The 72,089-nt window shown below is 35.7% G+C and overlaps 2 protein-coding genes across 4 annotated transcripts; one reads left to right on the forward strand and one right to left on the reverse strand.

The window, feature by feature from the left end:
- Positions 1 to 37,155: 37,155 nt before the first annotated feature.
- On the reverse strand, positions 37,156 to 46,431 carry LOC112045611 (aldo-keto reductase AKR2E4-like). Of its 3 annotated transcripts, none has more exons than XM_052886510.1 (7): positions 46,273 to 46,430; positions 45,447 to 45,530; positions 43,869 to 44,039; positions 41,806 to 41,919; positions 40,714 to 40,878; positions 39,876 to 40,088; positions 37,156 to 39,033 (listed from the first exon to the last, which is right to left on the reverse strand). In XM_052886510.1, exons 1-7 carry the CDS (start codon positions 46,309 to 46,311, stop codon positions 38,818 to 38,820), a joined length of 1,002 nt encoding a protein of 333 aa, XP_052742470.1. In that variant the 5' UTR covers positions 46,312 to 46,430; the 3' UTR covers positions 37,156 to 38,817. The 3 variants fall into 3 exon arrangements, with proteins under 3 accessions (XP_052742470.1, XP_052742474.1, XP_052742478.1); XM_052886514.1 differs by lacking the exon at positions 46,273 to 46,430 and adding an exon at positions 45,794 to 45,902; XM_052886518.1 differs by lacking the exon at positions 40,714 to 40,878 and having other exon boundaries at positions 46,273 to 46,431.
- An 8,569-nt stretch (positions 46,432 to 55,000) lies between these two features.
- LOC112045612 (uncharacterized) lies at positions 55,001 to 67,228 on the forward strand. The gene is made up of 6 exons (XM_052887309.1): positions 55,001 to 55,336; positions 58,602 to 58,830; positions 59,455 to 59,597; positions 62,541 to 62,682; positions 64,151 to 64,277; positions 66,061 to 67,228. The coding sequence occupies exons 2-6, from the start codon at positions 58,604 to 58,606 to the stop codon at positions 66,241 to 66,243; spliced, it is 822 nt and encodes a 273-aa protein (XP_052743269.1). The 5' UTR covers positions 55,001 to 55,336; positions 58,602 to 58,603; the 3' UTR covers positions 66,244 to 67,228.
- The last annotated feature ends 4,861 nt before the right edge of the window (positions 67,229 to 72,089 follow it).

Here is a 72,089-nt window from a genome sequence, read left to right on the forward strand (position 1 = left end):
TCGGTAAAATTCCCAGCCGTAGCCACGATCAGAGGCCACATCACAAACCCCGGCCGAAGGCCGGTGTACAATAAAGTGCGCGGCCGACGGCCGCGCGTTCCGTTTTTTGTGCATCGGTAAAATGCCCAGCCGTAGCTACGATCAGAGGCCATATCACAAACCCCCGGCCGAAGGCCGGTGTACAATAAAGTGCGCGACCGAAGGCCGCGCGTTCTGTTTTTTTAGCTTGAGTAAAATACCCAGCCGTAACCACGGTCGGAGGCCCTATCATAAGCTCCCGGCCGAAGGCCGGTCTATAATAAAGTGCGCGACCAAAGGCCGCGCGTTTTTTGTTCTTGGGTAAATTGACCAGGAAAAAAGGAGGACTTTTCATACAAACTTTTAACCCCTATTTCACCGCCTTCAGCTGAATTCGTTATGAAAAGTATACTCTATCCTGCTCCGTATTATATTCTCATAACGTGCTAAGTTTCATTTGAATTCATTCAGTAGTTTCTGCGTGATGCCCGGTCAACAAAAAATACGGACAGACAGACAGATAAGAAATCGAAATAATTATTTAGTATCGATTGTATAATGCCCTCTAATAATTTTTTTTAAAATATCTTCCTTGTACAGAATTTGACAAAAGTATAGATTAGCTATTGCGCCAAATTCGTGCTATTTTTGTTTGTTGGCCGGCACTTTCATAAAGACCCAAAATGAATGATCTCCTTTTAGGTCAATCTAATAAGTAGTTATTGCTTAAACAGTAATAAAACTTGCATACCATTATACGATAAAAAGCAGACAATGTGACTATTTAAACACAAAAAGAATTATCCAATTTGAACCTGAACTTTTAAGTAGTTCCTATGATTAGCTTGGCGCGTTCAACCAAATAAACAAACAAATTGGTCAGTTGAGTATAGAATATGTGCCTCAATATCGATATTACACAGTTTTAGTGGCAAACTCGTTTCTCCAAATAACGCCTGCGAATCAATTTGAGCAAACCGGTTTTTTCAAGATAACTTTTTTTCTATCTGTCCGATCTTAATGAAACAAAGCCTATATGTTGCCCTGAACTTTGCTTAATCTATTTGTGAAAACCGCATCAGAATCCGTTTAGAAGAACCAGAGAATAGCGCGAACATACAGACAGAATGACAGACAGACAGACAGACAAGAAAATTAAAAAAAATATTTTTGTATTCTATTGCTCATTTCTAATCGCCCTAACTTGATTTTAGTTAAATTTGGTCAAAGTACAGACACTCGATTTCTACTCTTTTATTATAGTATAGATAGATAGATAGATAGATAGATAGATAGATAGAAGATAGATAGATAGATAGATAGATAGATAGAAGATAGATATAGATAAAAAGCAGACAATGTGACTATTTAAACACAAAAAGAATTATTCAGTTTGAACCTGAACTTTTAAGTAGTTCCTGAGATTAGCTTTGCGCGTTCAACCAAATAAACAAACAAATTGGTCAGTTGAGTATAGAATATGTGCCTTAATGTCGATATTACACAGTTTAAGTGGAAAACTCGTTTCTCCAAATAACGCCTGCGAATCAATTTGAGCAATCCGGTTTTTTCAAGATAACTTTTTTTCTATCTGTCCGATCTTAATGAAACAAAGCCTATATGTTGCCCTGAACTTTGCTCAATCTATTTGTGAAAACTGCATCAGAATCCGTTCAGTAGACCCAGAGAATAGCGCGAACATACAGACAGAAGGACAGACAGACAGACAGACAAGAAAATTAAAAAAAATATTTTTGTATTCTATTGCTCATTTCTAATCGCCCTAACTTGATTTTAGTTAAATTTGGTCAAAGTACAGACACTCGATTTCTACTCTTTTAAGTAGTTATTGCTTAAACAGTAATAAAACTTGCATACCATTATACGATAAAAAGCAGACAATGTGACTATTTAAACACAAAAAGAATTATCCAATTTGAACCTGAACTTTTAAGTAGTTCCTATGATTAGCTTGGCGCGTTCAACCAAATAAACAAACAAATTGGTCAGTTGAGTATAGAATATGTGCCTCAATATCGATATTACACAGTTTTAGTGGCAAACTCGTTTCTCCAAATAACGCCTGCGAATCAATTTGAGCAAACCGGTTTTTTCAAGATAACTTTTTTTCTATCTGTCCGATCTTAATGAAACAAAGCCTATATGTTGCCCTGAACTTTGCTTAATCTATTTGTGAAAACCGCATCAGAATCCGTTTAGAAGAACCAGAGAATAGCGCGAACATACAGACAGAATGACAGACAGACAGACAGACAAGAAAATTAAAAAAAATATTTTTGTATTCTATTGCTCATTTCTAATCGCCCTAACTTGATTTTAGTTAAATTTGGTCAAAGTACAGACACTCGATTTCTACTCTTTTATTATAGTATAGATAGATAGATAGATAGATAGATAGATAGATAGATAGAAGATAGATAGATAGATAGATAGATAGATAGAAGATAGATATAGATAAAAAGCAGACAATGTGACTATTTAAACACAAAAAGAATTATTCAGTTTGAACCTGAACTTTTAAGTAGTTCCTGAGATTAGCTTTGCGCGTTCAACCAAATAAACAAACAAATTGGTCAGTTGAGTATAGAATATGTGCCTTAATGTCGATATTACACAGTTTAAGTGGAAAACTCGTTTCTCCAAATAACGCCTGCGAATCAATTTGAGCAATCCGGTTTTTTCAAGATAACTTTTTTTCTATCTGTCCGATCTTAATGAAACAAAGCCTATATGTTGCCCTGAACTTTGCTCAATCTATTTGTGAAAACTGCATCAGAATCCGTTCAGTAGACCCAGAGAATAGCGCGAACATACAGACAGAAGGACAGACAGACAGACAGACAAGAAAATTAAAAAAAATATTTTTGTATTCTATTGCTCATTTCTAATCGCCCTAACTTGATTTTAGTTAAATTTGGTCAAAGTACAGACACTCGATTTCTACTCTTTTATTATAGTATAGATGAATAGTTTTTGCAGCTCAGGCGATTAAAACAATATTATAGGTATTTTCTTTACCCCCATGGGTTACATGATTGGAGTTTTATGAAGGATCCCTAATTGTTTTGAAAATATATTATACCCTATAGCACTAGGCGATGGTGTAGCTTCCCAACAATCAAAGATTTTTCAAATCGGTCTGTAGTTTTCCGAAACTACAACCGATTTCATTGCATTGAATAGGGTCCGCCCTATTCAATGCATACAAACAGTCAATTAATCTTTTCTGTTTATAATATTAGTATAGCTGATAATTAATAATACCTACAATAATTAACCATTTTCAGTAGAACCATCAAAGAAAATGAATTATATTTAGCCTCACGGTTAAAATTGTATCTTTTAGGTGGCAGCGAACCTTTTAAGGCTTTGAAAATTGGTTTCCTTGTATTAAGAATCACTTTTTAATAACTTTTTTTCAGTTCACGTAATTGGGGAAGTTTGAGAACCTTTGCACCATGGGGCATAAAATGAGGATAATCAACTTATTTCTTATCTTAAAGAGGGTCTGACGCTGAAGTTCCTGTTTATTTTCATTCTTATAATACTTACTGTTTGCTGTCTTCAGGATTTCGGCATAATATATTGTTTGTCCTGTTTAACATTAACCTATATTTATTTTTACATTTATGTAAATATGGAGCTGAGACACACCACTCCAACGCGGGTTGCCGGGATTATATAACACGAATTTATCGAAAAAATTTTTGTAACCAATTTTTGTTTCCTTCGAAAAGGCTTGACCGATTTTAGTGATTTGGTTACGAAAATTGGTTGTGTTATAATAATAATCCCACCAAGAACTACTACCAAAATTAGCCATATCATGGCTAAAGCTATTGGGATTTTATATGTTTGAATTTTGCCTTATTTGATGAGTAGTCCAGTAGTCAGCATTATTCAGACCGAATTTATGAGGGAGTAGGTACACTAATACAGAAATATTTGGCAGGGGTCGTGCCCTCAGATCAACTGATATAGCAGCAATCTACATTGGAGAAGCGTTATAGTAGTAGTCTCTGAGCAGTAATTAATTAACACAACGATAACGCATTGATTGCGTAAATAAATATACAGGGTGTCCCGTAAACAGTACGACATAGTCTACAGGAAGATAGTTAACACTAAGGCTTACTAAGATAACGCAATATATTATGTTTATGTTACATTATGTAGTTTACGGTTTTTAAGTTATATTGATTTTCGTAGAAAATACAAAAATCCCTATCTTCAGTGCAGTTGAGTCATACCATGTGTTAAAAAATTACTTAAGCGTTGATTTTATACTTGGTAATTATTCTAAAATAGTTGTTTCAAGTAACAAAAGATTAATATTTTCTTCTGCAAAGTATTTTTTTTCCAAAAAACGGGAGTATTTGTATGTAGGTACTTTTATCGGTCACATTGAAAAAAAAATGTACTAGACAAAGTTGTACACCTAGCTTAAAAACATGTTCATTTAATAAGAATTCCAAAGATGTAAAACAGGCCTTGATGTCAGCTATCGCCTGGTAAAGTAAATCGTAATATTTACGGCACATCCTGTATATAAAGCCACAAAAGTAGATTAAGATGGGACTTGTTCTGTTACAAACCACAAAGCTGAAATGTAGCATTAGTTACACAAACTTGTAACCACAAGATGGGCAATAACTATTTAATTAAGAATTCATCGTCAGATCAAAGAACGATGAGTGATTACAGTTAAATGAATATTTAGAAATAAATACGACCTCCGTGACGCAGTGGATTTCTAGGTCCAGGTCTAGCTGGTGGGAGGCTACGGCGGTCTAGTTACCACCCTACCGTCCCTACCTAATAATGCTTAGGAAGGTTTTGAAGTACGGATTACCGAAATTCGAAAACTTTTACAAGTAGACAGAGACGTCTAGCCTAACCTAGGTCCATGCAAGAGGCCTATGTCCAGCAGTGGACGTCTATCGGCTGATAAGGTAAGGTAAGGTGATTGAATAGAACAGACACAGGCTACTTGAAGTAAAGTGGTAAATCATCACTTATAAGATTTAATATGTATTTTTCAACATTTTTTATGATACACGTAATCTATAAAATAAATGATTGTTTTTTTTTTTCAAAAAAGGTTCAATAGTTATGGCGGTAAAGCGAAATGGTCTATTATATTAGGAGACAATTGATTTGACAAACGGACACACAATAAGGGTTTCGTTTTTAAATTCTTATATTCGGAACCCTAAAAAAGTTCAATGTTAATTATTATGAATGAATTTTTAGTCCCTAACAATTTGAAATGGTAATAAACAGTCTTGAGACGTTTAATGACCCGGAAAGCGATAGCGAGGCATGTCGGGGTCACCCGACTTGAGAAATGTTATTGTCGCCATAGTATTAACATTAACCTACTTTGAATTATTCTAGTAAATTAAACGAGCCATCGTTAATGACTGCTCAGATACTGTTATACAAGAGTTTGATTTGCGGTTGGTTCAACTTGAGAACTTTACAAAAAAAAATCCAATTTGCATAATAGTTTTAAAAATTACACTTGTTATATAGAAACAATCAATTTTCTCCCATGCATAAAATTAACTTTGCAATTCAGACGCCTTTTAAAAGTTGTATCGAATGAGTCATAATATTGAGATAGTATTACACAGTCAATTTTGTGACCAGCAAGTAACCTAAATAGCGATAAAGCTAACGAGGTAGACCATTAAAAAGGTCATCCTTTCACTCTCATGATCGTTTCTATAGCGGAATGGACATTTTAAATTTTATAAAACCAGCTGAGCGGATTCTTTGGGGCGAAATTTTTTGTTACGATATTCCCGCGATTTAACCAATGTAATTCCTTTTAGTAATTTCTCTTCAATTAGTTGCTTTTTGGATTATGTGTATGTAATAAAAATTCCCAGCGTATTCCCTCCCCGGAATCATTACGATTTTTTTATAAAATTAATGACGAGTTAGTTAAACAGGGTGGTTGGGAGTAAATCACATACCTTCAAGGTATTAACGAGACCACTTATAGGAGCCTAACTGCATAACTCATACCTATTGTACTTACCTTATCTTACTTTATCAGTCGACAGACGTCCACTGCTGGACATAGGCCTCTTGCATGGACCTCCAAGCACAACGGTCTCGAGACGCCAGCATCCAGCGGCTCCCTGAAACCCGCTTGATATCCTCGGTTCATCTAGTGGGAGGTCGACCGACACAGCGCTTTCCGGTGTATATTGTACTTATTAACTACAAAAAAAATATGTTTTCATACAAAGTAATTCAAATAATACCAACTATCCATGTAACAAACTACCTTAGGTAACAAAGCGACAACGTGTCCAGACGGTGGGGTCCCAAGGTGTTGCAATAACGACCCCGCACTAGGAAGCGCAGAGTTGGTCAACCCCTCGCCAGGTGGACTGGCGACATCAAGTGAGTCGCAGGGATTCGCTGGATGCAGGCGGTTAAGGATCTTGATGTTTGGAAGCCCTGCAGAGGACATCCATTGGCTAATTTGATGATGATGATGATGATGAGATATATACATATATAGATGCCTTACAAGCTTAATATCATTAATTTGATGAACAATTTTGATGAAATGATTCAATTTCGTTAACATCATTACCACTTACTCTTAGATACTCATGATATTGATCGGAACGGATAGCTTGACGTGCTCACAAGCCCTAGTGAGCACGTCAAGCTATCTACTTATCATACTCATCTAACTTCCCAACGGAGAATTTCACCAGATATAACCACCAGACCCACGATTTTTAGATTTAGCTTGTCAGCAAGATAATCACTACCACAAGATATATAGTATCATGATAATTAATATACAAATTTATAATATCTCCGTTAAATGCTAAGCTAGCTGTAAATTAGGTTTACAATTTATTGGAAACTCTAAACACTGAACTTTGCTAACACCTGCCTCTGCATAATTTACTGGCCATTGTTATTATGTGTCGGATGAAATTTGTTATAGTGAGATCACAACTGATATGTAGTAACAGTTAGGTCACTTTGTTTTATAAATTCAATCATACTAATATCGTATAATATATATACTGTTATTCTTCAATATATATATAATATTTATATGAGTTTTCATATTATATCCATTATCCAAATAGATCGATGATCAATTGATTATCCTTATTGATAAGCAAACTTTGAGACCTTGCAGCAATAATTATGGCATACATATTATTTTATGCAAATATTTTTTCAGCATTATTTTTTTTTCTTAAAAAGAATATTTGTAATATATTTTTTGTCTTTTTTAGGGTTCCGTAGGTATCAAAAAAGAAAAAAATTGGAATCTTTACAAGATCACATATTTGTCTGACTATCTTTGTTTTGATTCCCTTATATAATTCAGTATAAGGGAATCAAAAATCACTTGAACTATGAAATTCGGGAAGCATCATTGTTTGAGACCACAAGTAGGCAAGAAAACATCTCAAAACTATACATTAGTAATTGAATTTTAAAAATGTATTTTTTAATCTGCAAATTCTGCCACAGAATTGGTTTATTCGTTTTAGATTTTATTTGCATTTCAGGGTAAATAAAGAGAAAAAATATATAGGCACACCGGAAAACTTTTTTCTAGCAGAGCGTTTTAGTTTTAAAAATTGGCCATTTTCGCGGTAAAGCGAAACGCACGAGTATGTTCGTTTGTAATCAAAAACTATTTACATATTCACATTGAAGTCGGTACGCTATCGGTTTCAATTACTGTGGAAATAGTTGTTCAGTAGCTACTTCAAATTTCTGAATTCTGACCAAGCAACCATTATTACAACTTCGGGTCATATACCGCTATTAAATTCCTTATGAGGGTTCATCGTCCGATAGGATAAGGGACCAAATTTGACCCTACTAACGGTTGGGGACAGTTAGAAAAAGCAAAGTACAATAACTGTGTAATTTTGAATTGCCAAAGCCCTTTTCATTCCGCCCTCTGCTTTCATGGTCCTTCATTGCCCATCCTTATTTGATTTTGGACAAAAAACTTTTTTGATCAAGTAAACCTAAACTAAGATAGAAGTGTTCTTTACTGCATAGCGTTCGAAGTTTTACTTCATTTTAGATCGCGTAGCTGAAGTAGCAATGTGCAGGGTACGTAATTCTAAGAATCGATGGTCGTTAGGGTCTCAAGATGCTGGAATGGCACCCTAGAAAGCGCAGTGTTGGTCAATCCCTCATCCGGTGGACTGACGATATCAAGTATGAGAGCCGCTGGATGTGGGCCGCTCAGGATGGTGTTTGGAAGTGTCTACCTATGGCCAACAGTGGAAGTCCATCGGCTGATGTGATGATGATGTTGATGCATGTATAAATATCACTTTCAGCAAAGCAAAAAAAGAAATATATTGAAATGTATTTAAATATAATTAAGGTAATTATTTCGTTAAAGATTAAACGAGTATATCTTTGTATGGTCAACCTAAATAGGTTCCATGAATATTATGCATGTGATTATACCGAAATTTTGATGTTTTTTGTGAATTTAGAAGAAGTTAGTAAATAAAATATACAGTCTGTGCATGTGGATATCTGCTAATTGTGATAATAATACACTATTCTACAGCTATTTAATCGTAATAGAAATGTAATGTAACAAAACTTCCGTGTAATAAAATCGGTAATTGCGCGTTCCTAATAACTTTGTTAGCGACGAAAACTAATTAGACTGAAATTACACGCGCGCCTTGAAATCACGAGACTGATCATTATCCTGGCTCAAAATGACGGCCGTGATATTGGCTCACGCGGACCGCAGAGCAAATTGCATTCACCGACGTTGTCACAAACAGAAAATTGTTTTGCTTAGTTTTCAACCGACGACATGTATGACACATAATTTCTTTACTTACTATCGTGTGGTCCGATTTTAATTGATTCTTTTTTTGATATTTTTTTTTCTTATTTCAGGGTATTTAAAAAAAAATCTTTTTTTTATATAATACCCTGAAGTTGGCCCCATATAATTTTTGAAAAAAAATGTAACAATAACTTTAGGAAAACATTAATAGTTTACGCATTGGTTGTAATGTAAGAGAAAATTTATATAAATGCAAGTACAGATTAAATAAATAAATAATCAATACATCATCAATACACCAAAACATCAATATAATATACAAAAACATTAGGTAAGTTTAGTAAACTATTTATAGTAATATGAACTCTAAGTATTAATACATTCATGGGATTAATATTTAATATATTCATGGGCTGAATAGTTTAGGACTTCGCGCTCTTTCTCGGCATAAGCAAGAAATATCTAACGCATATATAATGAAAGCATCCACTTACACTGGAAAATGCAAGCATAGTTTATCAAGAGTTAACTAAGTTATGTAAAACTAAGCGAGCTACCACACTAAACTATTGAAACTGAGCTTTTAAAAATTATAGTTTTATTTTTTTTTATATTTAAAATTATTTTTTAATTAAAATATGTTTTTTTTTTTTAAATATATGTCCTAAATGCCTAGTTCCACCAATGGTTAGTTAGCCTTTGTGGTTTCGGATGACGAGATTCCGTGTACGAATCTTTGGTCGGGCTTATCAATGAGTTTTGTGTACGAACGGTTTTTGAATACAACTTTATTTAAATATGTAAAGTGCTAGAAATTCTTTAATAATTAAAATAGCAGTCTTGGTACCTCGTAGAGCTTATTCAATCATCTAAAATACCTTTTGTCATTTTCTTGTGTTTTATTTACCATCTCTTAGAGAGGGGGCACACGATGCGTTGCGACGTCACAACGCAAAGATTTCACCATATCAAAGTTGCAAGTCCGGTGCCGTGATAGCCCAGTGGATGTGACCTCTGCCTCCGATTCCGGAGGGTGTGGGTTCGAATCCGGTCCGGGGCATGCACCTCCAACTTTTCAGTTGTGTGCATTTTAAGAAATGAAATATCACGTGTCTCAATCGGTGAAGGAAAACATCGTGAGGAAACCTGCACACCCGAGAATTATCTTAATTCTCTGCGTGTGTGAAGTCTGCCAATCCGCATTGGGCCAGCGTGGTGGACTATTGGCCTAACCCCTCTCATTCTGCGAGGAGACTCGAGCTCAGCAGTGAGCCGAATATGGGTTGATGACGAAGTCCGGTGCAACGCGATATGTGCACGCCACAGATATTTCTATGTAAGACGACGCAACGCACCGTGTGTCTGCGCTCTTATTGAGTTAAATAGTGGAGTAAGTATACCTACTTTTAAGAGAAAAGGGTTGCTTGGTTTCTGGTAAAACTTTCTGTGTGATAATTTTGTGGGTCCTGTAAAAAAGAGAAATAGAAACGCAAAAGCGTCACCGGTGGATGAAGTAAAAAAAGATGACTGCCTTAACAGAAGAAATAGAAACACAGAAGCGTTACCGGATCGGATCAAGTAAAAAAAGATGGATGTCTTAACAGGACGTTGCGTTTAATAAACGCTCGTCGTGTGGTTGTACTCTAAAGCTGCATCTTGAAGTTGTAATATAATGACATACTACATCATAATTTACTTCACAGAATCTTGAACGTTTTGCATAAATAAGAGAACTTAGTCGTTGCAAAACGTGAACTTTTTAACTATGACTTTAACACCGCACTCGTGAGTTGTTGTTTTGTTTAATTATTCCACACAATTGAATAATTGAAGTTATTTGCGAAGCTCTACTGCGTTGTATGCAGTATGTACTCGTATGCGTTCAAATATGAGTTGGATGTCCTAGGTTCAAAGTTTTATTGTGCAATCATATAAATATATATATAAAAAGTCATGTCTTGGACGTCCGTGTGACTGTATGTCACAGTAACGACAGAATTCACTAAACGAGTTTTTATATAATCCTTAATTTTTTTGTATAATTGGGAATATAATTAAAGTCAGTGGTCTTATTCAGTGTATTTAATCGATGTGTGATGTGTGATGTGTTATCGAGAGAATTTCAAATTCCTGCGACTTCGTCCGCATGGAAAATCTTGAAACACAGGCACAATAATATTTTTTTCAACTTTTGAGAGATACAATTCTGTCATTAAAGTTTTTTGCGTTACCATTTACGCAGCAGTTGTAACGGAAATCTCTCTCTATCTTTCCCGTTTTTGCAACATTTTCCCCCCTAGGTACCTAAGAATAAATGGTAAACCTAAGACTTTTTAACTTGTTTTTTTTTTACTTTCGTCTTTTAATTTTTTCAGTTAGTATCAGTAGTTCTCGATTAACTAGTCCAACCAAACAAACTCTGTAGCTTTGTTACATTAGTGTGAATCCATCTAATTTTCAAGTAATAAACAACATAAACAATACCGAGAATTGGCTAAGATAAAAAATACCTTAAGTCTCACAGCCTAAAAGGGATCTCTAAATCCCAAAATGGCACACAGAACTTTTGTAAGTGGTTTGGGAAGTTGCGGTAAACTACGCCTAATAAGTTAGTTTGCTAATATACCTACATATTGTTGTATGTTTTCAGGTATGTTTCCATTCGCCTGTTTAATTATTATTATTTCGGTTCACTGCTATAGTTTCTCTCTTAAATTTTTACTTTAGGTTTTATATTTTTAGAATCTATATTATAAAATGGATTCAACATAAATTTTGACGGCCTCCGTGGCGCAAAGACATACGCAGTGGATTTACAAGACAGATCCCCGGCTGATTGATTTTTTCTTAATTGATCTAGGTCTGGCTGGTCATAGGCTTTGGCCGTGGTTAGTTACCACCCTACCGGCAAAGGAGTACCGCCAATCGATTTAGCATTCCGGTACGATGTCGTGTAGAAACTGAAAGGGGATTTTCATCCTACTTCTAAAAAGTGAGCCCGCCTCCATATAAAATTGCAAAATAAAAAAAAATGTTGTGAGTAGTTTTATAGCAATACTAGCGGACGGCCGCGACTACGTCTGCGTGAAATTCAGTTTTTCATCACAGACTTTTTATTGCACCGTATTTTTCGTGTAGATCAGTATTGTGCAATATTTTATTCTCTGACTAAACACAAACACATTGCACAGTTTTCATTGTGCAATATAATTTATTGATTGTTTATATTCAAAGCAGGTTTCAAAATTTTGCATAAGATTAATAAATACACCGTTTTGTACAATTTTATTGTAGGTATATCTTTAATTAGGTACTATTTTGTATGCCACCATTATTAAATTTTCGTTCATTTAAGTTATAGCTAGTATTGCAGGAAAAATTAATAGTAATTTCAATGTGCTGATATTAGTGCATCTCGTTCGTTACTTAGCTAATGAAATTCGGACAAAATTGACGTATCCTGTAACGGAAACCGTCCCTAATATACTTGTGTCAGAAGTTGGGAGAGTAATTCGATATTTCGCTTTGTATATTGAAGGCAGGGGTGCTTGTAAATCTTCGTAAGGTAAGATTTCTCTGTAGATTACTCGGCCATGTGCTACACAGAAGAATGTTGAGATGTATTTGTATAGGTATGAAGTTAGGTAATAATAAAATACTGGTATCTTAGTATATTGAGCCGTGATAGCCTAGTGGGTGTGGGTTCGAATTCGGTCCGGAGCATGCACCACCAAATTTTCAGCTGTGTGCATTTTAAGATTAATTATCACGTGTCTCAAACGGTGAAGGAAAATATCGTGGTGAAATCTGCATACCAGAGAATTTTCTTAATTCCCTGCGTGTGTGAAGTCTGCCAATCCGCTTTGGGTCAGCGTGGTGGACTATTAGCCTAACTCCTCTCATTCTGAGCAGTGACCCGAATATGGGTTGATAACGAACTTAGTATTTGTACATTATATACGAAATTGGATGTTATCAATAAAAAAATAAATTAATAAGAAATTGTTTTAATATTGCCTTTATAAACCTCAAAAATGTATTTGTAAAAACTCTACCACAGGTTCGGTAGACATATTGTGCTAAGAAAGCGGCAAAAATATCAACAATTGTTATTTTTTTGAAAATCGTACAAACTAGATACGTATGCTGTTGTAGATATTCTATTCCCGGAAGACGATTTTCCTTTGAATGTTGTTTACAGCACTAACACACTTGTGTGTCTAATGTAAAATAAAGTAAATAGAGCAGAAATAGGTGGTCAAGTTATTAAATTATACAGAAGGAGATGTAATGAAAAAACATCGAAGGATGTATTAAAAAAATCGTTGCATCTAGTAAACAAGAAATAAAGAAATAATTTATTATATTTTGATTTAAAATTCAAAGGCGGCCTTATCGGTAAAGCAATCATTCCCAGACAACCTTTGGTGTCTAAGGAAATGCTAAATATATGTATAATAGGTAGTTGTGACAATTGGACCCTATTAAAAACAATTATATTTATATACTATTTTTTTTAATCTCTACACGTAAGCCCTTGACTACAATCTCACCTGACGGTAAGTGATGATGCAATCTAAGATGGAAGCGGGCTAACTTATTAGAAGTAGGATGAAATCCACACTCCTTTCGGTTTCTACACGCCATCGTACCGGAACGCTAAATCGCTTGGCGGTAGGTACGTCTTTATCGGTAGGGTGGTAACTGACACGACTGAAGCCTGAACCTGAACCAATTAAGAATACTGCAATCGGCCCAGCTAGGGCTCGAACCCAGGACCTCCGTCTTGTAAGTCCACCGCGCACACCACTGCGCCACAGAGGCCGTCAATTGTATACTTATGGGAATACATCTTAAAATTACATTTATGTATATAGTAATTATATGATACAAAAAAAATATAATTTTAGCTATTTTCTTTTATTTTATAAAGGGTGTCCCTAAAATAGACCCGCAGAGATGTAGCAGTTTTTGTTGGGTATGACGTCCTTCAAACTTAATAGCAAGACTAATATAAGTAAATATTAAAAGGGTTTTCCCTCTAGTCACGCAATTTGGAGCCGCGAAGCCTCAAAATATGAGGCCGGAACGAGGCACCGGAATTAAATTGTCTAACTTTGTTCACCGAAGCGGAGAAAACTTTATTTTACAGTGTTTCGTGATTAAGTCAATGTGCCAAAACTTTTTACAGCCGAGTACGAGTTGATAAAGGTAATTATTTTCTTTTAATTAAACTGACACGTAAAACGACGTTTTGTGGCTTGTGTAATAACTGCCGTACCAATAATGGCTGATACTGTTAAGCCACTATTGCATAATAACCTAGCTTAGGTGGAATACAAAGTTCTGAATGTTTTCTATTTTTGGGTTCCTTATCTCTTAAGAAGAATCCACCCTATAACGATTGATTTGTAGTCTGATGGTCTGTCTGTCTGTCATACTTTTCTCTTACTTCTCTCTAGGACTCGTTCTCAGTGAGTAAGTATGTTTATCGAAGAAAACAACACCCGTGAACTAAACATTTTGTTAAGTTTATACTCCTTTCTCAGTATTTAGTGTAATTACCCACCCCATCATCTTTGCAAACCGCTTTTGGTTAAAATATAGCTCCGTAAGTTTTGATTTTGTGCAAACGAGTAATAAGGCCTAATATTTTTTAATAGCACAAGCTCACAATTTTGTAAAGTTTGTAGGTATATAATTTTTCAAGTAAAAAACTTAGTGAAACGAAAATTAATTGTTATTTCAAAAATCAAATTTTGACAAATGACAAGTTTCTATATTTCGATAGGAAATAGGCACTGTACACACTCTACAATTAGAGTGCAACGTAGAGAATCATCATCATCATCATCAGCCATCATGTATCCACTGCTGGATATAGGCCTCTTTTAAGTAGCGCCAGCCGGCTCTATCTTTGGCTTTTTGCATCCAATCGATGCCTGCCACCTTCCAGAGGTCGTCGCTCCACCTAGTTGGGGGGCGCCCCACACTTCGCCTACTGAGACGCGGTCTCCACTCAAGGACCTTACCACTCCAACGACCATCGGTCGTCCGAAAGACATGACCAGCCCACTGCCACTTCAATGTACTAGCCCTTAGAGCTATGTCGGTAACTTTCGTTCTTTGTCGAATCACTTCGTTCCGGATTTTATCCCTCAAAGAGATTCCAAGCATAGCTCTCTCCATAGCACGCTGAGCGACTTGGAGTTTGTGGACTAGTCTCGCTGTCAGTGTCCAAGTTTCGGCACCGTAAGTCATGACAGGCAGAACGCAGTTTAAATAAAATTTACAGCGACAAAAGTATTGCGGCGCTAAATCTACTGGGTATGTCCCACGGGCGTTCAATTACCGGGACCAGTGCGTCCCATGGGCGTTTAAGTGGATAAGAAGTGTCTTTTATATTATACTAAACTGCAGAAGTGTTCAGGAGTAACTACCACGTACCAGATTACGCAGTATATGAGTAGGACGCCCTCCAGTTCGATGATCCGCCGACCTTAAAAAGGTAGTGGCTGGATGAATAAGATAGAGCCAGCAGTGGACTACCGGATGATTTTATTCTGCCAGCATTTTTTTTTTGTTTCAGAAGAATAATTCACTACAGATAAAAATATTACAATATTGCTTCTGGTTTGATTTAGCATAAGTGTGAATGAACCCTTACATTAGATACAACAATCACATCTCAGGTCGTTGTTCGGCATGATTTGAAATTCATGTCGGGAACTTTGATCCTCAGGCGAATCCATCGTATATTTGGGTATAAAATTAGAGATCATACTCTGGAGAATTGGGGATTGTAATATACAACTCGATGTGTTTACACAAACTTGTTAAGATATAGAACTCGACTGGTGGGAGGCTTCGGCCGTGGCTAATTACCACCCTACCGACAAAGATCGCCTAGCGATTTAGAGTTCCGGTACGATGTCGTGTAGAAACCGAAAGGGGTGTGGAATTTATCCTACTCCTAAGAAGTTAGCCCGGTTAGATTGCATCATAACTTACCATCAGGTGAGATTGTAGTCAAGGGCTAACTTGTAGAAAATTAAAAAAAAACTAGCAAATGAATTTTATTAAATCAATTTGAAATCAAGGCTTATGCAAAATAAACTTCCTGGTTTAAAAAAAACGACGTGGACCATTTAAAAATGTTCCTTTGACTGAAAAGTTTTATAAGAGTCACTTTTTAAAAAACCAACCCATACTGCCATTTCAGTCTAGTCTCAAAAGCATCAAACAAATTACCAAGTAAACTCCTGACCGCAAAATTTCAGTCTGGCTAAAACTTTTGCGCTCGCCTAAGCACACCGGTCCGCATAAGACAAGGATTTTTTTTATAAACATAGATAGATACTATTTAAAAATACTATTTTCTCCTATAATAAATTTTTTATGACTAGAATAGGAATTGGTACAACACAGGTTTAGTGTTTCCATAACTGTGCAGTTGTTTATACTCTTATTGGTTTAGTAAATCTAAATAGTTGTCATCTAAAGTAAAAAAAGATAAGTATCCTGGAAACACGTCAGCCTTCTAAACAAATATCTGACAAAGGACTGACGCCAGCAGACTGATGTTTTAGATATTTTGAGGTTACAAATAAAACTATTGTTTCTTTTGGTGTTTTCAAATATCAACAAATAACATTTTTACGAATCGAAAATAACGAGTCACCACAGTACTAATAATTTGACAGACCCAGCATGTGAATGCATAGTAACGAACACTCGTATAGACTACTCGTATATAATGTCATCCGTCAAATGACGTGCTCTACGAATAACTCTACTATCCATAATAAAACGTAGAAGAGATTTGGAATGGAGTCAATGATAATTGGCAGGAATTTTTAGTTTTAACAACGCACAGCGGACTGACGTACCACCGTATCGAACCCATACTACAACGTCAAACTGAATCCTCTACGCACGTTTCAATCCGGAGCATCCAACAACACATCTATGACTTGTATGATTATGACTTCCATAAAATAACACCTGCTTCAACTCTATACTTAAAATACCTCTGTTCTTTACGAAGTGTGGTCCAAGTTCCATTCAAACCACAAGTAAGCATACTTGTGTGAAGGCGATACTTAAGTACACACAACAGGCTTAATTGCTCGCATCTTCTCGGCGATAAAGCACGCGCTGAGACGTTATTCAATGTTTAGGCCCGTTGAACAAGTTTAATCGAGATTGAAGCAAGAACAAAATTTATAAGGCTAGGTTTAGATCATGGAACCATATATTCTTAAACGTATTTTGCCGATCACTTCCTTTGAGAATATTTTTTTTCTGAGCTCTAAATGTTTTTTTTCTCTTTCGCCACTCGCCGATTCGAAAACCGCTAGCCATTGATGCTGGCACATTCCCCATGTTCAAGCACATAACCGAAATAGTGCAAATTAGTTACAATCAATGCGTGCAAATTAATAGTATTAATATTGATAGGATTTAAAATATAACATTTATCACACTAAAAATGAGTGTAGATAATAAATGTTACTAATTAAAAATTCTATCAATACTATAGATTAATGAGAATAAAGGGAAATGATTTGTAATTTTTGTAACGAAAAAACTCAAAAACGAATATACCTACCTATTTGAAAAATTATTTTACTAATAGAAAGCTTAATTTTCAGGCAGTAACATGAGCCATTTATTCTCGTTTTCTCACGTGAATGGGAACTAAACGGAAACCGCGAGTATTGAGAAGTCTGCTAGTTTATACTGATTATATTATAATTATAAAGAGGTATAACTTGTGAGGTTGTAGGGGGTAATGTACTGAACCGATTTTGAAAATTCTTTTACTGATAGAAAGCCACATTGTTTGTGAGTGTCATAGGCAATATTTTATCCCCATTTTCTTATGGGCATGAGCACTACACAGGTGAAACCGCGAGATTTTGCTATTGCGTAATATGACTGACGTAAACTTTGTTTCAGAGAAAGCAAGACCGTAATATGAAAATTAAGTCTGTCAGTAGCTTCGTAGTTTGAGCAAGAGAAATAATTTAATACATAATTTTCCACACAAATTCCTTCCTTTTAACTATTCAACAATTCATGACATCAATTTGCATTTTAAGATTAATTTTCATAATCATGATTGCATAACACCATCCTGCAAAGCCCCAGCCGAGACGGCAGCGTGCCGCGGAATTAATTAGCTGACTAAAAACTTGGCTCATTTGGTACAATAATAACCGGGAACAAGATAAAGTGTCCCCGGAACAAGTTGCATACTTGTATTTATCTTAAGTAATGTCGCTACCCGCCAAGGTTTTGGCTAAAACTTCCCGATAGTTACGATATTTTTCTCTGGTCCTGTACGTGCCGTAGGTTCTTTAATGGTCCTCAGCGGCGTAGAAACATCGCCTGATGTGGCCTGAAGGCTGAAGCAGAAGAGATCGGCGAAACGACTCGACGTTCTGGAAGGGTGTTTCGGCCTGACTGTATTAGTCCAGCTGGCACTATTTTGGTCTTTATTATCGACTTATTAAAATAAACATCAAACCAACTGGCAAAATGTCAAAAAAGCGCAGGATGACATTTTTACATCGTTATCAACCCATATTTGGCTCACTGCTGATCTCGTGTCTCCTCTCAGAATGAGAGGGGTTAGGTCAACAACCCACCACGCTGGCCCAATTAGGATTGGCAGTCTTCACACACGCAAAGAATTGGGAAAATTCTCTAGTATGCAGGTTTCCTCACAATGTTTTCCTTCACCGTTGAGACACGTGATATTTAATTTCTTAAAGTGCACACAAATGAAAAGTTAGAGGTGCATGCCCCGGACCGGATTCGAGCCCATACCTTCCGGAATCGGAGACAGAGGTCATATTCACTCTCACTGGGAACATCCTGAGGAAACCTGCATACCTGAGAATTTTCTTAATTCTCTACGTGTGTGAAGTCTGCCTATCCGCAATGGGCTAGCGTGGTGGACTAAGGCCTAACCCCTCTCATTCTGAGTATAGACTCGTGCTCAACAGTGAGCCGAATATGTTTATGTTAGTGATGATGAAAAAGTCGCTTAAATAGGCATTGTTAATTTTTTTATTTATAAGTGTATTGTGTGAGGAGTTACCAGGCAAGTAAAGTCGCAGTTAGCGCTAGTATTAAAGGCAGATTCAAAATTATACCACACATAATATTATGCATACCAGACTTACCTGGAGCGCACCAGTTAATTTAGTTATTCATACTCAAATAAAAGAGCAAATTCATCTACGGAGGAACAATTTACGTAATTGAAGCAGAGGCTTAATTAACAGACGAGTATTATCCACATGTATTAACTTTAAATATACTCATATCGTAAAAGTTCCGTTATAATTATAAAAAATATTATAATGAGAATAAAATATATTACCTACACTAATATTATAAAGAGGAAAGATTTGTATTTTGTATGTAACGTTTAAGCTCAAAAACCACTGGTCCGATTTGAAAAATTCTTTCACTAAAAGAAAGATTCATTATTAGGGAGTAACAATAGGCTATAGGTTATTGATTATTTCTGCTAGTTATCGATATGCGTCAGCCAAACATAGAACGGCGGACAAGCGACAAGTAGTCTTAACACGAACGATTTCATGTATTTTGTCTATTTAATAAGTCAAAATCTATTTAACGTGAAAACATGATTTATATTGTGTGCGTTATTTTAATTCTGAAAGATTCATGCGCAATATGTCAATTTTCAATTTTGGCACCATCGAAATTACGTTTTTGTTAATAATTAACTAATTGTTTTACTTTTCGCTCGTTTTATTTTGGTGTCCTACGACACTATGCAGTGGTAAGTTACAAAAACACCAAATTCAAATTAGAGGTTAGTGATTTTTTTAAAAGAGCAACTGTTGAGTTTCTTGCCGGTTTCTTCTCAGCAGAACCTGCCTTCCAAACCGGTGGTAGAATCTTTACAAATAGTCAACTGACGTATTAAAAGTGCTTGTAAACTGAGCCTACTTGAAATAAATGAATTTTGAATTTTAAGGTTCGGTAGCCATAAAAATATAACAAACATAATAACTCGCATTAAATAATAGGCATTAAAATACGTATGTATTTCAAATAATCGAGTTATAAGTAAATTAATGAGAACTTTTTAGGTGGGTCACTCGAATTGCAAACACTATTAAATAATTTCATATTCTATGGTATTCACTTAATAAATTTTGAAAATTTAATTTCGTATTAGTCCGTTTTGAATATACGTGTATGCAAATAAAGTCCAAACTAACGTTTGTAGTGGGTATTAGCATAATCTCGGGATGGAATGTAAATTCACCATCCCTACGCGGCTTTTGAGTGAGTGAGAAGTAAGTTAGTTGTTTTATACGTTTGTTTTGTTTTGCAATGTAAAAATCAGAGTCGCAAATATTTATTCAATATGTATAAATATATTTTGAACTGTGCTTATGTAATTCTTACAGAGAGTTACATATTTGTACCTTTTGCCGTGGAGGCCATGGAGTCGCCGTGTCAAAAATATTTACCGAATCATTTCATCGCGGCTAGTTGCCTCGACTGGTGACAGAAGGGCTGGCTCATTTTTTGCGCAAAGGATCAGCCTGGCTGTCCAGCGCGGAAATGCAGCCAGTATTCTTGCCACCATTCCACGTGGCCATGATTTGTATAGTTATTAGGATAAGTTAGTTTAAGTTCCTTATTGTATTTTTACTCAATAATAAAAAGAAAATATTGGCTTACAGAAAATAAAATCCTACATTATTTTAAATTAATGGTAACAATAATTAAAATTAAAGCTATGGTTAACATTGATTCGTGAACTAGTTATACATTGATTAATAAATTTATTTTAGTACTGTTTGCGATTGTAAAAGTAATTATCGCTGGACATACATAAAAAAAAAACATACATACAGCCGAACGTAGAACCTCATCCTTTTTGGAAGTCGGTTAAAAAAATAACCAACAATTTAATCTGACGAAAAAAAACCACTTTCACTTTCACTTCGAAACCGGAGTGTGAGAAGTGATATTTAATTAACAATGTTCAGTAATGGCAAATTATTATCTTTACGTACGCCAAGTATTGATGTTTTTTTGTTATAAGGTTTTCCTCACAGATTCATTCGTTACCCACGGTCTTCATCATTATCAACCCATATTCGGCTCACTGCTGAACTCGAGTCTCCTTTCAGAATGAGAGGAGTTAGGCCAATAGTCCATCATACTGGCCCAATGCGGGTTGGCAGACTTCACACACGCAGATAATTAAGAAATTTCTCTGGTTTTGACCAGTTCAGTCCAACAGTTCAGTGGACCTCTGACCTCTGCCTTCGATTCCGGAGGGTGTGGGTTCGAATACGGTTCGGGGCATGCACCTCCAACTTTTCAGTTGTGTGCATTTTAAGAAATTAAATATCACGTGTTTCAAACGGTGAAGGAAAACATCGTGAGGAAACCTGCATACTAGAGAATTTTTTAATTCTCTGCGTTTGTGAAGTCTGCCAATTTGCATTGGGCCAGCGTGGTGGACTATTGGCCTAACCCTCATCTCATTCTAAGAGGAGACTCAAGCTCAGCAGTGAGCCAAATATGGGATGATGATGATGATGACATTATGCCACACATCACAATTATTTAAGAATGTGGCATAACCTAGAAAAAGGTCCCAGCTCAGCATATTGCTATGCTCTCCATAAACAAGGAACATACAGCGCTGATTTTCAGCTAGGACCCAGTTTCAAGTGCCACCATGAAAACAGGCAATATAAATCCATATTCAGAGCTAAACCAAATTAAAACTTATAACTAGTTAAAAAAGAAATCAACATTGGTTATTAAATGACGAAGTTATGAGGTAACAAACATTAAAAAAAGAACTTAGATGCGCTAGTCAATCATTTATTAACCCCGAAGCAGTAAAAAAGTATTTTCAAAATCGGTCCATAAATGACGGCATTATTGCTGGACATACATAAAAAAAACATACATACAGCTGAACGTAGAACCTCCTCCTTTTTGGAAGTCGGGTAAAAAGATTTTACTCGCACATTCCCTGTGATTATCAACCTTTTGAGGTCACTAATATGCACGCGACAACTCGAAACTATTACTCTATTACTTTACCATGTTTTTCTGAATTTAATGAAAGTTGTAACATTACTCTATTCATATATAAATTTCACAATTATTTTGACGGGTTGATTGGTTTAGATCTGTTAGAAAAGTTAGAGTCGAGTATAGACTTAAAAAATAAAGTTTTAGTAACACGGAACTCTACCAACTATTTGCGTATGTATAACTTGCGAAATTGTAATCACTATGAAGATATTGTAACGGCTAATACATCCAGATTAAATCGAGTCCCTATTAATTTCCATGACGGTGACGCACTTGTAACAGAACAGATAATATCTAACTCTACTATTAGGGACTGTATTACTAAAATTAAGAATAACCACGGTATTATAGAGGTCACTATCCCCAGTAGACATGATGTCGTATTCTCTATGGATAGACCAGATAAGAAGAATTGGGAACATATTGCTTTTTTTGAAGTTGGTAAAAAACAGTTACCTTTACTAATACTGTATGAGGTACATATTAGCAAAAATCTAATACTGCAATATGTGTATAAAAACATAAATATTTGAGAATTTCATTCACGACTCGCCAACATCTGCATGAGTTGCGACTTACGAAGCCAGCTGCCGCTAAATTGAATAAGTTGTGAAGTTAAGCAGACATGTGGGCGTCAGTTGGTTTCATTTTACTTTGAAATGAAGCTATGCACTTTATATAATAATGATAATATTTGCATTTTAAAATCAACCGCTGGTTAAATCTCAATATATACTATACTTAGATATGTCACTAACGAATCGAAACTGAGGAGGATTAAAGTGGCTAATTGTCTTAATTTCATTTAGTCGAATTGTATATAACGAAAGTTATTTAAACATAAATAATACCTAAGAGTCACTCAGCGGGCGATGGAGCGAGCTATGCTCGGGATTTCTCTGCGAATCAGAAATGACGAGATCTGCAGACGACTCAAAGTCCCTGACGTAGCTCAGCGAGTCGCGAAGCTGAAGTGGCAATGTTATTTAAACATAAATAACACCTAAATCCGATCCGATATCCGAGACTTGGTCGCTAGCCTTATTAGAACGCTCAGAGTCACTCAGCGGGCGATGAAGCGAGTTATGCTCGTGGTTTCCTTGCGTGATCGAATCAGAAATGAGGAGATCCGCAGACGATCCAAAGTCACTGACGTAGCTCAGCGAGTCGCGAAGCTAAAGTGGCAATGGGCAGGCCACATAGTTCGAAGAGCTGATGTACGTTGGGTGCTGGAATGGCGACCCTGCACTGGGAAGCGCAGTGTTGGTCGGACCCCCACTAGGTGGACCGAAGACATCAAACGGGTTGCAGGGAGTCTCTGGATGGTGGCGGCTCGAGATCGTTTTGTTTGGAAGTCCATGCAAGAGGCCTATGTCCAGCTGTGGACGTCCATCGGCTGATAATGATGATGATGGTGAATATCTAAATATTGTCTACAATGTCGAGTTGTGTGTGTTTTGGGGCCTTTGCTATGTGGGACGTCGATTCACTTTCTACAAACGCTAACGCTTCGAAAGCTAAGAAAATTATTTGAATGACATTCACTACCGACAGATCACGTGATCAGGTTTTCGATCGGATCAGTCATTCCCATACATTTTGTAGAAAGAGAATCAACCACATGGCTAAGGCCCAGGAAGTGTAAAAACTACAAGTATATAATGTAAGTAAACACAAAATTGTTCATGTGTGCGCTCGGTGGAGTAGCTAAATTCGGATCACTTTTTGCGGTGATATTCTGGGCACGTAACATATGTAATAGCAGAAAATCTGAGTCTAAAGAAAAGAACGAAAACACAAGTTTTTTTTTTTTTTTTATTCTTTACAAGTTAGCCCTTGACTACAATCTCACCTAATGGTAAGTGATGATGCAGTCTAAGATGGAAGCGGACTAACTTGTTAGGAGGAGGATGAAAATCCACACCCCTTTTCGGTTTCTACACGACATCGTACCGGAATGCTAAATCGCTTGGCGGTACGTCTTTGTCGGTAGGGTGGTAACTAGCCACGGCCGAAGCCTCCCACCAGCAAGTCATCGTTATAAACAAATTAGTTAAGTTTGAAAATTTAATTTTCAATATCCCGCATTTAGCTCGCAAAAATCACCAAAATTGTGTTGTCAAAGAGAATTATTTAATGGAATTACATCGTACTTCCGAGAGCTCGCTTAGGCCGTCGCTCCTTGTCGTTGTCATTATCTCATTAATATCTGATAGTGATTGTCTCAGAGTAAAACAATGTTATCCTAAACGCGCTTACCCGCAATAGAGAAACATCTAAGGGCTCCCTCACACGGGCCACTGATCACAACCACAAAACGCCGCTACCGGCATATTTCCTGTAGTTTCATACATTTTATATGAACGCCACACGCTACAATCGTCGTTGCTCGCTTCTTGTGGCCTGCACTGGTCTAAACGCCGACTCACGCGATTATGACACTACATGTGCTGGTTAAAGAAGTAGCAGCCACCGACCACAAGTGTCGACCACCGGCTGCAAGTGGCTGTCGCGCTCTTTAGCTACTTTTGTGGCCCCTTCTTGCTTCTTGTAACGGCTTGTCTAGATTACATTCCGTTTGCAAAATTGACTAATCATCATCATCATCATTGTCAGCCGATGGACGTCCACTGCTGGACATAGGCTTCTTGCATGGACTTCCAAACAAAACGGACCTTAGTACCATGCTCAACGACCTCAGCAGAGTTTCTCAACGGGTGGGCCTTAAAATGAACATGAGTAAGACGAAGATCATGTCTAATGCTCATGTACCGCTTCACCCAGTTATTGTTGAGGACTCTGCGCTCGAAATTGTAGACGAATATATATATCTAGGACACACAGTCCAGTTAGGTAGGTCCAATTTCGAGAAAGAGGTGAATCGCCGAATCCAGCTCGGCTGGGCGGCGTTTGGGAAACTCCGCGACATCTTTTCGTCCGAAATTCCTCAGTGCCTGAAGACGAAACTCTTCGTACAGTGCGTGTTGCCTTACGGAAATTGACTAAACATGACGAAAATTATGATTTGCGGTAGTTTTATTCAGTTTAAACAGTATATTTAATGAACCATAAGAAACTTTATAAGATATTTGTACTTATCTAAAGGTGTGTCCCATTTTCCATTTAAGAGCTTTTATTTTCCCTACTTTTCTTTATGACTGACGACATCAAGCGAGTTGAAAGTGGCTGTCGCGAGCTTAAGCTACTTTTGTGGCCCCTTCTTGCTACTTGTGGCGGCATTTGTGGCTGTCGCGTGTGGCTCGTGTGCAGTGACACTAAGCTCCAGGACTATAGGAATGGGAGAAACTATAAAATAGAAAACTACTTAAACAATAGTTACCCTCCGAAATGTTTGACGCATTTTCGGTTATGTTTGCGTTTCTTATATTATTGTTTTAGTAAATTGACAATTATAGGCAGGTCATATAGCTGGATAAGCCGATCGACGTTGGGATCCCAAGGGTGCTGGATCGGCGACTCCGCACCCGAAAGCGCAGTTGGTCGATCTCTCATTAGGTGGTCCAAGGATAACAAGCGATTTGCAGGGAGCCGCTGATGCAGGCGTTTCATAGGCATGTTGATTTGAAGTCCTTAAGAGCGGCCTATGTTCAGCAGTGGATATCCATCGGCTGATAATGATAATGATTATTACTTTTATTAATTACTAGCGGACGTCCGCGTGGAATTTAGTTTTTCATAAATCCCTAGGGAATCATGGAATTACCGGGATAAAAAGTAGACTACCTGTTAATCCAGACTATGATCTATCTCTACTTCAAATTTCAGATGATTCGATTCAGTAGTCGAGGCGTGAAAGAGTAACTAACATTCATACTCAAATCATCAGGTTTTCGCAAATCTCGAGAAACCATTGATTTTTTCGGGACAAATGTGTTAATCCATAGTGAAATATATTTTCATTCCAAATTTCAGCCATATCGGTTCAGTAGTTGCGGCGTTAAAAAGTAACAAACATCCAAACATACAAACATTCGCGTTTATAATATTAGTAGGATCACAATACTGTCTACGCACTTTTTATTTGGACACAGTATAAAATTTTTAACGCAATCGAGGACGCAATTGTGGCTTTCCATTAAAAAGGAACAAAACCTTTCCACTCACAAATACGTCTGTCAGAATTACGCAAATGCCAAAATTAAAATTTCCGCTCAGTTTTTTTCATAAAGTTACGCAAAAATATCGTATTAGGGTAAGAGCTTGACCCTTTTAATGGCTAAAGTCGTTAGGAGTACGTACATTGTCTAGATTACATTCCGTTTGTAAAATTGACTAAACATGACGAAAATTATGATTTACGGTAGTTTTATTCAGTTATAACAGTATATAATGACCATATGAAACTTTATAAGATATTTGTACTTATCGAAAGGTGTGGTCTATTTTCCATTTAAAAGCTTTTATTTTCCCTACTTTTCTTCATGACTGACGACATCAAGCGAGTTGCAGGGATTCGCTGGATGCAGGTGGCTCAGTATCGTGATGTTCAGAAGTCCCTACAAAAGGCCTATGTCTTGCAGTGGACGTCCATCGGCTGTATGATGATGATGATGACTTTTCTTTATCAAATTAAACAAATAAACTAACTAAAACTTGTCATGTTGTTAGTTTGTTTGCAGTATTAGTGGGTGCGAAAGGCATATCCGCTAAGTGTATCTATAATCTGTTAAAGTACTTGGTCTAACTGGAACTGCAGCAAGCTCTATATTAGAAAGGTTATCTAAAGCTGCTCTAGTGGTATCTAGCCAAATTTGGCGGGGCATGGTAACAACACAAGCAGAGAAGGGGAGTGTTGACAAGTCATAAAGAAACGTCATGAGTCTACATCCGGGTTGCATGTCTCATTCTCTACTTAATTATTATTATTTTTTTTTAATTATTTAGAAGTTAGCCCTTGACTACCATCTCACTTGATATTAAGTGATGATAAAATCTAAGATAGCAGCGGACTAACTTGCTAGGAAAAGGATGAAAATCCACACCCCTTCCGGTTTCTGCACGACATCATACCGGAACGCTAAATTGCTTGGCGGTACGTTTTTGTCTGTAACTAGCCACGACCGAAGCCTCCCACCAGCCAGAACTTGACCAATTAAAAAACCTTAATCAGCCCAGCCGGCGTTCGAACCCAGAACTTCCGTCTTGTAAATCCACCGCGCATTCCACTGCGCCACAGAGGTCGTCAAAAATATAAAATAATGTAGGTTATAAAATAGGCTCTATAATAACAGTTTATTGTTATTCGGCAGAAACAGCTCAATTTGGACGATGTCCTTTTGCCTAAATCTATTATCTAATTCGACATTGAAGGCTTCCAAGATAAAGGACGAAAGGATCAAGGTCCTTTTATTCAGGTTACCTAAATTCAGCTGACACTCAATATCGTCTAAGACTTGCTACGTGCATAGATTTTCTCTTTGATATTAAGTGTTTCAAAGCAAAAATATATTATAGAGGAAAGTGCTGAATGTAAAAGCTCTTAAATGTCTTACATTTAAATTGAAAAAAAAAATATCAAAATTCATTTATTTCAAGTAGGCTCAGTTTATAACTTTACAAGCGTATCGCCAGTTGACTATCTGTAAAGATTCTACCTCCGGTTCGGGCGTCAGTTTCTGTTGAGAAGAATATAATAATATACCATTGATGACAACATTACAATTTCTTATAGTTTTACTTCCTGTGTGAATTTGGAAGCTGATCCATTTACTGTTGCAAACTATATTCCTCAAATAACAAGTGTCATTGTGAAACAACCACTTGCTTGTTGCGAAATCATTTGGAATAGATATTTAAAATTAAGTGGTTACCTTAAATATTAAATTTTCCCGTGAATTACTTCTTTGCAATCTAAAAGCGATATATCACATGAATAGGTCGAAAGGTAGCTTACAGTTTAAAATGATATAATTGTATTACTTTATTGTAACTTAAATTCACCCCTTTAGTATCTGCCGATGATGTCTCTTAAGAATGAAATACTACTGAATGACACCCCCTATCGGTAGGGCTGCCACGCAAATTCATCATTATAACTTTCATGTCAAAAAACCATGAAATAAGTTTAAATTATTATTTTTTTATTGTTTATAAATGTAAAAACAGTCTACATGATATTAAATTACTGATATTATTTATGTTTCTTAGAATATCCTTCTTCCTACTTTAATCCTACTAATAATAAAAACGCGAAAGTTAGTATGGACGTTTGTTACCCTTTAACCCCGTACTACTGAAGCGATTTGGCTGAAATTTGAAGTGGAAATAGATTTTACTCTGGATTAAGGCATATGCTACTTTTTATCCCGAAAAAATCCATGGATTCCCGAAATTTGCGATATCCTGATGATTTTGATGGTATGAATGTTTGTTACTCTTTCACGCCTCGGCTACTGAACCGAATCACCTGAAATTTGAAGTAGCGATAGATTATAGTCTGGATTAACACATAAGTTACTTTTCATACCGGAAAATTACATGATTTCCGCGGGATTAGTGAAAAACTGAATTCCACGCGGACGATGTCACGAGCGTCCGCTAGTTAAATTATAATTATGTATTATGCCATCCCACACAATTCAGTTACACGGTTATCCGACGCCCGCGACTAGGACCACCTACGACTTCGTCCGTCCTTAGACCTTCTTAATCCGGCCCTCTTGCAAAATCCGTTTTTAAGCGGACGTCGACTAACTGCAAACTACCTCCCTGCCAAATTTAATCTTTGTATGTCAAATGATTTTCGAGATTTCGTGATGACCTTTCGCATTTTTATATTAAGACTAGTAGTTCCTGAGATTAGCGCATTCAATCAAACAAACAAACAAACTCTTCAGCTTTATAATATTAGTATATTAGCTGAATTGACAGCCCTATAACACAATACCACGGAGCTGGGAATTTAGTTCTTAATTCCTGGAATTTCCATTACGGAATTCGTATATTTTTATATTAAATGTCATTTAAATTAAGTTTTATTTTAAAATGACCAAAATTAATTTGATTGCAATAAATCTGATGACCGACAGATACGCTAGTAAAACATGTTTGAAAATAAAGATACATAATTATTTTTTTATTTAATAAAATTGACATTTCTATACAAGCTATCAAAAAACTAGTAATCTAGTACAAAGTTTTGGGTTCGAGTCCTGGGTCGGTCTATAAAGAAAAGCTTACTAAGCTTTTCTTTCTCCCAAGAAATTTTCCGAAAAAAAATCGGCCTTTAGTTGCTGGTGATAATCCCCCAAGGAGAAAAGGTACGTTGAGCCGTCGTCTCGGTCATTATTAGATGTAACTGTCTGTGGTCGTTAAAAAAATCAACATTGTCATCAAGAGCCCGCCCGACCGCATTGACCGCAGCATGGCGGTCTATGTTCCATATTCCTTTTTTTATGGAGAAAGTCCTGGCCCTTTAGTGAGCTGTTAAAATATGCTGGTATTAAGGAAACCCGCATGTACGTAATACAGAAAACATGGAATAATAAAGAAGCATACGATAAAACCGTAATGTCTATTTATGGTTATCTCAAAAAAATATATAAATTCACAGACTAAAATATTTCAAGTCTGCAGCCTACGTAATGTACACAACGTGGCAATATCTTTTTATGGGACTGTAAAATGGCTCGGCCTGTTTTCACCTGGGTGAGAGGTTAAAAGCTGTGAGATAAGAGAAGCGATAAGCGTATCCAGTTATCATTACAATATATATATTTTTAATGTCGATATTTCGACCCAGTTGCATGGATCGTGGTCACGACAGGACTGAAGTTGCGAGATGCGAAGTTGACATCAGCTGTTAGGGGCAGAACCGATCTACCCTCTTTCTTCTTCTTTTTTCTCTTTTATCAACAACCTCACGTTTTTGTCTGTTTAGGCAAACCACACTCACGATATCGCTTTTGTTATTAGGTTTTTCGCGGCCCTCTTGGATTGCACAATTCTACCACCGGGTTCCACTCGCTGGCTAATTTGAAACCATTTTCCCTATTAAAATTATTGTATCTTCGAATTTCAATGACTTCTCAAACTACTCGGAGTATATAGTGGCGGTCCGTGGAAAGAATGCGTGGGTTATGGATCTCGATCCAATGTTTAGTTTCCGAGATATGTTTGGTCCGTCAGTTATTTCTATAAAAAGAATTGATGGTGATGCGAAGATCGTCATTTTAAATAGATGGCATGGTACTGAGCCACCTTCATCTAGTTGCAAGGCCATACCATGTTGTTACAGAAAGCCATTGAAAGCAAGTTGCAGGAAGTTTTTGCGTCGTCAGTTCACCTACTCGTCGTGAGAGGTCGACCAATAGCACGTTTTCTACTACTGGGTCACCATTCTAGTACCTTGGGACTTCAAAGTCCATCGGCTCTTTAAACTATAATAAGCCCACTAGCATTGCGACTCGTTGAGCTAAGTCAATTTGGGTATTCTGCGGATCTCCTAACTTCTGTTTCGATCACGAAGCTCACTTCATCGCGCATTGCTTGGCTCTGAGACTTCTTATGATGATGATGATGATGGCTAAAGACGACAATAGCTCACGCTAACCGCTCCACATGTTGGAGAAGCGCTTCCTTTGAAATTATTACTTTTCCGTTATACATGTTTATACAAATCCGATTTGAATTCAATTTACAAAATTGTCTCATAAACCGGCAGTAAAGCTTTTTATGATAGCTGCGAGTTCTTGGAAGAGTTCATTGATACATAACTACTCGTAAATGATACTCATAATGGTTTCTTTGACCGTACCTAACTTATCTTGTAAAATCAACTATATTTTGAAAGCTTTCGTGTGTCAAACCTCCAGGATCCCATCATCAGATTCTGACATGATGACAATGGAACCACTTCAACAGTATGCCCTTTAAAATTGGTTAAGAAATGACGAAGTACTGAGGCAACAAACATAAAAAAAAATTGAGAACCTTCTCTTTTTTGAAGTCGGTTAAAAAGTATCATGCAAATAGGTTGAAAGGTTTATCTTGTTTATATTCAAAAACTACATTTATGCGTACACAGGTATGCGTCGATTATAATATTTTTCACGTTTTTTTTGCATACCAAAAAGATTTAACGGTTGTGAAAAGCGCAGTCAAATAAATTATGAGAGCTGCTGTTTTGTTTATCATTTCTATTTTTCCTGGCTCTATTTTCCGGGAATCACAAAAGCCCTTGCCATTTCTATTATAACGTGGACAATAGTTGATCCCCTTTGTTCACGAAAATCCTTAGTTTTGTTTGATCGAATTTTTTTACGTAGTCGTAGTCAATCAATGACATCTGCAAACTATTGAGATTTCGTGTGAAAAATTCAGTGTTAAATATTGCAATGATTATAGTTAAAACTAGCGGACGCCCTTGACATTGTCCACGTGAAATTCAGTTTTTAACATATCCCGCGTAAACCATGTATTTTTCCGGAATAAAAAGTAACCTTTATGACCTCCTCTATCTACCAGTGATAGTCTTGTTAAAATTCAGCCGTTCCAGAGATTAACCGGGACAAACAGAGAGGCAAACCGACAAAATTTTAATAAAGCTTGATTATGTGCTGGTATCATATATATAGCTATAAGCAATCGAAATATTATGTATCCACCAGGTATACTGATGACATCAAGCGAGTCGCAGGGATTCGCTGACGCAGACGGCTCAGGATCCTGATGTTTGGAAGAGTTAGGTTAGTTAGTTAGTTAAGTTGGTGAAGTTGAATGACCGAAGCAAGGGGCTTCCCTTGCTATGGCCATTGTCATTAACATCTGATAGTGATAGGTACAAAATCAATTTATCACACTAAGCCCGTCAACCCGCATTGAAGCGTGATGGTTCTAAGCTCCGAGTCGCTCTACGACAAGGGAGGTCTGGCTCTCTAATGGACCATTCGTTAACTCATACTCGGTTTATTGCTGAGCTCGAGTCTCCTCTCAGAATGAGAGGGTTAGGCCAATAGTCCACCGCGCTGGCCCAATGTGGATTGGCAGACTTCAGAGACGCAGATAATTAAGAAAATTCTCTGATAGGCAGGGTTTCTCACGATGTTTCTCCTTTACCGTTTAAGACACGTGATATTTAATTTCTTAAAATGCACACAACTGAAAAGTTGGAGGTGAATGCCCCGGACCGGATTCGAACCCACATCCTCCGAATCGAGGACAGAGGCCAGAACCACTGGGCTATTACGGCTTTTAATAGACCATTAAAATAGACTAATATTGATGTTGAAGTAGACAAAAACTCGTCTTTTAGAAAGTAACATCTCAAAATTGTGATAAAATAAAGACACTACAAAAAGAATAAAGTAATCCACTAGGATCGATCAAGTGCCAAAGCCACTGATTGCTTAGCACTCCACAAAACAATTCAGACAATTCCACAAAAGTGAGGCTTAGCGAGCACAAACGCGATCAGCCATTGTTCACGTAACAATGGAACTATCAAACGCTTCAGTGTTACGATAAATGTCCGCCTCAGGAGCTTACAGCAAGCCAGACAATTCGAGAGGCTATAAAAACAATCTGGAGAAATTTAATATTTTGTATTTGAAGGATATTTCTTTTTATTCTGTGCCCTTGATTACAATCTCACCTGATGGTAAATGATAATACAATCGAAGATGGAAGCGGCACACCACCACACCACTTTCAGTTTCTACACGATGTCGTATCGGAACGGTATGTTTTGCTAACAAGCCACGGCTGAAGTCAGCCAGCCAGCCAGATCTGGATAAATTAAGAAAATCTCAATCGGCCTAGTCCACCGCGCCACGGAGCCCGTTATATATATATTTGGTTTATGACGCGAAATTAATTTGTGAACACAACAAATCACTCAATATCATAATCATCCTCATTATCATCTCGAACTACCCATAATCAGCTCACTGTTGAGTACGAGTCTCCTCTCAGAATGAGAGGGGTTAGGCTAATTATAGTGCACCACGCTGGCTTAATACTGATGCATAATTATAAATTCATATTCGCTTTTAGTAAAAGAAGTAACGATATTTTGCTTGTTTGTTTGCTGTGAAAACTAATGATTTGATTTCAAAACTCTTGCACAATTAGAAAGCTTTATTATCAGCGAGTAACATAAGCTTTATTTTATCCCATATTCTCTACAGGAACTACGCCAGTCTATCTCATAGCTTTTTAGGGTTCCGTAGATCGTCTGTCCGTCCGTTCGTCTGTCCGCGGTTTAGCGCAGATACTATTACTACTAGAAAGCTGTAAATTAGCATGAGTAGCTGTATGTTACATTAAAAATGTAAACTAAAATTAGGGTAAATAGTACAACATGTTATGTGGAGAAGATATTTTTTACTCGTTTATTTCATAGTGTGGGGTATTGTTACGAGTATTAGTATTTTTGAGCACTTCTTATGGGATTAAAGTGCGAACGTAATTTACCGAATTTTACACTGCGCTTGGCCCGATACACACTTGGCTTAAAATAGCCATCTGTGTTTATAAAGTCAAAAATTATTACACCGAACCAGTGAACTCGTAATTGTAAAAAAAGTATTATAGCTTATATGGTTTAAAACTCCATACAGAAGAGAAGGGGCGTGGTGATGATCGCCAATAGGGCAAACAAACCATTTTCATACCAAAACCAAACTATTTAAGGAATTATTTCAGTTCAAAAGGGCATTCCCCAGTTTAACCGAGAGAAACTGTCAGAGAGGTCGTCTGGAATTGAAAGTTGAAATCTAGTTGTAGTTAATAAAGTTATACACCTCGAGAGTTCATGAATAGTCATACTACTGTATAGAATAACTTTAGGCAACATTAAGATATTACTTAAAGTTCTCAATGGATGATTATGAATTGTAAGGGCTTTAGAATATTTAGGCTTTCATCTCTTGCTCTTGATAATATGAACTTAGTAATCAAATCTCAAATAAAATATATAGCAGAATATATATACGACATACGCGGTCAGATGCAAGACGTTGATATATTGAATCCAGATGTTACAAACTTTTGGGAACTGAATACAATATGTATTCTGTATTCCGGTTTAACGTGTCATTACTCTCTGAAGAAATACAAATTTGCTTGCCTCATTTACTTCAAAGGATCGAAAATATATTTGGTGTAGTTTGAATTATTCACTCACAAAGAATTTTTGATTTGAAATACAAAGCACCCTAATAAAAAGTACAATATAGGCTGTAAACCATTGTTCAATTAATTTAATTACATTAATTAATAATTTTAATTTTTAATTTTAATTATAATATAAAGCTGAAGAGTTTGTTTGTTTGATTAAACGCGCTAATCTTAGGAACTACTGGTTCGATTTGAAAAATTATTTTAGTGTTAGATAGACCATTTATGGAGGAAGGCTATAGGTTATATATTTGAGCGTTATTCCTACGGGAACGGGAACCATGCGGTTAAAACCGCGCGGCGTCAGCTAGTGTTATAATATAATTTAATTCCCTTTTGATACGTTTTCTCACCTAAATATTATTGTGAGTCAAAAAATATGTAAAAAGTATTGTATGCCACTGCACGTAATTAGCGATTGTAGCACGCGTTTTGTCTATTGTGTAAAATGTATTATTGAATCAATTGAATAGAAAACCTTTTGTGGCAAGTACCTTTTCAACCGAGCTAGTCATTGGTGTATGTTTGTAGAAACGGTTAAGTTTTTGTATTAAATTAAACTAACAAAGGTCAATGTTCAAATACCTACTAAAACAAATATTAACTTATAAGTTGGACAAACTTCTGTAATTTAGCCACATTAAAGTGTAGTACTGTTTTGTCTGAATCCAAAATAACCTTTAGGAATTCACTTATCACTAGTTCTTCACTGACAAAAGCCGTTACATGGGATAACTGCCTGGAATGCGTATGATGGTAAAGGTCTATGGGAGAGGAAGCATTTATGTCTGAGGAAGTGATTAAGATATAATGAATAGGGTATAAACGAGCTTGCTGTATTTGAATGTTATAATTTGAAACGCTTTTAAAGTCTTTTTTTACAACATTTTAGGTATTTGACTTTCCTTATCAGAAGATAGAATTACGAGTATGTACCTAATTGTTATTGCATATTGAAAAAAACGTAAATAAATTATCAGATGTTATTTAAATAATAATAATTATGCCACTGTCATGTAATGAGACAGTCGTAGCAAGAGTGCACGACAAAACGCGTGCTACAATCACTAATTTCGTGCAGTGGCGTACAATACTTTTTCTACAACCACAATAAAAAAAAGAATCAACGAAACTTAATAAATAACTTTAAGTTGGCATTGAGCATGGCCTGCATAGAAAGAAGAATTAAGAATGTCGTAAAACGTTTTATCAAACTTTTTTGATACAGTAAGGTTTTCATTTTTAAAGTAGAATTATCAAATATTTTAATTATAACTAAATTGCCGGGTGGTTGGGTAGGCCATGGCCGGGGATGAGCATTCCCTTTTAAATAAAGATCCTTAGTGTATATAAATCCTAAATGCGAAAGTGTATTTAATTGTTTAACTTACACGGCTTACCTTAAAGCTCGCTGCTTACTGTAGCTATCCAATGGAAAGTTACACTATCAGTAAGCAACATAAGCTTTATTTTATCCCCGTTTTCCAACAGGAATGGGAACTGCACTGGAAACCGCAGGGCGTCCGCTAGTTACTATATAAAATGTTTATTTAGTTAAAATTAAAAATTCATGATAATGTTGCTCGGTAAAATCTATCAAACCGCTTTATTAAAATGTATTGTTTTATACGAATAAACTAAAATTTGTTCAAACTTTTAATTACTTAAATTTATAATTCTGTATCAACATTAATGTAGTTTCTCTGTGTTGTTAAAGTTTCAATTATATTTGCGACAAAATCTATTTTACCCTCGAGGGTACAATTAATGTTCATGCTAATAATATTATTTTCAATGAGAGTTTGGTACAGTGATTACCCTGGTGGAATAAACTATCTGGATTTTATACGCGGTAATCTATACTAATATTATAGAGAGGTACCTAAAGTTTGTGTTATTATAGAAGATAATCTGTGGATTTACTGAACCGATTTCGAAAATTCTTTTACCACTAGAAAGCTACTTTATTTGTCAGTGTCTTAGGCTATATTTTATTGCCATATTCTCACGGGACCGGGTACTATGCGGGTAAAACTGATTGACAGATATACTTCATTTTCTGAAAGTTGAAAGTTGTAAGAAAAAATAAAGATTCCGACGAATTGATATCCTCCTCCTTTTTTTGAAGTCGGTTAATAAATTACTTATTAGAGCTTCGGTAATTTTATTAGTGTATTTGCTTGTATTTTTATCTGTTTTTAATTAGTTGTCGATTGCGTAATTCAGTTTATAATTTATCCATTTTTACATAAACCATTTTTAGTATTTCATTTAAAAAGTCACATATTAATATTAAAGAAAGTGCATACATTATAAACCAATAATTGTTAATCCTCGATAAAACATATAACTTTTTTCATTAAACTTGTCTGTAACGTCATATTGGCGTTTCTAATTAGTCGTCCGCCAATATAGTACTATAGTAGGAGAGCCGAAGAGGGGATTTCCGCAGTTACTCGAGCGCCGCAGTTAAACTTAAGATACTACTGCACGTTGTTGAGTACCTCTACGAAGTATGAGCTCTTAATATTGGTGGGTACGTTTAGGTAACCAAAAAAATTAAGTAACTTCAAAAATACTCATCCAGCATATATATAGCATATATACCTACTCGTATATACTTCAGATAAGTGTACGTAAAATGGATTAGTCTATAGCTAAAAGGTTGTGCATTTCAAAAATCTAACGATTTGACCGTTACGTAATGAAATTGGAGGGTTTCAAAGTTACAAAATAAAACCCTTACACAAGCGCGGTTAATTTTGTAAAATAATCGCTAATATTATCCAATAATTTCAGTAAGCCTTAGTACCTAATCAAAATTGCCTTTAATGTCTGCCTTTTTTCCCACCACTGAAAGGGAAATGAATATTTAACCATTATATTTCTTATTATTTAATCTACGAAATCTAATGGGTCCCCATGACGCTTTGGTAACTGCAAATTTACTATTCCCAAACACACGAAGCCAACTCTATGAGATGAGGCTTTAATTTATATTATGCGCGAAAAATAATAATTGCCTTATTAACTTGGGATCAGTAAGATTTATCTTTAATAACAAGCTTAGTTTCAATGTTCATTAGTGTAGTACGCTAAACATACAATTACGCAATAAATATACTCGTATATATATACCTAAAGGTTAACAATTATTATTCCCTAGAGATTAAAGATTTTCTTAACCCACTTTTTAGTCATTAATAATGTTAGACCTCTAACATTGATCTCATTGGATTCTATTTCTTTCTTCTCGAACCCTTTCTGTTCTGATGCCTAATTATGGTCACTTTTAATGGTAACAAAATTTGGGTCCTCACATTTGGACCCTGAGCTCTCATTGAGATAAAGACTATGAGCAAATTTCAACGACATTTCGGTCTTCATTTTGAGGGAATTTTTGTTTTTTTTCTTGTTTGAAGAACCACTTTTATTTACGATTTATGTCCGAAGTACCTAGATAATCCATTAATATAACTGAATGAAAACTGAGATGTTACAATCTGATAAAGTCGTGTCCAAAAAAAGTTACATATGTACCTACCGACGTGTGGTCTGACAGACCACTCAGGATCTTATAAAAATCAAAACTCGCCGAAATCGCACGCGCCGATACACTCACTATCCTAAAAATTTCCAGGCGTCAGCCCGAGGGGTACAGAGGAGAGCGGGAGAAATGGTCATCGCTGACTCATGTCACTTTCTTAAATTAACAATCAAGACGTCTGTCAGACCACACGTCTACTACTTAACGCTTAAGATTGAGTCAATGCTTTTGACTCAATGTCAAAACTCAAAAAAACTCAATTTGATTTGACGTTTTGTGGTTGTGAAAGTATTTTGATTACCTAGTAGGTAATTATAACTGACTGTGACGTCACCCGGGTCTCAGCTGAAAATCAGCGCTGGGTATTGCTTTTCTGCGATGAACGGCCAATGCTGGTTAAGGCCCTTTCTGTTTGGTGTCACAGACAGTCATATAATATTTTAGATAGGATGTACTGTTTGTGACACTAAAAATTAATAAATTTATTTTCTTTCTGTCTTCTTCTTTTTCTTCTTTTTTCTAATATCGGACTCTTACAAAATTGCCGTTAATAATGTACAACACATTTATATTTTATTAATAAACATACATCCATTTAATTTAACTAAATGTACATATTATGTCTAATAAAAATAAAAATTAAATAGCCACAATTGCATATTAAATGCAATTGTATAATTACCAACAATATATTTTGTGCCACATCATTGAGCGTGCAATAAAATACCAATTTATGCTAGTAAAATGGTTTTCATCAGTTACATGGAAATTACCTACTTATATAAATAATAGTATAACATTTTGCAATGTTAATTAATGAAAATATATTTACCAAACAATTTTCATGTTTGTCTTTCACCAATCTTATTTTTTAATCGACTTCAAAAAAAGGAGGAGGTTATGAATTCGTCGGAATCTTTTATGTATTCATCATATTCAACCAGATTTTTGCATATTCTGTTGGTTTATTTAATTTTATTACTTAATAAAAAATAATATATTCTATTCTATTTAATCTAGAAATTGGGGAAAAAGATATATTTAAAAATATACTATTTCCAGTTTACTGTTTTATATCCTTATCCTTTATTATTATTAATAAAGCTTTATTTCCACGGTAGCAACAATTGCTACAATATTAAATCATTATTGATTAATTATTTAAAGATGTTTTAAAATCTACATTAAATATATATTCAGACATAGCGTTTAGTTGTTTTATTTTTAAGAAGTACACTTTTTCATTTCGATTGAAGTCATTGATAAGCCTTATTTCCTGTTCGTTAAGGTTGAAGTCAAAAATGTTTATATTTTCTTGCAAATGAGACTGTATTACTGATTTTGGATTTATAATTAAACCACGATCAATCTGAAAGAGATAAAATTACTTGTAAATTTATACAACTTACAAAATCTATTGGCAAGTTAATAAACAAAGGATATACAATTTTATATAATGTACCATCTGTATACATATGTATAATGAAGTACATATTATAAAATTATCATCATCATTATCAACCCATATTCGGCTCACTGCTGAGCTCGAGTCTCCTCTCAGAATGAGAGGGGTTAGGTTAGGCCAATAGTCCACCACGTTGGCCCAAAGCGGATTGGCGGACTTCACACACGCAAAGAATTAAGAAAATTCTCTGGTATGCAGGTTTCCAGGTAAGAGAGCCGTGATAGCCCAGTGGATATGACCTCTGCCTCCAATTCTGGAGGGTGTGGGTTCGAATCCTTTCCTGGGCATGCACCTCCAAATTTTCAGTTCACGTGATATTTAAGAAATTAAATATCACGTGTCTCAAACGGCGAAGGAAAACATCGTGAGGAAACCTGTATAAAATTATATATCCATTGTAATGTAAAATAGGTAATAATGACCTATTCAAAGAAGTTGTAGCGAGACAACACTATTTTTAATTATTGCAATATTTATTTCTTCATCTATTCCATTTTTACTGACTTTTTATTCTTTGTGTTTTACAGTTATTTAAATCCATCACTCTACTACACTACCAATTCAGTGATGTCATAAAAAAAAAACCATTTTGCAAATTAATATTTTTCAAAAAACCCAGGATCAACTAATAAAAATCTTGAGATTTGGGAGATAGAGTGCAAACACTTCTCCAAAAACAACCGGTACAACGAATGAAATTGCCGCTCAGAACCAGAAGAAAATAGAGAAAAAAAAAACCACATTACCAAATAACGTAGAGTTATCTGTGCAGTGCTCTTGCTGTATTTCTCAGCTAGTTCCTTCATCAAAGTGTTGTCAGGTGTTGGAGGTGGTTTTGGGTCTACATCCGGTCTGAAAGGTCGGGGTACAAAGAAGCCGAATGGCGCATATGCTGACACTGGTATGTTCAGGCTTTGACAATATGCTACTAAATCCAGGTTAGTGAATGTTGGATTAATCTGAAAATTGAAACAAAGTGAAAATAATAATAATTTTGTAATATTTCTATTTAGTTTTTTTTTTATTAAATTCTATTTTGTTATATTCTAGTTAGATATAAAAATTAATAGATTTGTATTTTTGATTTGAAAAATAAATTTGTAAAAATAAATTTGTATTTTTGATTTGAAAAATAAAACTGAAATTACTACATTTCATATTTTCAATTTTATAAGATTCAGACATTGACCTCTTATAATAAAGGGACGCACAATCATGTAGAGAATTTCACTTAAAGCTGGCCAATTTTGCTTTGACAGTTTTAGAATTATTGGCAAAGAAAATTATACCTAATGGCCTTTAAATATAGTCCATCAATAAAACCCCATATTCAGAGCAAATTTACCATTAAGGATTGAGTTTAAGGTTGAATTTGCAAATGCAACTACTTGAATTGAGTGCCAAGAAGTTGTGTTTGGCACTCATTGAGTGGGGAAATTTTTTGGTCGCTGATTGTGCATTCACTTTTCAATAGAAGATCGATGGATTCCGAAGACAAATAATAATTTATGTTATAGGTACAACGTGCCTTATTTTTAATTGTTTTAATTGTTGAAAGATACACTACTGAGAATATCTACTTGCCTCAATTTCATTAACCGCAGGTCGTATTTCATTAAATGTTAGAAGGCGATTTATTTGGGTACTATCGAAGTTTGATACGCCAATAGACTTGGCCAAGCCGACCTTCTTGACTTCCTCCATGCCCTTCCAGACGTCCACTACGTCATATGCAACTGTATAGTTAAGCTGAAAAGCCATGATAATTTTATACTATAGATCGGTTACGTACCTACAAAATTACCGTAAAAAGTAATCCGAATAATAGGCTATAACAGCGCACACAAGCACAATTTTATCTTTAATTCCATTATATATTTATGTATATTGTGGAATTTGTACACTTCCTGAACACACAATTTGAGATCTGTTGACCACAACTAACATTGAGATGTGGAAATTTCCTCATTTTTCATGCGCTACTAACATATTAACAGTATTTAACATCATTGTTGAAAGGTATAAGATAAATATTAACACTGTAGATTGTATATAAAGTGCTTAGAATGGAAATAGGCTAGTTGATATATTTTTTAATTGTCTTAAATAGTGCGTTATCGTTGATTGAAAAAAAATAATATTTTTTGAGACGTGATTACATCAAAATTTTAGTTCTTAAAATATTTTTGACAATACGAACCAAAACGCCTATCGGCCATGATGGTCTATATTTCAACTGTTTCATGACGTCACTATAACAAATCTCTTACAACAGAGTGTTTGAAGTTTAGTAACAGTATTAATTTCGCATAGTAATACTACTAGATATTCTTTTTTTTTTCTTTACAAGTTAGCCCTTGACTACAATCTAACCTGATGGTAAGTGTTGATGCAGTCTAAGATGGAAGCGGGCTAACTTGTTAGGATGAGGATGAAAATCCACACCCCTTTCGGTTTCTACACGGCATCGGACTGGAACGCTAAATCGCTTGGCGGTACGTTTTTTCCGGTAGGGTGGTAACTAGCCACGTCCGAAGCCTCCCACCAGCCAGACCTGGACAAATTAAGAAAATCTCAATTGCCCAGCCGGGGATCGAACCTAGGACCTCCGTCTTGTAAATCCACTGCGCCACGGAGGCCGTCAAAGTTTACTTTAGTAAATAATATACAACTTACCGCATTTAAAGGGCAATGGATCAGAAACAGGTCAACGTAGTTTAACTTAAGACGACTAAGCGATGCTTTGAAGGCTTCTAAAACTTCATCGCCCTTAACCACACGTAGGTCTAGCTGCAAGTAGGTACAGTTTAACAATCTAAATATGAACTTCGAATGGTAAATTAATATTTTTAACATAAAAATGGAACCGAATTCGAAGACGTATTTCAGTATGTTTTTAACACAAAATTATTAGTGAACCGATTTTCATAAAAATTAAATGAAATCAATCTGAAAGTATGCTCTTTCAAACAAAAAACGAATTTTCAAAATTGGTTAGGTGCTAGATGATGTTGAAGAATGAAGATATGAGGTAACTTAAATTAAGAAAAAACAGTAAAAAAAATATATGCGTCGAATTTAAATTTATTTTTTAGTTAGCGCTAGCTAGGTTTTTGAGCCTGTTCATATTTTCTAATAACTCTTAATAAGTCCTTTCATTTGATACCCATATTGTAGAAAAGCATTAAAAATAACGATTCCGCCATCTTGGGTGGTCCCATGGTCATATTGGATGAAGATATCTACTTCAAAATTGAGCTCAAAAAATCCACTGTACCATAATATAGGAGAACATATTATACATTGCAAGATAAATAAAAGCTTTTAAAATACATACCTACAATCGGTACAATAATAATAAATAGTGTTGTAACAAGGTTGTCCCGCAGTTTTACCAGTGTAGTATTTGTTCCCGGGGAAACATTTTGATAAAATACGGCTTGTATTACTCGCTGATAATGTAGCTTTCTAGTGGTTGAAGAACTTTTAAACTCGGTTTTTATAGTTTAGCCGTGAATGCTTAATCAACTATTGAAAGTAATGATATTTATTTCTTTTAAATGCTGAAAAGCTGGAGGTGCATGCCCTGGACTATATACTATACCGAACCTACGCCGTCCGGAATCGGAGACAGACTGAGTTCAGTGGAGGGAGAAATCCACTGGGTTATCTCGTTATGGATGAATAGATGTAATTAAAGATTTATTAAACACTAGTGGACCCGGTCAAGCTTCGCTTTGACTTATGTGCACATCTTCCCTATCCCTACTCTACACTACTCTACCCATACCATACTTACCCCTTGACTCTTAAACGGGAACTTTGTATGGGAAATAGAAAAGGGTTGTTTTTATGGTTTTCCCGGCAATTATTCTAATTTTTCTCACCTTTTAAACCTTCCCTATACCTCCACGAACATTTGAAGACCAAGATAAGATAAATCCGTTCAGCCGTTCTCGAGTTTTAGCGAGACTAACGAACAGCAATTCATTTTTATATACATATAGAAGATTAGCGGACGCCCGCGATTCGTCCGCATGGAAATCAATGTAAACTTTCAAGCCCTATTCCACCGCTTTTATTTCGTGTTTTTTTATGATTTATAAACAAATTTTTACTCTAAAAATGAAGGACTTTCCATACAAATTATTAACCCCTATTTTACACCATTTTTATTTTATTTTCGTAATAAAAAGTATCCTATAATCCGTATTATGGTCTTAAATCGTGTCAAGTTGCATTTGAATTCATTAAGTAGTTTCAGCGTGATGCCCGGCCAAGAAAATCATTGACAGACAGACAGATCGAAAAATCGAAAAACAATATTTTTGGCTTCAGTATCGATTATATAATGCCCTCAAAATTATCTTCAACGTACAGATTTTGCGTGATAGCCCAGTGGATATGACCTCTGCCTCCGATTCCGGAGGGCGTGGGTTCGAATCCGGTCCGGGGCATGCACCTCCAACTTTTCAGTTGTGTGCATTTTAAGAAATTAAATATCACGTGTCTCAATCGGTGAAGGAAAACATCGTGAGGAAACCTGCATACCAGAGAATTATCTTAATTCTCTGCGTGTGTGAAGTCTGCCAATCCGCATTGGGCCAGCGTGGTGGACTATTGGCCTAACCCCTCTCATTCTGGGAGGAGACTCGAGCTCAGCAGTGAGCCGAATATGGGTTGATGACGACAGATTTTGACCTGTTACAGTTTTATTAAAAGTAAAGATCTCAACTTACTTTAGTGGTTATAAACAGCTCTTCTCTAGTAGCATATCCCTTTTGTACAGCATCAGCAATTCCCTGGCCTATATATTCTTCACTGCGGTAGTAAGCTGCGGTATTGATATGTCTGTAGCCAGTTTTTATAGCTGTGATTACTGTTTGGGTTAGTGACTCTCGTTGGTCATTCTGAAACATTTATAATACTTTTTAACAGGTATGTTTTTGGTGGGATAATATTAACTAGAAGTCAACGACTTTGTCCGCTTGAGATTCAGTTTTTCACAAATACCATGGCAATTATACGTAGGAACCATAGATCCGGTATCCGTAGAACATTTTTCACAGGTACTTTTTCGTGAGTAACTTCATCTCGATGAGACGATTAACTTTTTTATTTTTTGATTTTGATAGATAACTGGATTACCAGGAAATATTGAAAAATTGCTTGACATAGCGGTAGCACTGCCGCCTAGTCGAGCAATAGACAAGATTTTTTAATATTGATACTTATGATCACTATAGGATGTTGTTAGGTTAGCTAATTACGTAATAACTTGAGCGGAAGGTCCCATAATTACCGACTGAATAAAGTAACCGACTTGGTATTACATGGATCTCACAACTTTGATTGAAGTTGCGAAAATGTGACCCAAAACCATTCAGAATGTTTGCAATACAGAGTAACAAACATCCATATAAACTTTCACGTTTATTATATTTTCATATTATCCATATTAAAACTGGTATCATATTTTAATGTAATTTTCCGTTAGTTTTATTAATATGCAAAATATTTATTACAATACAAACGTAATATTGACGTCCATACATGGACATAAAAAGTTATACACAAACATAAAAAAAAAGTAAAGAAAAGCCTATTTTTAAACAGATACAGTTAATATTATAGCTGAAAATATGCATGTTCTATGGCAGTAAGTTAGATAACAGCTACAAATGGATTTAACTCGTGCGAACTTTGGAAGTATTAAATACCTCCGTCTGTTCTTTCACCGTGTTTCTTTGAAACTGAACTATTGTTTGAAATTATAATGAAATCTACACATTAGGTTTCTCAGTAACATTCCATCTGGGAAGTAATTTTTTGTGTACAATCTAAAAGCAGATCTGAACAATATGAGTTCTTTTGTTATCGATGCGTTGGCCGCTTTTAAATGTTTATGTTTTAATAAATAGTGTAGGAAATAGTAGTCTGTGACGGATATGACGTCGCTCGATCTCGTGTTGGCTTCAGTGTGCTCGTGGCGTTCGAGCCGTCCACATCTCTTGTTGCGTAATTCTTTATGGGTTACTTAGGATAGGCGAGGAGAGTGACTTGAGTGGAAAAGGGGAGTGTTTGTATACTGTCAAAGGATCCTTTAATCCTACACACATCGTTCACAAGTACGTGACTCCACTCAAGGTCATTCTCTGTCATTCTAGGGTCTTATTTTGGTTACAGTTTGATTTGTTAATTAAGTTGTCCTGACAAGTGTTGTGAATCATAACCTGTGTTCGACATTACTTTTCTTATATTTGTTATCACCTTTGAGTCCTATAATACTTTTAAAACTCGTAGTGCCTAACACTTACCGGCATAATTGTACCAAGAGCTATCATAGGTATTGCATTTCCATCATTTAATTGTAAATTTGGAACAGACGTTAGAACCGGCAACTGTAAAAAAAAAAATCATAAGGCTGAGGCCTCACTACGATTTTTTTCAGCAAGCGATTAATCGCTACAACCGCGAACTCGCTTGAAGCGCGCACACCACGATTAAAAATCGCGAAATTATTCGCAGTTTGAAGATGCATTTCAAGGTAGCAAGCTCTGATAATACGAAATAGAAAAAAAAGACGTCAACGCAAATTTCAAAAATATTGGATCCATATTGATGCAAAGTAGTGTCATATATAGCTGGTATTTTCTGTACTTACACAATTAATTTTTTTTTAAATAAACTTTCATATTCTGGTTGGTTAAAACAGGTAGATTACATGGATAAAATTGCGCGCCAACGCTCTGCTCTGCAAGACAGCCTACCGAATACTGGCCAAAAATAAAAAACCGCCTGCGGTTAACGCTAGTGCGTGCGCGTCAACTAAGTTCTATAGATTACAAATTTTGCTGTGGTCCTTAACCGCGAGTATTTTTTAACAAATCACGGTTTTAAAATCTGTCGCAGGAAAAAACCGCAGGTGCGGCCGCTTGTATTAGTTTTCTAGGGGCACAAATTCATGCGATTAAAAACCACAGCGGTTTAACCGTAGTGCGACCTAGGCCTAACTCAGATCACTACTTAATATTTTTATGACCTAGAATGATAAATTACAACAATTTAATTATAATTATAATTAACAGCAGCTACGTGATAATTAATTATTAATTATAGTAAATATTTTATACTGTCACTCACTATCCACAATGTAAATATATTTAACAAAATAATTAACATTATTTATAACTTTTTAAGCAAGGAATGAAATACAAATTCTTCTTTAATAGCAAAATTCAAACTGCATTTTAAACCTAAAGCTTTTTATTTTATAGCATAATTATTACACAAAACCTTAAACGTAGGATTTATTACGTAGGTACTTGTATATAATAGGTCATGAATAAATAATGTATGAAAAATATTTTGCTAAATATATTATAATATGCAAATAATAAAAATTAATATAATCTTACATTTGATTTTTTGTCATAATTATTTAAATATATTTTAAAGCAAAGTTTGTTAGAAAAATATGATTTAAAAATTTATAATTGTTTTTAGGGTTCTATAGTCCACAAGGAACCTTTTTAATTTAGTTTGAAAATTGCATACAAATTCCGTTGTTGATTAATTAGTATGACGTGATGGGTAGCAGCGACAGTGATTGCACCATAATTTTGTGGCAGAGGAAACACTGTGAGCAGGTCCCAGGACTAGTTACTTTGGGAGTAGGTTTAAGGGATCCTTTCAGAATGCATAAACACTCACCTTCCCTGCCCGACATGTTCTCTATGCCTACACTAAACAATTTATAATAAAAAATAATTACACCACAACATATTATTGCACAAATCGCTACCGCGATTGGAAGCGTAACGGTATATACGCTGCCTAACAAACAACTGAACTCAAATCAACAAATACCCTCTTATTTATACCTCCACAATAACATAAATAAATAAATGTTAATATTACATAAATAATAAATGTTACCTGTAATCGAGAAATTTGTAACATAAGATTAAGTTGTAGGTAAGATAACTCAGAGTCTGTTAGAACTAGAAAGCTGAAATTTGGCATGGGTATGTATATTACATACGTCTGCAAATGCTTACGGTACAGTAAGTACGGTCTACCCCATTTTGTGGGGTATCGCTATCGGTATTTTTGTGAAATAAGTTAAAAGTGCTAATTTAATATACGGAATCCTACAATGCGCGTGGTCCGACATGCACTTGTCCGGTTTTATTTACATTTATTATCATCTGTTTTTCCATCCATAACAATATAATTGCATATTAAATAACAATAATAAGATTTTATTTGATAATATTTGATTTTAATAAGACGTATTTTTTCATACGGATCTGTAAATTATTTTAAGTAACACTATATTTTAATATTTTTATCATCAACCCCTATTTTTAATACTGAAAAGGCAAAACAACGTTTATCGGGTCAGCTAGTAATATTTTATAAAGCTGAAGAGTTTGTTTGTTTGGTTGTACGTTCTAATCTCAAGAACTACTGGTCCGATTTAAAAAAATCTTTCAGTGTTAAATAGCCCATTTATCGAGGAAAGCTATAGGCTATCTATATATTATCCCCGTATTCCTACGGGAACGGAAACCACACGGGTGAAACCGCGCGTCGTCAGCTAGTATCTAAACATAAATGTGTAAATGGGAGCCAAATTCACTGTGCGTTGTTATCGATTATGCCAATAGGAAATTATATCTAAGTTGGTAAATATTTTGATCTATCTATAAATATATCATTTTAAATGTGTGACCGTATAAGGCACTTTAGATTTCTGACGCTCGATAAAAGAAGGGACTTATTAGATCTCACATTCTTATACAAATTACTGAGAAACCAGATAAACGCACCAAATCTTCTAAGCAAAATTAACTTTAGGGCACCTAGTAATTAGATACCAATATAATAAATAATTATAAGAATATTAGATACCCTCGCAAAGCTATTACTTTACTCGTACTGCGCACTCGCATTAGAACTGTTTTTGGCGCCTATTCTACTATGCCTAGGCTATGTAAATTATATAATGCACTTAGTCGGTCTATAGATATCCACATAGACTCACCAAGGACATATCGCAAGTTAGTTTTACTAGATTTGCTAAACTAATTTTTCTTTTTGTTTTTACCAATTCCATTTTATTTTTTGTATTTTATAGTATATTCAAATAGTAGTTGTAAAGTTTTTTTTTTTATGTAAACTGATTTTATGTAATCGTTAATTTATTTTAATATTACGGAAATGTGCATGTGCCTTGTGTTTGTGTTTTTTTTAATATTGTATTTGTGTAAATGCTGCAACAGTCACTGGTGGACCAAATAAATAAATAAATAAATTATATGAATTTTAGATATTACTCAATATCTCAACAAGTATTTGAGTTGTAATTATAAAATGGTTAGTATTACAGGATTTAATATGCAAACCAAATTTCATGTTTTCATGTTAAATAGATTTAAAGTTATTAAGTAGACAAAAGTGGCCTCAAATTGTTAGTGTAAAGATACCTTGTCGCTTAAATTTGGCTGACGAACTCTGCGCGTCTCAATTCTGATGAAAAATCTTTCGTTACATTGAACAAATCCTTAACATCATAATAAATTGCCGAAATCGAGTCCATATCTAGAACTTTTGTTCTTGTTTTATCTTCAAAACATATGTGAAAGTAATTTATGGCAATAATTGTTCCTTACGACTTCTTACGCAAGAAGCGCGATAGACTGTTACAGCACAGAGTTTCAAACTGCGATACATTACATATTGAAGTTTGTAAGATGTTTTTGATATAAACTCTTCCAAAGGGAGAAAATACTTTGATGCTATTTCTTTGTTATCTGAATTTTCTTTTTATTAAAAACAAAATATTAAGTTTATTAACCTAATTATTAATGTAGCGGCCAGTAGTATTGGTTATTATAATAGCTTCTCTTCGCCAACATTGCTATTGAAATAGTTAGCCTAAGTGATGAAAAGTTATCGTATATCGTATCGATATATACATATATATATAAGTATCGATAACTATGCCCTTGAGTAATTAAGTTATTTCATATAAATATGTAATCGTTGTTGGTAATGTACCTATCTGGGAGATCTTCACTGTAAAATTGTGGGTAGTGTCATGATTTTTGCGATATCTCTCTAGTTTTTGTTCTGTGGACAGCATCCAGAGTAGCTTTTTCGTCTGTGCAAGTAAAAATGGCCACTCTCATTTGATTCGTTGACCGTATACGCGCGTTATTAATTAGCCATTGAAAATATATTTGTATTATATAAATAATTGTAGTTAAAATAAGTATGGTGTTTATTAAAAAAAAAAGATAATAAGTAATGAAAAATAAAACCATTAAAAATATTATTTATATAAAAATAAATATTATAATTAATTAATTGAGAATGATTTTCTCGATAACGACGAAAATGGATTACGTCAAGAGTGAGTTAACGTAATCCCACTGTGTTACGACAGCAAACAAGGTGGTTTTTTTCGGTTCTTGACGATGAAAAACTTGAAATTGTGACAGTAATTTTGTAAATTAATGTTGCTACGTGCTGGCCGTGGTAGGGGTATGTATTTTACTGTATTATAATATTTTATAGTTTAATTTTCATATTTTTTTAACTGAGCGGGAAAGACTCTACGAGCGGTCAAGGTCAACATTTAAACCTGCTCCTAATGGTTGGCTGGTGGGAGGCTTTGCCGTGGCTAGTTACCACCCTACCGACAAAAATGTACAATTTAGCGTTCCGGTACGATTTCGTGTAGAAACCGAAAGAGGTGTGGATTTTCATCCTTCTCCTTTTTAAGTTAGCTCGCTGCCATCTTAGATTGCATCGTCACTTACCATCAGGTGGGATTGTAATCAAGGGCTAACTTGTAAAGAATAAAAAAAAAACAGCCTGAAGAGGCTGCTTGTATGGCACTGCTTTTCATTTCGTGATATTACGCGAGTCTGAGTATTTACAAGGTCAGAGAAAACTGGCACCCTGATATTGATGAGTATAAAGTCAAGTATCGCCAACCCGCATTGAAGTAGCTTCGTGGATCTAAGCTCAATTTTGCCTGTACATAGGTATAAGGAGGGAAGCTTGGCTCTATAGTGGGCCAACAAAATGGCTGATAATGATTGGTTCCTGCAGTGTAATGCTGTGCTGGAACCTTTTCGATTTAGGTATCCGTTTGTAAAATATTAAGCTTTCAAGAGCGAATTTTTGTTAGAATCAAGTGACCGCGTCTTCTACCGGCTATACCGTCGTTTGTGGATACGTGAAAAAAATTACCAAATTAGGATATAAGTATAATGAAATTACAATAAAGCCTATAACAGGTACCAACCTAAGTAGCAACTGTTACAAAAAGAGATAAAGTCGACCAACTTCACAAACGTAATTGGAAATCGAAAATTGCATATTATTTCCGTTGTTAATTAAAAAGATACAGTTGTCAGTAAGATAACTCAGAGTCTGTATACAGTACAGCTGGGTTATTATGTAACTCGGTGTACCATTTAAGTAATCAGTCAAACATCGTTTGTCATCGTATTTTCGTTTTTGCAATCATCTAACATTGTGTTTTCAACGAAATAACACAATAACAGGCAGTAACGTTATTGTAACGAAAAACTAATATTTACGTTATTTTGTTGAAATATTCATGTCAGACGATTGTTAAAACAAAACATCATTGCCACTTGATGTAAAATGGCGTAGTCAAGAATATTAGATGATCACAAAAACGAAAATACGACGAAAATCGATGTAGTGACTCTTTGTTTTAGTGGTACACTGAGATACATAATAAGGCCGCAGACTGAGTTATCTGAGTTAAACACCGGCAAAGTGCGTGTCGGTTGCCGGTTTTTATTCTTTCTTCCTTTCATGTTATCTTTAAAGCATGGCTTAAGTTTACATACATTGGCAAACACAAGTAGTTTTCAATTACACTTATTTACATTAAATTTCAATCAGAGTTGTACAGCTAATGTAGGAGAGATCGTTCTCCAGAACACTTAATGTAGGTAAATAGCAATTGAAAACTCTGTGCTTACGGAATTGTGTTGTTACGTACGGTTGGTGTTTAGTAAGTAGACCGTTTTCTGATTAATAGTTGTAATAATCCTACTGTATATTACACTCCTGTGCCTCGGAGAGCACATAAAGCTGACATTAACATTAACATCCAAATATTAACATTAACATCTTATAGTGGTCGTTATTGATTTGAACTTTATCACCCTAAGCCCGCCAAACCGCACTGGAGTAGCGTTGTGGGTTTAAGTCCCAGATACTCTATCTACAAGGAGCGAGGCCGGGCCCTGTAGTGGACCGTTGAAATTGGTTATTAATTATAAATTCTTCTACTGTATCGTATTGTGATTTTTTTTATTGAATGTTTTTTTTAATAAAATAAATGATTATTTTTCTGAAAGGAGACTCGTGCTCAACAGTGAGCCGAGTATGGGTTGTTAATAATGATGATGATGAAGTAAAAGTGACGTGTCTAAAATATAATAATCACACTAATCACATCACACTATCACACTTATATTATAAAGGCGAAAGTTTGTGTGTAAGTATGTTTGTTCCTCTTTTACGCTGCGGCTACTGAAGCGATTTGGAATGAAAATAGATTTTAGTCTGGATTAACACATAGGCTACTTTTCCCGAAAAAATCCGTGGTTCCTGCGGGATTTGTGTAAAACTTAATTCCACGCGGACGAAGTTGCGGGCGTCGCTAGTTATAGAATAAAGCCATAGATAGAGATTTCTCAAAGCTATTCAAAAAGCGAAAAAATATTTGCGATTTTCGTGCGCCTATACTTGAACACGATTCCAGTACAGCGTTCGACCGCTCCAATATCTACAGAACAAAAACCTCGACTGTAACTTTTTGATTGACTTCTCGTCATTGAAGTGAGAAACGTACCTATTTGATTTTGATGAGAAATTTTGCCGTTTCAAAAACCCTGAATCGCCGACTTTTATTAACAACTCTCAACTCCGATGTGGTTGTTTTACGTAAAGCATAAAAAAGCTCGTAAAAAGTTATAGTCACGTCTAACTTTTTACGGGTGAAACTTGAAGTTGGTTTTGTTACATAAATACTAGCCTCATGAATGAATCGATTTATGAGCGTTGTAGGTATGATCAAATACTAAACAGTTCATTAGTTAGTATTTTGATTTTGAAGATTTTGAAGTATTTTGATTAGTTTGTAATTATAACTGACTGTGACGTCACCCGGGTCTCAGCTGAAAATCAGCGCTGGGCATTGCTTTACTGCGATGAACGGCCAATGCTGCTGTAAACCCTTTCTGTTTGGTGTCACAGACAGTCATATAATATCTTAGATAGGATGTACTGTTTGTGACACTAAAAAATGAATAAACTTATTTTCTTTCTTTTTTTCACAACACAATCAAGTATTTTTGCTTTTTTGTTACCTACCTTTTTTGTTACGGTTACGGTATTTTTTTTATAAGGAATAAGCTCACGCTTACCACGATCTCACCTGATGTTAAGTGTGGATGTGGTCTAAGGTGGAATGCGCTTGCCTAGAATTTCTCTCTCACTCTCATCTTAAAGATGCCCAGGTTATAAGAAATACTGACTCCAGGAGAGAGTTCCATAGCCATGCGTATATTAAACGAAGAAGAAAATCGCTTCGTACGAGTTCTAGGAATGTCAATAACGTAGGGATGGAAATCTACCCGGTGTCTTGCAGTGCGATGGTAAAAAGGTGAAAGTGGTGGACAAGCACAAATAGCTCCTGTGCACACTCTCCGAAATATATTCTGAAAAACCGAGAGACTAGCAACCTTCCTACGATGACCAAGGGTTTGAAGTTTTTCCAAAAGGGGTGAGTCTTCGCTTATGAGTCTCTGATACTTAGCAGAGCCATCAAAAAAGTGACTGCAGTACTGCATACACGACCGGGCTTGAGCTTGATATAAAGTTAGCTATTGGTGTGGTGTGAAGTACTGCTTCACCAAAGTACACCAAGCTTTTTGGCAGCAGTTTTGGCTTTAACTTCTTTGGTAAACTTATCCACGAAATAAAAAAGGGAAATATAACATTTTTTACCAACCGTTTACTTTGAAGGCAGTGCCTAATGCCTATTTACTACTCAGTTTACGATGTAGATGGTAATAAAAAGGTTATCGCAGTCTAACTTATCAAATATGCTTCAGTGTTTGAAGACACTAATTAGTCCCTGGAGGTTGAATTAATAATTCGTATTCCAAAGTCTGCAGATTATTCTAAAGGATAACATTAATTAACGTGTTCTTAAAATATCTTCTTTAAAAATTATATTTTAGGGGGTATGTTTAGTTTTCAGGATTATAGAAGATTTTATTTAACTCCGTGCAAACTTTGAAGCGAAAAAAATACACCAATTAAAAAAATTGTAAAAATGATAATTTCAATGGTATTTAGTGATGACAGAAACTCCAAATATCCGGCCCTGACGCAAATGGCCTGGAATCATAAAGTTATTATAAAGACGCTCAAAGGTTTGAAAGAAAATAATTTACATTTCTAAACTGTTGATATTTTTAAGTAGGCAGAAGGGTATTTTATTTAGGTAAACTCATATGTGCATATTTTTAAAGCACAAGCAATATCTCATGCGTAGTTTTAGATCAGTTAGGGTAAGCGATTCTTGGCGATATATGTGAAGGAAACGCAACATTATTTAGTTCTCCAATTGCCAAGGCGGTTAACCCAATCATTTCGATAACTTTCTTGACGTAAATCTCCTGCGAAATAACTTTGAAGTGGGTTTACTGTAACCGTACAGTTTACCGTTAAAAGACAACATTTCCAAACAGCTATTTGGTAAATACAAAGGAAATAAAAAAAAAATATAAAGTGAAATATAAAGTGAGTGAATACCGACCTACAGACAAAACAGAAAACGACAATTTAGCGGGACTCGCAGTGAAATATTTCCGCCATCAAATCAATTCTGACAGTGTGGTAGGCGTGAATTTACGAAATCGGCTTCTGACTGGATCAACTTTGCTGACACGGCTTCGGAATGTGTTTGGGGTAAATAGGGTGAATCGTATGAAAATGTTTCCAGATGAGTTAGGCACAGCTGAGGGAATTTTACGTACAGTTATAGCTGAATATATTTTATTTACTTTTGATGGTCAAAGGTCCTGTCATGCCCAGACAGAGACTTCGTTATTTTATACTAAATGACGCCCACCTGCGTGCTTCCCGTTCCTATGAGACTATCATCATCATCATCATATCAGCCGATGGACGTCCACTGCAGGACATAGGCCTTTTGTAGGGACATCCATTTCCAAACATCACGATACTGAGCCATCTGCATCCAGCGAAGCCCTGCAACTCGCTTGATGTCGTCAGTTCACCTGGTGGGGGGTCGACCAACACTACGCTTACTAGTGCGGGGTCGCCATTCCAGCCACCAAAGTCCATCGGCTCTTCAAACCATGTGTGGTATGAGAATATGGGCATAAAATATAGCTTTAGACACTCACAAAGAATGTGGCTTTCTAGCGATAAAAGAATTTTTAAAATCGGTTTAGTAGATCCAGAAATTAATTACCCCATATAATACCGAAAACTTTACCTCTTATAATATTAGTATAGATTCACAAAGCTAAGTGACTGGCTGCTAGGGATATGATTTGTCATATTAAGTACGTGAAGGTAACTGCACTTTATTCTTAGACGGTTAAGAGTCTGGGCTCAAAGAATCTTTATCCTTACCCTTCTTACCTTGAGTATCTTATTTACTTAAGGTAAACATTAAAAATGTCAAAATACTAATAAAAAATTGGAATGGAAATAGATTTTACGCTGGATTAACACATAGGCTACTTTTTATCCCAAAAAAATCCATAGTTTCCCGAGATTTGCGAAATCTGATGATTTTGATGGTATTAATGTTTGTTACTCTTTCATGCCTCGACTACTGAACCGAATCAGCTGAAATTTGGTATTGAGATATATTATAGCCTGGATTAACACATAGGCTACTTTTTATCCCGGAAAAATCCATGGTTCCCGAGGGATTTGTGAAAAACTAAATTTCACGCGGATGAAGTCGCGGGCTTCCGCTAGTAATAATTATATTTTCCAGTTCGAACCCACGGCCCTAGATTCAAAAGCTATGGTCACTACCCACTGTGCCACTCGGTCGCCAAACAACGGACAGATTCTGGACATTTCTGAAAACATGATTTAGGTGAGTGTGTAAACAACAGGAAGTTATGAATAAATAAATTGGATGAGTATATTCAAAGGATATCGTTGAATATCATTCCTAAACAAATTGACGCTTGATATCGTTATTTTTTTCTATGTTTATTAAAATATGGTTTTATTTTATCTCGAAAATTATTTTTGAGTAAACAAAAAACCGAAAAATCATGGAAAATTCAAACGTTTTGGTTATGAAAATATATTTTAATAGTAGGTATATATACGAGTATTCATAGAGAGTTATGATTATAATGGGGTTATTGATTCATGAAGCACAGTTGAATGGGGTTGATGACTGGGTTTGAATATATTGATTTTTATTATACATTCAGGTAAATAAGATCAATGTTAACTAATTTATATATTAAAAGCAAAATATTATCTGAATATTTGCAAAATAAATAAGATTATAAAATTTCAAAATCTATTAAAAATCTTTTATCGTAATTACATGAAAGTTCATACAGTTTTAGCTTCCTTACATTAAATGACATAAATAACCATAAACGCACAAATAACAAAGATATTAGTAATTTTGTTTGAACGCCCATAACAATATAACGATCATTATGTACCTACGACGTCATTAGTTCGTGCCATTTTTCAGGGATCCGTGGCAGTGCCGCAAGTCTGACCCTTTAAATTCCTAAAGCTCCGAAAGTAATGATCGCAGCTGATATCCTGTTACTTTAAAAAAATTGCTTTATTTATTTATGTATTTATTTATTAAATATCCACCATACATGGTCATTAATGTTTTAAAATTGTTTATCACGACAAATATAAATATAAATTTTTATTCAGATACCGGGTGCGTATAATATATGATACTGTCATAATTATGTTTTTGGCAAAGCTTAGTGACCATACAGCCATATATTCTGTGAATTTTTAAATAGAGATATTTTTGTAATATCTATTTTTACAATCATCAATATTTATATAATTATTATTAGCTATTTAAAAAAGAAATAAACGAAAATTTTAATAAAAATAATAAATAAATAAAATAAAATCGTTTATTTCACTTTCTAAATTTACATAAATTAGTGCGAGTTTGGAACCTTCTTTTAGGAGTAGTAAAACTACTTCTGTATTAGAAGGCTCCGACCTTCCATAGCTAGTACAGAAATATCAGATTCTAAATGAAAATAAAGCTCGTAATTAAAATTGATACCTATCATACTACTCTATGGACCAACCTCATTTCCAAACTTATACTTTCATTTTTAATGCTGGTAAGAATATAAAATCGATCAAGTAGTTTTTAATTCAAATCGTAACAAATAAATTTTCTAAGTTCCTCGATCGCGGGTGGTATTAACATTCATTATTTATGTTTTTGTGGGAGCTATCAGGTTGGTATAGAGAATAGGGTATTTGATGAATCGAGCTCCGTTGTTTGTTAGGCAGCGTGGACACCGTCACGCTGCCAGATGCGTTAGATTCTGTGCAACAATGTTTTGTGTTGCAATTATTATATTATTTTACTGTTTTGTGCTGTAATAATTGATCATAAATTGTTTAGTGTGAGCATGGAGAACATGTCGGGCAGGGAAAGTGAGGTTTTATACATTCTAAAGGGATCCTTTAAGACTACTCCCAAGTTCACAAGGCTTGGGATCTGCTCGATGTGTTTTCTCTACCACAAAATAATAGTACAATCGCTGCCACTGCTACCCGTCAAGTCACACAAATAACCAAAAAATTAAAACTGAAGTCTATAAGGTAGACATCGCCGTATAAAAAATAAATTACTTTACACGGCGTGTGAAATACGTCTGCCATCGAATTCCGATAGAGATAATGGACACAAATTTACCAAATCTGCTTTAGTCAGGATCTAAGGGAATTTGCTGACGTGGACTATAAGAATATTTTCGGGGTAAATTGAAGGAAAAGCCGAGTAGAGTGATTTTTACACGTTGTCTTAGTAAAAGTAGGCAATCTATTTGCAATGTGTCTATGTCAATATTATTATTTTTTTTTTTATATATTATACAGGCGATTGCTTGGCTGCAATTATGCTTGTGAGTGAGTATGCGATGATGTAGCCTATGGTGGAACGCTTGCCTAGAAGATGCCTATTCACTCTTAATTTGAATATACCCATGTTGTAGCTGGTAGCGAATACGGAAGCTGGAAGGGCATTCCCTAAACGTCGCACTGCGGATCAGAAACGAAATACCGAAACGCTTCCAGAGTACATCAACTACGAATGGATGTCCCCTGAATTATTTATTTCTTATCCATAATAAATGAGGGTATTTTTATATTGCTTACTAGCGGACGCCCGCGACTTTGTCCGAGTTGATTTCAGCTTGTCACAAATCCCGCGGTAACTATAGATAATCTTATACATATAATCCTTCCTCTTCAATAACTCTAACTATTAAAAAAACCGCTTCAAAATTAGTGATGATCTTAAACCATATTGATTCTGTGCGGGTAACCATTAATCTGTGAGAAATTCTGACTTTCAAATGGCTGCCAGTTAATTATCAAATGTCAGTCACTGTGTTATGATAAAATTCATGTTTAGATTATTAATATTTTAATTATAACAGTATTTGGTTCAGAGTAATGTTTATCATATCGAGGACTTTAATATGCAAATAATTTTACTATGTATCGTAACAATTTTTATTTTGGATACCACAAATACATCGCGTAAGAATGAAACTTCGTGAAATCCTACTATTTTATTCATTTAAATAAACACAAATCTTTTTATATCTATCTTTTAAATATTTTGTAGGTGAATATATTTTTAGTCCAGCGTTGCTCTGGATCGTGAAGTCTCAGGTTCGAGGTCCGGGTCGGACTTTTCTTTTTGTGTATAAAACTTATAGTAACTGTCCGGATCTGGGAAGATCATGAAGTTTGAAGAACCTTTGTGCCTCAGAAGTGGACACCGTTAATAAGTTTTATATTATCTTCACCAATATTATATAGCTGAAGAGCTTTTTTTTGTTTGAACGCGCTAATCTTAGGAACTAGGTACTGGTCCGATTTGAAATATTCTTTCAGTGTTAGATAGCCCATTTAGGATGATTTATCGAACTGGAACCATGCGCGTGAGACCGCGGGGTTTGGCTAGTCTGATCGATAAAGAAGAGATTTTTGTAATCGGTTCAGTAGATACCCCAAAAAACACCACAATAACTATTTATTATATTAGTATAGATTTAATGCTTCGAGACGCTAAAACCATTGTCCAAACGCTAATTTTCGGATAATTATTGTAGATATGAATAATTATGAAGATACCGACCCTACAGATACAAAAAAAAGCGAATATCAAGAATTTGAACCAGTCACAATATACTCGAAGAATCTCGACAATATAACTGCCAAGAATATAAATTGCGATGATTTCTCTAGCTACGCTGTGGACTGCAGGATTGATGCGGCTTTAATTTACAACTCCACTAGGAGGACGCCGCCTTCTCCTGCAAAAATATATCATTGGTGCAGGTTTGTATTCAGATTTTTTCTTTCTGTGGTTCCCTTAGTAGTCTTAGCAACAACGTCGACTCGACTTAGATCGAAAGCGAGATGATCTTAAGCTTCGTCCACCTACCGCAATTCCATACAATTACTGTGATGGTGTGCTAACTTGTGCCCTATGTAGTCGCACTTTTAAGGCCAAAATAGGATACATTAGTCACTGGAAAGCACACCAGAGAACTATTCGTCCGAGTTCCTTACCCAGATTTGAGGAGTCAGAAGCGTCGCTGTAGCCGAAATCGGCTTTGAGGCATCATCATAAAATCCGGTGTCTGTCTGTAATGAAGAAAGAAAGAAAGAATTTCGGGAATGATAAGAAAGTTGTAAAATCTTATTGTGTGATAAATAAACAATTTATTTAATTATTTACATAAGTACCTTATCTGGCCAAGGGACGTCTTATCCCTTTGCCAAAATTCGTCAAAATCGGTTCAGCGGTTCACTCGTGAAAAGGTAATATGTACTTTCGCATCATATCACATAAACATTATAAACGCGAATGTTTGTGTGCATTTAATTATCTTGGAGTGAAAGATCTTGGTTACTTAGTTAGTTTCTTATACGTAAGTTTCACCTTTTCTTTGTTCTCAGAGCAATAAAACACCTAACCAACTGCGCTATAGACTGGAATGCCGACTGTAAGGTCGTTACCGACACTCTGTTCAATGAAGAAAGCATTAAGGGACATATGCACGTTGTCAACAGCATTTGTGACGACGAATGGTTTCTTATACGTAAGTGTCTTATACGAATAGTTTCTTATTCGTAACTTTCTTAAATGACTGGTTTCTTTTACGTAAATTTCTTAAAGAAACGGTGTCTTATACGTAATTTTTTTAAACGAATGGTGGTATACATAAGTTTCTATTTAAGAGTTATATATAAGATTCTCTTAGCCCGCAAATCCACAATGGAGCTGCGTGGTTGGTCTAAGCTCCATATAGAGTATAGTAGCTTAGACCAACCACGTCATATAAGGAAAGGTAGACTTGACCCTGCAGTGGGCTGTTTAAATGCTGATAATGATGTAGTTCTATATTCTACTTTCTTTCCTAAAGCATACTCAATTACTCAGGTGATGTTCATAAGTACTAACATGGAACCAGTGAAGAGAAAGAGAGAAAAAAAAATATAGACAAAATTTCGTCTAATTGCGTCTGAGTTGTCCCAGCTCATCTTTTTCGTACCAACGCAATTAAAGAAATAGAATAGTAGAAATATTTTTAATGACTTCGACTTGCCTACTAATTGTCAGGAAATACTTTTGTTATCTTGGGTTTGTTCCTTAAAAAAATAATTATTGCGCTAATCGAATCTAATCTAATTTTTGAAATATGATAACAATATAAATCTAATCCACATATTTGACGGATCAAGCTGGTATTATCTAGCAAAACGTCAAGTATGCAAAAATGCTATTCGTGTGAATCCGGGGACCTACATACCTACCCACCTTTATTTTACACTTACACCGTTTTAAAAAGGAAACAAGGTAGATCATTCAGACGATAGGCCGATGATATCAAAGCCGTAGCAGGACGTAGTATATGGACAAGAACTGCACAGGCTAGAGAAAAATGGAGAAAGTTGGAGGAGGCTTTTGCCAATAGTGGCATACAGACAGACAGAGGGATATTGATGCAAAATAAATAATTAAGTGTGTAATAAATTGTAAGGAATTATATAGTAAAAAATGTCAGTAATAGAATATTTAAGATAGATAATAATTTTAACTGTAATATTGTTGTATTATAGGACTTTTATTATTAATTTATTACTCTCATTTGCTTATTACTTATTTTTTTTAATTTTTAACAACGTCAATATATATATAAAGTACATAACACTATTAAAAATTTAAAAAAAAGATAAACCCTCCCGCTGTGGGACATTTGAGTGCCCAAGCAAACCGGTCAGGGTCTTTGGTCAGGGCTCCAAAGTGAGGAACCTCCTCACAATACGCGCCGTCTAAAGAATCACTGCCTTTTGTATCCGACTCTTGATTCAACAGTTAAGCGAAAAATTCTCAAAGTGTTGGTCGAAGCTATTCGCTATAAGACCATTGACTGAAACAACTATCGGAACAATAATAGTTGACTCAACGTTTTATTATTATTATTACACCCTATTACACACTATTTTACACCGCCTTCATTTTAGTTCTGTTAACTAAATTAAGTCTTATTTGAAGCTTATGAACTATGCCTGAACATTTTGAAGCTATTGAGTTTTGCAGTAATTAATTAATAACTAATTAATCATTCAGTAGATTAAGTTATTAACCATTCAAGAGATTCGCTGGCGCGTGTGAACATCATATCTTCCGTATCGTTTGACAAAGCTATACATTATTACGAAACTTAAAATGCTCTGAGCATCTTGATATTATATTTACTTGTCTTGAAACTTTAATCTTAGGAGTACAAGAGTAAATATTAAAATACGAGCAATTAGAAACTCTATTTCGTTGTATTAAGGTGGAATTTAGAGTGTAAGTTTGAGTGCTTGCTACCTACACTTACAAGTCAAATATAATTGAAATTTCCTCTCACTTGAAGGTGTATTGTTAACAAGCAACTCAGCCCCTAGTTTTCCCCACTCGTGTGGAAAGCGCGTGATACGAGTGTGAACTGAACTTTATCCATTGCATTGCAAATTGGGCAAAGTTAGTTCACTTCCTTGCATTTTATATGTGAATAAGTTATTTCGGTTTATAAAAATATTTTTTATAGAATAATATTATTATAATATTAAAATATTTTACATATGACCGCCGTTCCTCTCGAATAAAGTATACCTTTTATATCGCCGTAAATAATTTTATTTAATTTAAAATAATACAGTTGTCCTAATAAGTTCCTAAGCCTAAGGTTGCCTGGAAGAGATCGCTACTAAGCGATAAGGCCACCTTTTGTATTCTACTTTTTCTTTTGTTTCTGTTTTGCTTGTGGTGTACAAATAAAGAGTATTAAATAAAATTAAATAAATAAAATATTAGCTTTCTTTATCTCGTGCAAGCTAATTCACATTCTTTAACGTAGTTGATAGTAATAAACGAAATGGACATTCTATGTAACAAATGTCATCCGGTGCTTACTGGTGGATATCATGCAGTATGTAGTTGACATTTCGTCAAATGATTAATTTGATGTTTATTTTAATCTTTAATAGGTTGATAATAAAGTCCAAATTAGTGAATAGGCCAGCTGATATTGAATGAGAAAGTGATTTATGAGGCGGCTATTTACCGCTTTGTTCATCTTCATGTGATGTTGATTTCAACAAAGCCAACCAATGAATCAGTGAATAGTAAAACTTACCCAGTGTCAGTGAATCCCAGATAAACTCATAATCGTTTGAAACCCCAATTCCCTCCTGTAAAATATGAATTATGTTTCTCGCTTTATAATTCATAATTATAAGCCGAAGTGCATCCCACTGCGGGACATAGGCCTTTTGTAAGGAGTTCCAAACTAACACGATTATGAGCCGCCAGCATCAAACGGTTCCTTCGAAGCCTACATGATGTCGTCGGTCCACCTAGTGGTGGGTCAATCAACACTGCGATTTGCGGTGCGAGATCGCTATTTTAGCAAGGACCCATCGGCTCTCCGAACACATAGTTCGAGAACCGGTGACCTTAAGTTGTTTGTTAAAAATAAAAAAAAACATTACAGGTTATTCAGACACAGAAGAATGTATTCATAATACAGCAGATGCCTGGGAGAACTGCTACTTTATATTCAAGCACGCTATAGAGGATGAAAAGAATACTTCGTATGAATGGACACATTATGAGGTTCACTTCAATTTGTGTTGGTAAGATATGACAGAGAGATATTCAAAAAATAGTATTACCACAGAAAATACAATAGTACAAATAGTAGTTACAAGTACACCAGCTCAGAGGGCCTAGTGGCAGTTGGATACTGGTACTATCGCGTTAACGTAAACGCGAATTTCTAAGGAATTGAAACAGCGCCATCTAATGGCATTACTGCACAACTGCTTCAATTCCATATAAATTCGCGTTTACGTCAACGAGATAGTAACAGTATGAAAATATTGAAAACTCCCACTAGGCACACAGGTTATAAGAATCTAGAGGTACCATAACCTAATAATATTATAAAAATGTTGTACATTTGTGAGGTTGTAGGGGGTAATTTCTGGATCTACTAAATCCATTTTGTCATGTTTGAGGTCCCTTCTATCTTCTAAATAAATTGCCACGTATATAAAAAAAGCTTACATCGACTATCCTGCGGTAGAAGTCGTGAGTATCCACTAGTAATGGAATAAGATAAATCAAACTTTATCAGAAATGCTGCATTCGATATTTGAAATACGTATCTGTACAGTTTCCCATATGCGTATGTATCAGGTACGTACTTTATTTACACAGCTTGAAGCATTCACTACCAAATACAGCTGTTCGTATTGACAAGCAAAAACCGTTAGATGCTTTGAATAAAACATGAGGCGTTTGGGCAGGAGCCAATAGCTGCCACTAGGAATTCAAAAACAGCGGAAATTTAACACGAATATGTGATCTTCTCACGTTGCAACCCTATACCGTGGTTACATTAAGTGCCAAAGAGTTATATGTGTTGTGTGTGAGAAAATATAACACACCCGAATATGTATCGAGTAATAATATGTACTGCTGCACTTATAATTAGCAATATAAGCCCATATACATAAAACTGTTATGTATATGGACTGATTTTTTTAGGCAAACCATTGGCAATATATTTATTGGCATATTTAATTTCATATTGAAACTTTTCGTCCAGACCTATGGTTCTGAGACTTGGCCGCTAACTATGGGCATCATAAAAAGGCTCAGAGTCACACAGTGATGAAACGAGCTATGCTAGGAGTATCTTTGCGTGATCGAATCAGAAATGAGCAGATCCGCAGAAGAACCGAAGTCACCAACATAGCTCAACGTGACGCGAAGCTGACTTGACAATGGGCGGGGCACATAGTTCAAAGAGCCGATAGACGTTAGGTCCCCAAGGTGTTAGAATGGCGACTCCGCGCTAAAAAGCGCCGACCCCTCACTAGGTGGACTGACGACATCAAGAGTGTCACAGGGATTCTTTGGACGCAGGCGGCTCGGGATCGTAATGTTTGGAAGTCCCTACAAAAGGCCTATGTCCTGCAGTGGACGTCCATCGGCTGATGATGATAATGCCTTAATCATGCTATGAGGCTTAATTTAAATGTCCAAGGAATGTGCAGTGGTTTTAACAAGGATTATAAAATATCGTTGGCTTTTCAGTGCCCGCGCCAGTTTCCGTCGCTGCACACTGGAATCTCTGTTCGCGTTTAACACTGGCTGCAACTATTATCAGTCATCAATACTGCAGAAATACTCAGTCATTGTCTCCGAAGGAGACGTTTATCAGGTAAAATTGACAATTTATTTTAACGGCCTCCGTGGCGCAGCGTGCACGATGCACTTACAAGACGAAGGTCCTGCATTCGATCCCTGGCTGGGCCCATTGAGGTTCTCTTAATTGGTTCAGGGCTGGTGGGAGGCTTCAGCCGTGGCTAGTTACCACCCTACCGGCAAAGACGTACCGTCAAGCAATTTAGCGTTCCAGTACAATGTCGTGTAGAAACCGAAAGGGGTGTGGATTTTCATCCTCCTCCTAACAAGTTAGCCCGCTTCCATCTTAGATTGCATCATCACTTACCATCAGGAGATTGTAGTCAAGGGCTTGTAAAGCATTTGATTCTGAATCTTACGTCATATTATTTTTATTCGTAGCTTTGTTTCTACTATTTATCGGATTAACATAAAATTGTTCCAAATAGGTATTGAAAGCCATGAAAAACACATGAATCGTATCGTGTCCTTTTGAAAATCAAATGTCGTTTAGCCTTAAATACGTAATTTTGCTGCTAATATAGTTCTTACCGTAATCAGAATTATCGTACACGCCACTAGAAAGAATTATAATTAGTTATTATATTCGTCTACTCGTATAAGCACCTACCTATGATTGCGAATTAAAATGATGGTCCTATAAATAAAATTTGCTTTGAAAAAATTTGGCTCAATTGATATATTCAGTGGGCGAAATGAGTATTACAAACAAATAATAACGAGCAACGTAGGCGGTATTTGTATAAAGATTTTATTGAATCTCCTAAAAGTATGTTAATTCAATCTATAAACTTCTGTCTCGGAAGTCTTTGAAGTCGCAGACACAAAGGGAGTCGGAATATAAAGTGAACCAACAGGAAAATTCATCACAATTTGTGATATTGTTAACACTTTCAGACTCGGTAATTTTAGTGCAAAACTTTAAGTGAGTTGTAAAAGTATGGTTATTTTAGAGCGTCGGAGTTCCAAGCTTTGCTTATAGACTCATTCTTCTTCCTGTATCTTAACAAATTTGAGAAACTTTGAAGTCTATATAATTTGCCCGTATTATGGTCTCTTAAAACCCTTTTCTAAGTTAAAACCTGTGTCCTATTGAAGTCATTGTTCATTTTCAACTTTCACAGTTTGTGAACGAACAGATTTTAGTATTTCACTTAAAACTATATTAAATTTAGACACGGCTCTATAGCCCAGTAAATTAAATATCACGTGATTGTAACGGTGAAGGAAAAACGTCGTGAGGAAACCTCTATAACAGAGAATTTTCTTAATTCTCTGCGTGTGTAAAGTCTGCCAATCCGCATTGGGCCAGCGTGGTGAAATATTGACCTTCTCCATTTGTCACGGCATCATTTGTGACGGCCTCCGTGGCGCAGTGGTATGCGCGATGGATATACAAGACGGAGGTCCTGGGTTCGATCCCCGGCTGGGCAGATTGAGAGTTTCTTAATTTGTCCAGGTCTGGCTGGTGGGAGGCTTCGGCCGTGGCTAGTTACCACCCTACCGGCAAAGACGTACCGCCAAGCTATTTAGCGTTCCGGTACGATGCCGTGTAGAAACCGAAAGGGATGTGGATTTTCATCCTCCTCCAAACAAGTTAGCCCGCTTCCATCTTAGACTGCATCATCACTTACCATCAGGTGAGATTGTAGTCAAGGGCTAACTTGTAAAGTATAAAAAAAAAAAAAACCTAAACCCTCTCATTCTCAGAGAAGACACGAGCTCAGCAGCAATCTCTACATAACAGCGTACACAGAAAAAAATGGTTAATGTTGTTCTAAATTAAATTCTTTCCCTAGGACTGTGATCGTGACATGATGTATAAAAACTGCCCCGGAGGAGACCCGCGTCCCTCCGTCACTCGGCTGTCACATTTGATGAATTCCAGCCGACGTACCAGCGCGACAGTTGGTTGGCACGGTCACTGTTTGCGGATACCGATGTTTGTGCAAGCCATTTTCTTTTTGTTAATATATTTTTAATTCTTATATACTGCTTTTGATTCATAAATGTGTGGTAACAGGGTTTAATGAGACGACAGTAGATGCACGTTGTATTGTGACGTTATTGTTCTTACTTACATATGGCTGTTAATTCGCCTTTATGGGGACGGGAATCGTTGATTAGGAGTTTTACCGTTTATCCAGATTTTATCTATTATTATCTTGTTAATCTAATTATTTATCTAATTTAACATGAAATGCGAATAGCATTTGTTGTACTTGTACGTTAGTACCTAATACCTTATTTGTTTTTGTTTTTTTTTTATTTATCTTTTTTATTTTTAGATATTTGTATATGAAGTAAATATTTCATCATCTATCTTTTTATATAAAATTTATATAAATAGATAGATGAGAAAATATTCTACTTCAAAAGTAATTTGTTGTTTACCAGTACTATATAAGCTAAAGCACCAGGAAAAGGCTTTGTGTTGGTTGAGGGGATGTGAGTTTAATTTTTGTTTACAAACCAAGTATATTCAAAGTTTTAAGTTCTTAGTATCTGGTATACCAAGCTCGTAAAATATTATTTAGCTACTAAAATATTATAATCAAGCAAGTAATAAATCTACAAAATAAACAAAACTGAAGAGTCAGGAGAAACTAAAGCCTTACTTGATGTGCACTGTTTAACAACAAATATATTAGAAATGCAAGTAGAAAACGCATATCATTTTAGCAAACTCGTTCATTTTAAATTGTGCATTGAATTTTTATAATGTTATTCAAAATAAAATATTCTTTCTAAATTTTTTGTAAATTTCATGTTCTTTAATTTAGGAACGAGGTTTATGTATTAGTGTGTAAATTATTTGAATGTATGTATTTTATTTTTATTTATACAACCTGCATTCTCGTGTTTTTGCATTTGCCTGAAGAAATCGGTACGCAGGGATAAGGCCGCCTTTTGTATCGTACTACTGTGCTATACTTTTGTCTGTCTTGTTATTTGTTTTTTCTTATGTTGTGGTGTACAAATAAAGTATAAATAAATAAACGTTAATTTTAATTATTAATTTAGTGTGAAATGACTAGCAATTTAAGTATAGCCTCATTTTGAATTTGTTTAGGTATATGTAGACAGTGCACATCGAGTGTGGGTTTAGTATATTTTAAAAATTCATAGAACAGGAGGAAATCATGGCCGCTACATAACTTTATGATAGAAATTATATTATGTTTTTTTTTTTAATTTAACGGGCTTATTTATATGTAACGCGTTGGTCCTGTGGTTTACTGGTATGTGCCTTCGGAACACTAGGTCCTGGGTTGGAGGATATGAAGTACAGAGCTTTTCTTTCTTTTAATTAGTTATAGTCGTATGCAATCTTTATGAGTTAACGAACATCGTGCGTTAAACTGCGTAATACGATTTTATTATATTCCTTACAAGTTAGCCCTTGACTACAATCTCACCTGATGCGAAAGTGATGTTGTAATCTAAGATGGAAACGGGCTAACTCATATAGGAGTTGAATGAAAATTCACTCTCCTTTCTACGCGACATCGTACCGAAACGCTAAATCTAAGGTGGTACCGTAAGGTGGTAACTAGCCACAGCCGAAGTATCCCACTAGCAAAAATGCTCCCGCTTACCTGAAGTCATCTCACGAGGCTTGATTATAGCTTATTTTATTTATTTATGACCTGTAGTTAAAAAAAAAATATAACTTGTAGAGAATAAAAAAGGAGATTAATCTCCCACGCTGTTCCACACAGCTAGAAGAGGATATTTATCTTTCCTCTCTCCATTAGCTTTTTTAGTAGGCTCTTAAAATAGACTGTCAATATTGTGAGATATTACAAGCGTTCTGCCTAGAACGAGGCTAAGATAGGGAGTAGTGAAGAAAGAAAAAAAGAATTAAAATGATGTGAAAATAAAAGGTTTTATCTATCTATACTATAATAAAAGAGTAGAAATCGAGTGTCTGTACTTTGACCAAATTTAACTAAAATCAAGTTAGGGCGATTAGAAATGAGCAATAGAATACAAAAATATTTTTTTTAATTTTCTTGTCTGTCTGTCTGTCTGTCTGTCCTTCTGTCTGTATGTTCGCGCTATGCTCTGGTTCTACTGAACGGATTCTGATGCAGTTTTCACAAATAGATTAAGCAAAGTTCAGGGCAACATATAGGCTTTGTTTCATTAAGATCGGACAGATAGAAAAAAAGTTATCTTGAAAAAACCGGATTGCTCAAATTGATTCGCAGGCGTTATTTGGAGAAACGAGTTTTCCACTTAAACTGTGTAATATCGACATTAAGGCACATATTCTATACTCAACTGACCAATTTGTTTGTTTATTTGGTTGAACGCGCAAAGCTAATCTCAGGAACTACTTAAAAGTTCAGGTTCAAACTGAATAATTCTTTTTGTGTTTAAATAGTCACATTGTCTGCTTTTTATCGTATAATAATGGTATGCAATCTATCTTCTATATATCTATCTATCTATCTATCTATCTATACTATAATAAATCTATCTTCTATCTATCTATCTATCTATCTTCTATCTTCTATCAATCTATCTATCTATCTATACTATAATAAAAGAGTAGAAATCGAGTGTCTGTACTTTGACCAAATTTAACTAAAATCAAGTTAGGGCGATTAGAAATGAGCAATAGAATACAAAAATATTTTTTTTAATTTTCTTGTCTGTCTGACTGTCTGTCCTTCTGTCTGTATGTTCGCGCTATTCTCTGGTTCTACTGAACGGATTCTGATGCAGTTTTCACAAATAGATTAAACAAAGTTCAGGGCAACATATAGGCTTTGTTTCATTAAGATCGGACAGATAGAAAATAATAAAAATTTTAATAAAAAAAATATAACCGACTTCAAAACCTAAAAACGTACCCACTAAACTAAAAAGCGAAAAATAACATCATAATATGTTCTACCTGCTGATCAGTATGAAGGCGGTGCTAAGCCGGTGATGTATTAATTCAAGCCATGTTATAGATTTAGATTTTGCAGACAGTGTTGTTTCATGTGGTCCTGTCAGAAATGGCTTAAATTAAGACAACACCGGTTAAGCACCGACTTCATACTGATCAGCAGGTAGAACATATTATGATGTTATTTTTCGCTTTTTAGTTTAGTGGGTACGTTTTTAGGTTTTGAAGTCGGTTATATTTTTTTTATTAAAATTTTTATTATTTTTCTATTTTTAGTGTAAAATTTCATCTCAAACGAATACATCAGACCCCTAATGACAGTCATCACCCACCCATACAAAATTCTAATCAATACAAATTAATCAAGCCCAAGCACAAGGTAGCTACCGTAAACCGTTAAGGGGTGCCCTTAATTGACCTTGGTCTTCATCATCAGACCCCTAATAACAGACACAACCTATCTATGTGGAAAGTTCTCATTAATACAAATCAATCAAGCCCAAACACAAGGTAACTGCTGTAAATCGCCGAGGAGTTCCCTCGTCAGTTTTTTGGCTCCATCATCAGATTGATTTTAAACCTTCATGAAATTGTAGTGTTTAAAAGTACTAAATGGAAAAGTTTACGAACACACTAAACACCCATATAATTTTCGAAAGTTCCCCTCAATTTCTCCAGGATCCCATCATCAGATCTTGACATGATGGCAATGGGACCAAATGGGGACTGTACCGTTTCAAACAAAAAAAGAATTTTTGAAATCGGTCCAGGCGTCTTTGAGTAATCGGTGTACATACATAAAAAAAAAAAAAAAAATACCGACCGAATTGAGAACCTCCTCCTTTTTGAAGTCGGTTAAAAAGTTATCTTGAAAAAACCGGATTGCTCAAATTGATTCGCAGGCGTTATTTGGAGAAACGAGTTTTCCACTAAAACTGTGTAATATCGACATTAAGGCACATATTCTATACTCAACTGACCAATTTGTTTGTTTATTTGGTTGAACGCGCAAAGCTAATCTTAGGAACTACTTAAAAGTTCAGGTTCAAACTGAATAATTCTTTCTGTGCTTAAATAGTCACATGGTCTGCTTTTTATCGTATAATGGTAAGCAAGTTTTATTACTGTTTCAAGCAATAACTACTTATTATATTGACCTAAAAGGAAATCATTCATTTTTCGCCTTTATGAAAGTGCCGGCCAACAAACAAAAATAGCACGAATTTGGCGCAATAGCTAATCTATACCTTTGTCAAATTCTGTACATAGAAGATATTTTAAAAATTTTTATTAGAGGGCATTATACAATCGATAGAAAATATTTATTTCGATTTCTTGTCTGTCTGTCTGTCCGTATTTTTTGTTGACCGGGCATCACGCTGAAACTACTGAATGAATTCAAATGAAACTTAGCACGGTATGAGAATATAATATGGAGCAGGATAAAGTATACTTTTTATAACGAAAATAAAATCTGAAGGTGGTGAAATAGGGGTTAAAAGTTTGTATGAAAAGTCCTCCTTTTATCCTGGTCAATTTACCCAAGAACAAAAAACGCGCGGCCTTTGGCCGCGCACTTTATTATAGACCGGCCTTCGGCCGGGAGCTTATGATAGGGCCTCCGACCGTGGTTACGGCTGGGTATTTTACCCAATCACAAAAAACGGAACGCGCGGCCTTCGGCCGCGCACTGTGTTGTAGCCCGGCCTTCGGCCGGGAGTTTATGATACAGCCTTCAACCATGACTACGGCTGGGTATTTTACCCAAGCAAAAACGAAGCGAGGCCTTCGGCCGGGGGTTTGTGATATGGCCACTGATCGTGGCTACGGCTGGACATTTTACCGATGCACAAAAAACGGAACGCGCGGCCTTTGGCCGCGCACCTTATTGTACAACGGCCTTCGGCCGGGGGTTTGTGATTTGGCCTCTAATCGTGGCTACGGCTGGGCATTTTACCAATGCACAAAAAAGGGAACGCGCGGCCTTCGGCCGGGGGTTTGTGATTTGGCCTCTAATCGTGGCTACGGCTAGGCATTTTACCAATGCACAAAAAAGGGAACGCGCTGCCTTCGGCCGGGGGTTTGTGATATGGCCTCTGATCGTGGCTACGACTGGGCATTTTACCGATGCACAAAAAAGGGAACGCACGGCCTTCGGCCGCGCACTTTATTGTACGCCGGCCTTCGTTCTGGGGTTTGTGATATGGCCTCTGATCGTGGCTATGGCTGGGCATTTTACCGATGCACAAAAACGGAACGCGCGCCCTTCGGCCGCGCACTATTTTGTGGTCCGGCCTTCGGGCGGGGGTTTGTGATAGGGTCTCCGACCGTGGCTAAGGCTGGGCATTTTACCCAAGTACAAAAAACTTCGGCTGGGGGCTTATGATGGGACTACCGACCGTGGTTACGGCTGGGCATTTTACCCAAGCAAAAAAAACGCGCACTTTATTGTATAGGGGTTATGATTTTGTATTTTTCATATATAAAAAATTCGAAAATGTAAATAGAAGGGGCGAAGGGTTCGAAAATGTACATCGATTTTCACGCGGACGAAGTCGCGGGCATCTGCTAGTTATTTTTATATAATGATTTATTTATTTTGCTATTATCCGCGAAAATTCGGCGAACCCATGCGACAACGTCACCCAGGTCCGACAAAATACTCTCTACGTACGTTTCACCCCGAAACCGGAGCATCCTCAGGAGACGTTGACTCTACAACGTGCAATTGCAAAAGTCTTTTGGGTGACGTTGTCGCATGGGTTCGCCGAATTTTCGCGGATGATAGCAAAATAAATAAATCATTATATAATCATGATGAACTTCCGCAAAGTAACGCCTGCTTCTATCCAATATTTATTATTTTTATTATTATGTGTTGTTTTACTAGAAAAACTATATCGATTATGAGTACACAGAGAACTG

The sequence above is a fragment of the Bicyclus anynana genome, chromosome 2 (genome assembly GCF_947172395.1).
Source record: "Bicyclus anynana chromosome 2, ilBicAnyn1.1, whole genome shotgun sequence".
Lineage (NCBI taxonomy): Eukaryota > Metazoa > Arthropoda > Insecta > Lepidoptera > Nymphalidae > Bicyclus > Bicyclus anynana.

What these genes read in the sequence shown, in the direction of transcription:
- LOC112045611 (XM_052886510.1), bottom strand. Translation starts at nt 46,311, where the DNA reads ATGTTAATTATTTTGTTAAATATATTTACATTGTGGATA. An exon ending in AGCTGTTTATAACCACTAAA is followed by an intron (nt 41,920 to 43,868) that starts GTAAGTTGAGAT and finishes ACCTACTTGCAG; the next exon opens with CTAGACCTACGTGTGGTTAA. An exon ending in TCCATTGCCCTTTAAATGCG is followed by an intron (nt 40,879 to 41,805) that starts GTAAGTTGTATA and finishes ATGGCTTTTCAG; the next exon opens with CTTAACTATACAGTTGCATA.
- LOC112045612 (XM_052887309.1), top strand. Translation starts at nt 58,604, where the DNA reads ATGAATAATTATGAAGATACCGACCCTACAGATACAAAAAAAAGCGAA. An exon ending in CGACGAATGGTTTCTTATAC is followed by an intron (nt 59,598 to 62,540) that starts GTAAGTGTCTTA and finishes AAAACATTACAG; the next exon opens with GTTATTCAGACACAGAAGAA. An exon ending in GTTCACTTCAATTTGTGTTG is followed by an intron (nt 62,683 to 64,150) that starts GTAAGATATGAC and finishes TTGGCTTTTCAG; the next exon opens with TGCCCGCGCCAGTTTCCGTC.